The sequence below is a fragment of the Lissotriton helveticus genome, chromosome 9, assembly GCF_964261635.1.
Source record: "Lissotriton helveticus chromosome 9, aLisHel1.1, whole genome shotgun sequence".
Lineage (NCBI taxonomy): Eukaryota > Metazoa > Chordata > Amphibia > Caudata > Salamandridae > Lissotriton > Lissotriton helveticus.
The window spans coordinates 856,971,756-857,043,844 of record NC_136070.1 but is presented as its reverse complement, the minus strand read 5'-3'; positions in this window follow the sequence as shown (position 1 = coordinate 857,043,844).

The following is a 72,089-nucleotide window of genomic DNA, read 5'->3' as shown; positions in this document are numbered from 1 at the left end:
AGATCTTAGGCCAATCCATCTTACAAAGAGCCCTCTCTCCCTAAATTAATGGCAATTGCCAATAAGCATGGCCACCAGATCTCATGGTACTATAAACTATTACAATCAAACTTTTCAAACATAAACCAATCCATACTCGATCCTGACTCATCATTTCCCCACAAACATTGGAAACGGATCTGAAAATTGGTAGTCTCCCATAAAACCATTCCTGCACTCCCCCAGACAAAGCTCCGGCTGCTTTATAGAATATTCTGGACCCCCCTCTCATCTTCATAAGGTGGGCCTCGGAGAGGAACCATCCTGCTGGAACTGTAATAATGACACTTGAGATTTAACACATTTACTCTTTACTTGCAAAGCGGTCATTCCGTTGAAGACAAGGTGTTTGAGTTCCTCTAACCACTTTTTGGGTTTCAGATCAAATGCGAGTTCCAGTCGATCATGATGGTTTTCATGGATCTGGTTAGACATCTTATTAACAGCAGCTTGTAAATCTATTCTTTCTAATTGGAAAAACACTGCCTCCACTTCTTTTATATCATGGATGAGCAGGACCACTCATAGTAGAGGAGCCAACAACGTTGCCTTACATCAATCTCCCTGGAAACCACAACATAGACAACCAAGGAACAGGCTTGACATTTATTTTATTACCACTAGTTCCCTTGAACATACATCGTACACCCCCCCCCCCCACACACACACACTTTCAGGGGACCCTTTCCCTCTGTTTTGTGAGCAATGAAAAACTGTTTGATGCACACTGTCTCAGACAATACTGGTCCACCAATCCTACTCTGAACCCCTTTGTACCTGAGCTACTATGTTCGGCCTCATATGTACTAATCATACTCCCTTCAGGGGCGACCTGGCTCTATTTTCTGTGCACTTACAGTCATGAACTCATACACCTTGCTACAGTTCACCTCAACTGTTACACAACAATTAATGCATGCTTTTACATCAATCAGTATATGCTCTTCTGTTTTTCTGTCATTGAATGTCAATAGAACTCCCACAATATATGCCTTTTTTTGTATTACCATTAATTATCATTAATATTTTATGTTATTATGTTTTATTATGTTGTATATGCTATTCTTATGTGAAAAATGTAATGAAACTTGTTGAAATAAAAAAAGAAATGTAGCAACGAGTATATTTTGACAGTAAAAACCTAAACACAGTCGGAGAAAATAACCAAGGGATAGAATCAAGGGATACATTTGAATTACCATTGCTAATACATGCAGCTACAGGCAGAAAGTCAATTCCAAGATATTCAAGCCTCCAGGGGTCACAGAATGATGTAATCTGTTTTGTTTCCATGGAGAGAAGGTACATGCTTCCTTGAAGGGCTACAGCCAGCTGATCTGTGAACATTAAACATAAAATACCGGCTCTCACACAGCAACATACCAGCCTGAATGGCACACTGATTAGCACACATACACACACACACACAAAGTGGCATTTTGTCCTGATATCTGATTAAAGAGGAAATAGCTGTTTAGAATCAAACATATAAAACAAAGTATAGTTCGTTATCCCACAGGGCATTACCTCTCATTTGCTGCTAACGACGTTCTAGCTGCACACCGCCTTTTAGAATAGGCAATGCAATAACTGACCGGCAGATTGAAGGCATCCAACCACAGCTAATCCTTATGTATATACGATTGAAAAGTGAGCCTTACTATAATGTGTGGTAACCTTTGATTTTATAACAGAATTTCTAGGTTTTTAAAAATTCTTTCTCATTATTATAACGTTATCTTCACTTAAAAAAAAATATGTGTATATATTTATATATAAATATGAACAAAAAAAATATATATGTATATATATATATATATATACATATATATATATTTTTTAAGTGAAGATAACATTATAATTATGAAAAAGACTTTTAAATAACGTAGAAATTCTGTTATAAAATCAAAGGTTACCACACATTATAGTAAGTGTTGGAACTGGCCTTTCTTGCAGGGTCATCCTCAAACTTTTTGCTTCTTCCTCCCTTATTTTTCCTGACACGTGGCTGTTAGCAATAGGACTCTGCGCACTTTACCACTGCTGATCAGTGCTAAAGTGCATTTGCTCTCTGTGTAAATTGTTATTTTGATTGGATATACATGATTGGCATATTTGTATCACCATGAAGTCCCTAGCAAAGTGCACTGGATGTGCCAGGGCTGGTGATGACAAATGCTACTAGTGGGCCTGCAGCACTGATTGTGCCACCCACATGAGTAGCCCTAAAATGGTGTCTCAGGCCTGCCACCGCAGTGCCTGTGTGCAGTCTGTGAACTGCCATGTCCTCCTGGTCAGTGTCCCCACTGACCAGGCCTAACCCTTCCCTTTTTGTGTGCATTGGTCACCCCTATGGAAGGCCCAAGGTAGACCCCTGGGCAGGGTGCAGTGTATGTGAAAGGTAGAGCATGTACTGGTGCAGGTGACATGCTCTGGTAGTGAATGGCAGCCATTTTCGTTTTTCACTATTGTAAGGCTATCTTGCTCCATAGATTAACATGGGGGATGCTGGCTACAGTGGCTACCAGCATTTCTTCTCATAGGAACAAGATAGGACATAAGAGTCTAGTATCCCTGAACTCAGAATTTTATAACACATCTTTTAGGAAAGGTTGTTTTTAAATCCTGTGTTTGAGAACAGCACTTTCAGAAAGTTGCTGTTCTCTTGTCTGACCCTTCTGTGTGCCTTGGCATGTTTGTGTATTGACTGTCTGGTTTGAGAGTGACAGGGGCTGGGGATTCCCCAGGAGGCTGGTTGAGTCAGCCCTAGGCTGAATGACTGCATTTGCAACTTGAGTGGTGGGAGGAGATAGCACCTGGGCCTGAATAGGGCTGTGCCTGCCTTCCACAATGCTGGCTCCACCTCCTGCTGGGCGGCTGACGACCCACTGAAAGGAAAGGAGAAGCCAGGAAAACAAAGTGCTCAAGCAACACCCAGAACTGGTTGAGACCGGATTCAGGGCCCACTTGCAAAAAGAGAACAAAGACTTTTAGGGGTATAAGTACAGGATCCCTGACAACAGAAAATTAGATCATCCTGGAATCAAGAAGGAACCTCTGCCAAGGAGAAAGCTGAAACTAAAGAAGGAAGATTGTCCAGCTGTTGCTCTGCTGGATTGTCCCTGCTGTTGCTTTGCTGCCAAAGAGAGGGGAAGGACTTTGCTTTGTGCTGTGTCCCCTAGCTTGAAAGAATCTCCAAGAGTCTGAGAAGAGCTGGCGCCCTGTTCGGAAGTCCTAGGCACAAAAGGACTTCACCCCCAGCTTCCCCTGAGCTCTACTTAGATAGTTCTGTCCTTCCTGGAGTGCTTGGCCCATGTGTGGTGCCTCTGGAAGTTGTACCTGTGTTGGGAAGCTGGAAACTAAGCTTGAGAGACTTTGCTAAAGAAAAGTTATCGCATCGCTCGCTGCGGAGCGCATCCCCGACAGTGCGAGAAGATTCCCGCCGCTACAAAAGTCGAGATCGTCGCAGCACCTGTTGCCGCTGTCAGAGCCGTCGCATCCTTCGTTTGCGGGACGCACCCGATCGGTGCGGGAAGTCGAACATCGCTGTGAGTGTCGTCGCAGAGCCTGTCGTCGCTGGGCGAGCTCGCCGCACCGACTGCTTGCAGACCTCAACACGAGGAGCTGCGAGAGAGAAAATCACCGCTGGTCTGCGCATCGTCGCCCCGGAGATCGTCGCACCTCCAAAGATCGTCGCATCGTGCCTTTGCGAGAACAAACTTCCTATATGGAACCTACGCACCGGAATCCATACAAGTGGCCTTCCTCCCCATACAGACCGGATTCGTCGCAACACGCTCGCTACTGCAGCGGGGCTGTCACAAACGCCTCCCCAGGGTCTCAGGAGCAACACATCGCTTGTTTTCCACGGCACCAGCTTCTGCTTTTGGAACTTTGTCGCAACTAAAGGTACTGTTAGCTAAACGTGACGCAACTGTGAACTTTTCACGTAACTGTGGATTATTTTGATCGCAACCTAAAGAACTTTTATCGCAACCTTAAGAACTCTTTTGAAACCATATTCTTGAACTGTGTATGTTGGATTTTTGTCGTTTTGGTCTTGTGTAGTTTAGAATAAATACCTTTATTTTTCTAAACTGTTGTGGAGTCAGTTTGTGGTGTTTTCACTGTGTTACTGTGAGTGTTAGAACAAATACTTTACACGTTGCCTCTGGTTAGCCTAGACTGCTCGTGACAAGCTACCTAGAGGGTGAGCAGGGGTTATCTCAGAGGTTTCCTCCTTACCCTGACTAGAAGCAAGGGTCCCTATTTGGACAGTGGTACCTACCCCTGCCAACTAGAGACCCCCATTACTAACAGTAAGGATCACTTTTCAATAGTGCAAAACCAGTGAAAGTCAGCAGTTTTAGTTACCTGAGCTAACTATACCATATGCACCTGCAATGCCCTGCTTATGACCTCACATATTACATCACTCATGGCATGGTTTTTAAGGTTTTTCAATATCATATTTGCTAACTAAAACTTCCCTTTAAATTTTGTATTTTTTTACTGAATTTCTGAGGATTTTTATTTGTGTTTCATAACTGTAGCCTGTAACCTTTGAGAGTGGGTGTGTGAGTGGCTGTGTGGGAGCCCTTTACTGCACTCTGTGTCGGACTCGCGCCTGTATGTGCATAAAGGCTGCTAAGGACTCCTGCAGCGCGGGAGCCCTTTACTGCACTCTGCACTTTAACTCCGCATCCCGAGCAGTCCAACCCTCTTCAGTCTGCGCTGCAGGGGCCGCCAATGCGTCAGACTCGTGCCTGAAGGCACATAAATTGGTACAAAAGGGGGTGGTGATGGACGGAGCATCTGAACCAATCAAACACTCACACCCAGTCAACAGATCTGGGTTCAATCCATCACCGTTCTTTAGCCCACTCTGCCACCCCAGTTCAGACATGGCCATATGCAAATCAGTCTGACCCTGTTCCTCATGGGAACAGTCCAACCCGAACTGCCAAGCCACGCCTTCCCTGGACCGGAAACAAGCTTCCGAGGACCGGTTTCCAGCTTTTTAGCCGTCTTCTGCCCGGCTAGCTTGAATCCAGTGGCAAAGTGAGCAAGGGACTCACGTCTGAGCATACCCTGCCAACTTATGGCGAACAAAGTGGTACAAAAGGGGGTGGTGATGAACGGAGCATCTGAATCAATCAAACACTAACACCCAGTCAACAGATCTGGGTTTAATCCATCACCGTTCTTTAGCCCACTCTGCCACCCCAGTTCAGACATGGCCATATGCAAATCAGTCTGACCCTGTGCCTCATGGGAACAGTCCAGCCCGAACTGCCAAGCCATGCCTTCCCTGGACCGGAAACAAGCTTCCGAGGACCGGTTTCTGGCATTTCAGCCATTTTCAGCCCGGCCTGCTTGAATCCAGTGGCAAAGAGAGCAAGGGACTCACGTCTGAGCATACCCTGCAAACTTATGGCGAACAAAGTGGTACAAAAGGGGGTGGTGATGGACGGAGCATCTGAACCAATCAAACACTAACACCCAGTCAACAGATCTGGGTTTAATCCATCACCGTTCTTTAGCCCACTCTGCCACCCCAGTTCAGACATGGCCATATGCAAATCAGTCTGACCCTGTGCCTCATGGGAACTGTCCAGCCCGAACTGCCAAGCCATGCCTTTCCTGGACCAGAAACAAGCTTCCGAGGACCAGTTTCTGGCATTTCAGCCGTCTTCAGCCCGGCTTGCTTGAATCCAGTGGCAAAGTGAGCAAGGGACTCACGTCTGAGCATACCCTGCAAACTTATGGCGAACAAAGTGGTAAAAAAGGGGGTGGTGATGGACGGAGCATCTGAACCAATCAAACACTCACACCCAGTCAACAGATATGGGTTTAATCCATCACCGTTCTTTCGCCCACTCTGCCACCCCAGTTCAGACATGGCCATATGGAAACCAGTCTGACCCTGTGCTTCATGGGAACAGTCCAGCCGGAACTGCCAAGCCATGCCTTCCCTGGACCGGAAACAAGCTTCCGAGGACCGGTTTGTGGCATATCAGCCGTCTTCAGCCCGGCTTGCTTGAATCCAGTGGCAAAGTGAGCAAGGGACTCACGTCTGAGCATACCCTGCCAACTTATGGCGCACAAAGTGGTACAAAAGGGGGTGGTGATGGACGGAGCTTCTAAACCAATCAAACACTCACAAACCGTTTTGGTTTTTGAAAGAGAGAGCAGGTTTCCTGCTCTCTCTTTCAAATACCGAAGCAGTTTGCTATGGTAGGTTGGGAGCCGCGAGGCTCCCGCCCTACCATAGCAAACAGCAGTGTCCCAGGGGTGGGCACCCCAGGACACTGCAGGAGCTGGCCGCAGGGGTGGCGGTCACCAGGGCCATCAAGGACTCTAGGAGGTTGCCGCGCGGCCTCCCTCCCACTAGTTAAAAGCCCTGGGCAGTGGTGGTCCCCGGGCTGGGCGGTCCGTCACGGACCCCCCTATTTTAAATATTAGTGCCCCAGGGAGGTGGCAGTCACTGGGGCGTGTGGGGGGGCTTGAGCCCTCCCACACAGTTTTTTTTTTTATTTATTCAAAACTAAGCCCCGGGGGGTTGCGGTACCCGGGCTGCGGGGGGCCGTGAGCCCCCCCGCATACTTCACAACAAAGCCCTGGGGGTGGTGGTCTCTGGGGCTCGGGGGGCCTTAGAGGCCCTCCATCATTCATATGCAAGCCTCGGGGGTGGCGGTCCCCAGGCTGCAGGGGGGCTGTGTGCCCCCCGTTATTATACTTGCTTTGCCCCGGTGGTAGCGGTACCCGGGGCAGTGTGGGGGGGAATTGGCTCCCCACAAACTTTTTTTATTATGCCCCCGGTATTTGGACCCCCGGGGGCTAATTTGAAAAAAAAAACAGACCGGGTTTTTTTTCTTTTTTTCCATGGGGTACGCGTACCTACGGGTATCCCGCGATTTAAAAAAAATACATACATTTTTGGGGTCTTGGGGGTCCTTGTGGGACCCCCTGAGCAGGCCTAGGGGGTCAGGGTGTTTCTATCCTGCCCTCTTTGCGTGTTTTTCACGTTTCTTTTACTGGTTTCTTGTGCCTCAGTTCTACCGAGGCACAAGATGACTGCCAACACTTCTTGGTTTGGAGTGTTAACAGCCAATTAGCATAAAGTTTGTGCTCGGGAAGGTATGCGTACTGTACACGTACGGTACTTCATCTATAGATATATCTATGATTTTACTTTGGATTTTCTAAGAGACTACTGAACGGATTTACACCATTTAACAAAATGCGTAATCTGCGAACGGAATTCTACCTTTTTTGCCAAATTTGGTGTAATTCAGTTCAGCAGTTCGGGCTGTAGCCTCACTTAAAGGTCGCTACGTAAAATTGCATGGGGAAAACACGTTTTGGGACCCCCTTTTTTCTCGGCCCCCGCTTCTCGAATCACCCCCAAACTTTCAGGGAAGGAGCGGAGCAGGCCATTTTCTTTTGTCATCTCCTTACAGAGTAGAGCAAAGAACGAGCCACTCCAGTTGTGGTTTGTTCTTAAGTATTACCTACTGGCAGTCGCCAGTATGTAGTTATAGTTAGGACCTATTATCCACAGGAAATCCGCAACATTCTATTCCCAATAACTTTAGCGCTGATTGATGAATCTGTGCGAAATTTTCCAAACTTTTGGCCAGCTCTGGTCTGCTTCTATCGTGAAAGTTTCGGGGTGAATCAGCAAGCAGGGGCTGAGAAAAATGGGTGGTCCCAAAACGTGTTTTCCCCATGCAATTTCCCATAGGACCTTTAGCCACAGCTACAGCCTGAACTGCTAAACGGAATTACGCCATATTTGGGAAAGATGTAGTCCTCGGTTCAGACTTGTGCCTTTTGCTTAAATGGTGTCAATCTGTTCAGTAGTTCCTGAGAAAATGACAGTTAAAAGCATTTATATATCTATGGGCGCCATCGATCTGCGGACCCTGAGCGCACCATGAGCGCAGCATAAGTGCACCCTTCCGATCACACGCTGAATGCTAATTGGCTGTCAAGTGTTTGTCAACATTCGAAACCAGGAACTGTTGGCAGCCATTTTGTGCCTCGGTAGAAGCGAGTCTGAAGAAGTCAGTGGAATAGGTGTGCAAAAACGTACAAAGGGGGCAGGGTAGAAATTCATTTACCCTCTAGACCTGCTTAGGGGCCTCAGAAGGACCCTCAGGGCCCACTTTTTTTTTTTTAAAAGACCTGGCAGGTGCGTGTAGGGTGCGCGGACTATGCCGTAAAAAAATAAAACATAGCTTTTTTTATAATTAGCCCCCAGGGGGGCTAAATGCCGGGGGCAAAATTGTTATATTTTATGGGGGGCCTAGAGGGGCCCCAGGGATCATCACCCCCGGGACTGAAAAAAACCTGTGGGGGGGAGGGGTCCAAGGTCCCCAAAGCCGCGGGGACCACAACACCCGGGGCTTTATGTATTGAGGGAGGGAGACTGATGGCCCCCCTCCTGGAGCACTCGAGGGCACCGTTACCCCCCAGGGCTACAAAAGAAAATGGTTGGGGGGCTGCAAGGTCTCCGAAGCCCCGGGGACCACCACTCCCCGGGGCTTTATGTATTGTGGGAGGGCCGGCTCCTGCAGTGTCCCAGGGTGTCCATTCCGCCCTCCCATAGCAAGGACATCTGTTATCTCTTTCAAAATCTAAATCAGATTGCTTTTCCACATGGGGAGCTGCATGTTAGTAGCTCCCCATGTGGAAAAGTAATGCTGACTCCCAAACGCATAGAAGTTGTGCACCAAAGGCGCTGGAGTCACGCACCCTACAGATTATAAGTCGTGCATCCAGCGCGTGCACACCAGGGGGCCGCACTGAGCACTGCGCTGGGTGCGCGACTTCTAATTTTACCGTAAGAAAATAGCCCCTATCAGTAATTTCTAATATCCCTGTGGACCCTATCCCCCGGGTCTTATAAAAAATGTTGAGGACAGTGGGAGGAGCCACAATGCTCCCATGGTCCCGCCGGCTCCCCGCGTCCTTCGGGAGCCGGCATTGCTTTTCCACATGGGGAGATGCTAACTTGCATGTGGAAAAGCAATCTGGTTTGGATTTTGAAAGTGAGAACAGATTTCACTGCTCTGTCTTTCAAAATCCAAACCAAGGGGCATATTATCAAGCAGGGCGATAAAAATTATCGCCGTTTTAATGGGCTTGATAACATGGCCTTGTGAATTCCAATAGAAACCCATGTTCTGGTGTGGACTGTGGTGCAAGAGTGTTGTAAATCTGGTTTTGATTTTGAAAGAGAGAGCAGGGTGCATCTGCAGGGTAAGTGCAGGTTAGTGTAGGGGTAACAATTAGTATTCTAACTCCATGGGGGTGCATCTGTAGGGTAAGTGCATGTTAGTGTAGTGGTAACAATTACTATTCTAACTCCAGGGGGTGCATCTGTACGGTATGTGCTGGATAGTGTATCAGTAAAAAAAAATATTCCAACCCCAAGGTGGTGCATCTGTAGGGTATGTACTGGATAGTGTATGAGTAACAATTACTATTGCAAATCCAGGGGGTTGGATCTGTGGGGTATTTGCTGGATAGTGTATGAGTAACAAATAATATGAAAAAGAAAGGAGTTAAAAGAGAAGGAGACATGCACTTTCACGGTCAACCTGGATGAACAGAAACTGACGAGAGATGATTTCCTATGTGTTTAGCCTTGAGAGCCTGGATAATCATTAAATGGGGTCTGGCAGATAAGTGCGTACTTATTCTGCAAGAAGCTTTTCGGGGTCTTGCGAAAGCAAGTCATCCTCAATAATTCGCATCGCACTGCACTTGTTATGCAAATGTCACACATGTTCTTTTTAACTTTGCAAGTGAAGTAAGGTGCGGCAGACAGTGGTGAAACGCAAGTCACATGATTGATTGATAATGCAGCGACAATGTTAACGCCGTTACTGATAATTTTCCCGTTAATTTTTTAAAGATTGTTGATTACACTTCTCCTTGTAAACTTTATTTAATCAAACACTCATGTGTTTTTATTCTAAAGCGTTCTTTTAAACTACCCTTTTTTTATTGTTTTTATTTATTGTAAGCAACAATTGCCTCCCCCTGAGTGAACTTGCAACATCATCTGATTTGCTTATACGTTAAAAAAAGAAACTTTCTACACCTCTTTTTCATTGGTTGTGAAGCATTGTAAGAAGACGTATTAACGACCAATCACTTTCCTTGCGCAGATTTTCTAAAAACATTTGATTGACTGTTGTGTGGATAGCTCTACCTTCCTGATCCTAATGTTGATTGGCTTGTTTTTTCTATGTGACGTTACTGATGGAGAGCGGTAATTTCTTTTGGTAGTTTCTCAATGTAAAACCTCCATGCTACCTCTAATTTACCGCTCAAAAGGTGTTGGGCCCTTCACACCATGTATTACCTGCAGGAGACTTTAAATAAAGATGAACAGTCAAAATACAATTATTATTGTAAGCCAATAAAGAGAGTTGTTGATTATTTTAAATGGTTTTATTTTCTAGTCAAAAAGTTAATTTTTCTCTGACCCTTTATTCATTAGTAAAATATCAATCAGGTTACAGAATTTGGAAAACAGGAAAAATATCAAGAATACAGAACACATTACAGTCTGCATATAAGCATTACATGTAGTTATGAAAAATGTGGCGCAAAAGTCTTAAAGAGTTTCTAAGAAAAATAGTCTTGCAAAGCTAATCAGTACTTAAATAGTTTGCAAAAATATGCTATTAAGAGAAATAAATGCATAAATCAAATAAATCTTTTCAGACCTAATTAATTAGTCAAAACAACTTAAAGTTTAGCATCTAATCCTATCCTGATCCACTGCACTCTCTGTCTGTCTGTGTCTAAAGAGGAAAGCAGCCCGCCCTTCACAGGCCTCAAAGGAATGTGTCATGAAGTGCCAAGATATGACGTGGAAGCAAGAAACCTCCCCCTGACACTCCTCGGACGCAAGCCCGCCCTTCAGCAATCTCCCGGGACGTTTCTCGTACCTAACCCATAGAAGCCAGCTGAGCTGAGAAAAAGAAGAAGTGCCAGCTCCCATCCAGAGCGCACAGTATTTATACCATAATTATTGGCAGAGTACACAAAGATGTAACATTTTTCAGTAAAACCTTTACTTGATTGGTCAGTCATGATGCATGAGGTCACACTTCCCTGACTCATTCTAAAAACCTGACTTCACTAGTCTTAACAAAAGAAGCATACATGAATAACTACATTTATAAACATTTGCAACATTTACTAGGAAAAATGTTTCAATCTAATTCATCCTTCCTTCCTTCTCAGCGCAGTAGATGGACACTTTTAACTAACACTGGTACATTGGCAGAATCACAAGAATGTATAAAGTTCAAAGTGTCCTTGACTCCTTTAGGAAAGCTGGTACAGTCTGCGCATGCTCTCTTCTCTTTAATGCAAGCCATAGCCTTGCTGGATTCACAGGCAGCCATTTAATTGTAGGCCCCAAAAATAAAACAAACACAAAGATAATATTAATTTTATGTAAATCAGCCCATTATGTTTCCCGCCCTCATACTAATACCCCTTATAAATGTTTACCTAGCCAAGCTATTAGTGAAAAGCAGCTTTTCTATTATTTATGACAACATGCAAAATAAATGTGAAAATAGCATTTTCATGCTTTTAGTGTAACATTTAAAAGCACACACAGTTAATATAGCGCACACTGTTAATACAGCACACACAACAACATGCTTTAATGTTTTAGATAGCTTTTCATGCAAACAAGCATTTAGTCCCTTGTGTCGTGTTTGGTGCATTATTAATTCACACACATTATAAAAAGAGGTGTTATTAACTGAAAATGTTTATCAAAATATGCAACAAGTCAAAGTCTATTAAGACAGGAATAATTAATGTAGATTATATGGGATGGGCTGGGAAGAGAGAAACACATTCTATTAATCTTCAAAGCTAAAAAGGCCACGTTTCTCTAGACTGTAAAAAAATACACATGTAAATTCAGCAAAAGCATTTTCAGGCCTCACTTTCATGTTTTTCATGTGCCATGTTTTTAACCTGCACCAAAATGTGCGTTGCAATTTAAATGCAGCCTGTCTGAAGCACAAAAAAATAAACAATGCATGACTGCAGATGAAATCTGCTCCATCATTACGATACTCTCACCTTGTACGTAGCCCATTTTGTGATGCACTTTATTTTAGAATGTGCTTCAAAAACTAGTTGTGGTAGGGGGTTTTTAACTTAAACTGTGTACTCTGCTTACGAGTTTGTTGACTGTAAAGGTATTTATAAATATTATTCTATTTTCTATTCTATCATAATTGTGCTGACTTTTCTCCTTTAGCGTGGAGTACTTTGCCTTTTTATTAAATGTATAATTAGTCAAACCATCCTTAAAAAGAAAAATTCACAAGTTTTAAAAATATTTTTATTGAGTCTTTTATATTCATCACATGGGTGAAATGCAAAATCTTTTTTTCATTCATTGGTATCACGCGTTTGACCACATTTTTTTTATTTTATCATAAGCACTCATTCCTTATGTTTACATTATATAAGTGTTGCCCCGTAATCTTTATTTAAATGTTTGGGCTATTTTTACTTTCAGATAAAGTAAAATAGAAGTGCTACGACAAACACTCCCTCACTACTTCATCTTTCTTTTTTATGTACACTTCATGTCATAATTATATTTTACAATCATATTTAAAAATTTAAAGCATTATTAATTAATATTTGAAGACACAATTATATCATTTTTTTTATTAAAAAGTGCTTGCAAATCCTCCTGTTCTTCACGAGTGAAAATTGGTAAAATCACTACTCAATATAAATACTTTTAACCCATTTTCACTCTAGAAGATAAAGAGTTTTCTCCTTTTTTCCAAAGTTTTTCTTTTTTGCGTCAATAGTTTATTTATACTACATTTTTCAATCATTAAGAAATACTTGCATACTAAAAAAAATTATTTATTATTCTTTTAAATTCTCTTTTGAAAGTCATCCAACTACACTTAAAGGATCATAAAGTTGAATGTAAATTAAAATATACATTAACAATATGATCCCTCTGTGGAAATGAAAGATAAACTCAACATGATACCATCGCTCCCAATCATTACCTTGCACGTAGTAATTCCTTAATTAACCTATATTTCTTGTAATAGTTCTTTCGTCAACTCGTTATTATATTCCATTTAAACTTAAACATACTGCATTCTGTAATCATTTAAATATTTTTGCTTTCTTTTTTAAAAATATCAGACATATACCCATTCAGATAATTTACCTCGCTTCGATATTCTTTCCTTCCTCCGTCGAAATTCATACAACTCCTCTGGAGGGGACATAATGTTTTATGTATTTTTAAATATACATGAACAATATGTTCCTTCTGAGGAAATGAAAGATGCTCTCAAGATGCTTACACAGCCCTGAATCATTACCTTGCTTGTAGTTTCTTCGCCCGTATTGATTCTCTGAAGCAAAACTAATCATCCCACAAGTGTGGTTTATATACTTTCCGGTTACTTAACACTCTATGGGATCAATTTATTGCTCCTCCCACTTTTAACTCACGTTTTTCAGTTGACAGTTGTTCTCATTTCCACTGTTTTAGTACGTCACATGTTTATGTAAACGTGCCTCTTTCCATACTTTTAACTTTCGTATAATTTCTAAAATGCTTTATTTAAACTCGTTTTTCTTATTAAAGCATTTCTATAGGTTATTTTTTTAAATATGAGTATTAACATTCATTCCCCTTTTTTTTCGACTTGTTATTCTAGTAACTTCTCTTTTTTTGAAACTTTTTTTTCATGCAGTGAGCCAGGATGTAGGGCACAGAGTGCTTCAAACTTCTATGCATTATGCATGTAGTGGTGTAACCACTTTCACGTTTTAGCTTCAGGCCTACAATTCCCCAGTCACTATCCATATACTCCAGCAAACACAGTGTGACTGCTGTTGCAATCCCATAGTGACTCTTTCAGTACCATGTAGTAATTCATTCACTAAAGTAAAAGTCAACCAATTAGGAATTCACCCAGTGAAGCCAAACCAAGCCAATCTCAGACAATCTGTGTATATTAAAGAAGGCTGCACTGCTCATTTCACTACCCTTAAGAGTTATAGACAGCCAAACCAAGGGCAGGGCCTGTTGATATCACTCAAACCCACACTGTGGTGGCGTATCAATCAATCAATCAGGGATTTATACAGCCCACTACTCACCTGTGAGGGTCTCCTGGCACTGCGAGAGTGTGTGGGGGATTTGTGCAGCTTTGGTCATTCAAAAAGCCAGGTCTTATGGCTCTTCCTGAAAGCTTTCAGTGTGGGGCTTCATCTGATGCTGAGGGGGAGTTCATTTTAGGTCTTGGCCATGATGTAGGAGAAGGGTGTGCCTCCTTTCTTGTTCTGTGGATGCAGATGATTTCGGCCAAGGCCCGGTCAGCGGAGTGGAGGTTTCCTTTGGGGGTGTAGAAGTAGATTGAGGTATTGGAGTTTGGTGTTATGGAGGGCGTTATAGATGTGTGTGAGCAGCTTGAAGGTTATTCTTTTTTCGACGGGGAGCAAGTGGAGTGCTTGTTTATGCTGGGTAATGTGGTCTTGTCGTGGGATGCTGAGGATGAGTATGGCTGCGTCGTTCTGGACAGTCTGAAGTTTGTGGAGTAGAGATTTGTTGATTCCGGCATAGAGGGCGTTCCCGTAGTCCAGCCTGCTGATGATGAGTGCATGGGTGACGTTCTTCTTTGATTCGGGGGGGGTGGGTCCATTTGAAGGTCTTGCTGAGTATGTGGAGGATGTTGAAGCATGTGGAAGCTGCAGTGTTGGCCTATGGGTCTGTCACATGAAACATGTTTATCCACTTTAAATCTGAGTCGGGGAGACTTACTGCTGTGGTAATTTTGTTTGTGGCACACTGCATGTGATGATTTGAATTTTACTTGATTAAAAGCATTTAATATTGATAAACATTTTCCTAGCATTCTGCTGATAACTTCACCTGGAATTTTTGGGTGATTACTACTGATAATTGTGCTTAGGGTGGTCATAGTGTAATGTCAATGCATACCCCTAGCACAACCCCTACACTTCACAAACACCACTAAACTACCCTAAACCCTAAAACCCAACCCCCAGCATGACACCCTACACGACACAAACACCACATGCCTGCAGTTTAAGCAGCAATGCAGAGGGAAGCACAGACTTCCAACATATTTATGTACATATGTTGCATCCTTGTGCTTCGGAAGTAGCTCAGCACGCTGTAGCTAAAGAGCTTACAGTGTCATTCTACAGCACTTCATTATAGTTCTGCAGTTAGACGTTCACCATATACCACAAATGCATTCTTTAGTTAATTATGCAGTACGTATACATTTATGTCAACTTTCACACACTAGCATATAAATGTAGCTCTTCTTTCAACCAGAGTAGTTCGATTTGAAAATAACTTTTTTTTTTTGTTTTTTGTACATTTATATAAATTTTTTCTTTTTTTTAGTTTTTTCAAAAAGAAATAAAAAGTCAACAGGACGAACAAAGCCATGAACTTTGAGGGAATACAAAAAAAATTAGCATCGATGGTTATCAATTGCGCTGCAAACTAGGTCTACTGATTGCTCCCCATAAAAAATTAAACAATTGCACTTCACGCAGTGCATTCTAACTTTCACAAATTGGGGACGTATGTCTGGTGGTGATGTTGAAGGTGATGCCCCAGAGGTACTTGGTATTGCCGGTGGTGGAGGTGCATTTTGGCACAGTCTTCTACATTGTTCGTGAGCATAGTTCACAGGATGTATGTATTGGAGGTGCTTGCGCATACTAGAAGTGCCACAGGAGTATTTCTTGTTTGGATCTCCTCTGGACAGTACTGCCTGGCAAATCTTGCATGTTACTTTGGTGGCATTACATTTCTTTTGCCCCTCCTGAAAAGTAAAACATTTCCATACGATGGATGTGTATCTTTCGGGAGGGGGAGGTTCTGGTAGAAATTGTTCAGCAACAAAATCATCAGAATCAGATGATTCTTGCAGTGGTGTAGCCATTTTTGTCTCCAAAAAAGGTATTCAGTTTTACAATGAAGAAAAAGTGACGTTCTTTTCAGGACAGGTCTTCTCCTAAGGAAGGTCTAAGAAGAGCAATTAAAATGGGTAGGGTTCTTCAATGGTTAGAACAGTAAGTGTTATAAACCAATCAAATCTCTTTTTTTTGGTCACATGTGATCCGCGTTGGGTGCGTACACGCAGCACGCACCTAGCTCGACTTCGCAAAATTGCATTTAAAAGTCATATAAGTTTATTAAAACTAAAAGAATAATATTTTTTGCCTTAATATTTTTATTAAATACATCTATATATATCTTTTTGTATATCGAAAAATTTCTCAGAAGTCGCGCGTCCACTGCGTTTAACACGTAGATTACGTAATGCGGAAAACATGCACGCAGGGTGTGGTGTGATACGTATTTGTTGCGTATGCGCTTGAAGTCACGTACGAGTCGCATAGCGATTGTGCATGAAAATACACACCTTTACGCGGATCCTGCAGAGCAATTGTAAAATGGCGGATACGTTCCGCGCAGTAATTGAGAAAGGTGCGTTTTGCGTGCGCGACTCCTCGAAAATATTGAACAAAAAAGAAATAAATATATATTATAAAACTATTTTTAAAAATATAAAAAATATATATATATATTATATTTAAAAAAAATAAAAAATATAAAAAATGTGTAATGCAATCTAAAAAATAAGATATCTAAAAACAAATAGATTAAAAAAATGTAGTAAATCAGTATCAAATACATAAATATAACAATTAATACATTTGGACATACCAATACCACTTACAGTGATGTCATCAGTGATGTCATTTGAAATGTCATCAGTGATGTCATGAGTGATGTCACTGACCATGTCATGAGTGATGTAATATGTGACGTCATCAGCAGTGCATTGCGGGCGCGCAAGTTATAGTTAGTTGAACTATTTATTTAAAAAAAATCTTTTTATTGGTTTCAAAGGCAACAATTCGGCCTCCAACTCCCTTGCCCAGCACCCAGACCGGCGCATCAACCTTGAAATTGCGTGCAATAGAGTGTTAGGTTCGATAAACTATGTAGACCTTCCTGGTTTCCCAATTTACAGCTGGAATAGATGTAATGACCATTGTGGAGGTACAGGGACCCCTCGCTGCGCTTCCCATCTCGAAGGTGGGTATTCTTCTTCTAGTCCTCATCCCCAATCAAGGCCCCCATCTCTGACTCAGGTCCTGCATCCGCCCCCTTCAGTTAAACAACAAGGGCCTCCCACTCTCGCGCTCCCTCCAGGGCTTTGTCATTATGGGACCTATTTGCCTGCTGCAGGCGAACTGTGCCCTCCCTCCTCACCCATAGGAGCAATGCAGCTTTCCATCTAGGGTAGCTAGGCCCCGCCGCCGCCTTCCAATGGGACGTAATATCTCTCTTGGCAAGCAACAATCCCTAATCTAAAAATGTACTCGTCAGTTTCATTTTGCTGGTATGTGGGAACCAATGCAACAAGCAGGCCCCCTTATCCAAGGCAATCTGTCGTCCAGTCACCCTGCAAAGCAGCTCGACCACCTTCTCCCAATACGTGCCCAATTGCGGACAATCCCAAAGCATGTGCATTAGGTCTGCGTCTCGCAGCGTGCATCGAGGGCACCGTGCCGTGGCCACCTGGAAATACTGATTGATTTTCAGCGGTGTAAGGTACGCTCGGTGTAAAATAAAAAAATGGACCAATTGGAACCTGGTGTTCCTAGTGCCCTTCCACGCCCTCCTAAGAATGTGCGACCAGGCAGAATCGGGTATCTCTTTGTCTACATCCACCGCCCACTTCTCTCGCAGCCTCTTTAGGGGAGCTAGCCCCTCTCGAACCATACGCCTATACAGACAGGTAACCGCCTTATAAGTGCCCGCTGCCATAACTACATACTGACACGCTTCACTTACTGGTGGTTACGAAAGGCCCATGCCCCAGTATTTTTGAATGGCTGCGACCAGGGCCGCATGTATTAAAAAATGGCCTAGTGGGAACCCAAAGCTCTCTTGTATCGCACTGTAAGGCAATAATACGCCTTCCCCAAACAGATCCCCCACCACCTGCAGCCCTAAACTCTCCCACTCCGCCAGCACAGACCAGTGCCCTCCATGTGGCAGGGCCGTACACATCTCCAGCGGTACCTCCGGGGCATATGGGCGCTGCACCCCAATCCTGTTGTGATATCGCTTCCAACAGTATCTTAAGGTGCTTTCCTCAATCGAAAGCTCAGCCACTCTTAGCTCCTGCTGCAGTATCACATACAATAATATGTGACTCGGCACATCTGGCTTGACTTCCCGTTCTGGTCCACGGAATTCCTGTGGCACCGCCTGAGTAAGGCCCTGGAACTGCGCGGCCAGATAGTACAGCTCAAAGTAAGGAACCGCAAGGCCCCCCTCAGCTCTTGGTCGCATCAATGTGTCCAGTGCTACTCGCGCCTTCCCGTTCCCCAGATAAAGCCTCCCTTCGCTGAGCGGAGCTGTCGAAACAGTGCCACTGGTATTCGTACAAGCAAAGTGCGGCAAAAATAGAGCAGTCGGGGAAGTGCCACCATTTTCAGCAATGCTACCCGACCCGCCACCGACAGTGGCAAGGTGCCCCAGAACTGCATACGGCTCCTAAGACTTCTCACTGCTCTGCCTATATTACCCTCCAGTAGATCCTCCTGAGTATGGTATATCCGTGTCCCCAAATAGGGGAGGCACGGGGGCTCCCATGTTACATCCAACAAATGCACAGGTGGGGCATATGCCCTGGTGACCGGGAACACGCAAGTCTTTGCCCATTTTTACTCGCAGGCCTGAAATATCCCCAAATCGGTGGAGCAGGCCACGAGCCCCTTCGAGCTCCCTTCCCGTGTCCTTCAAGAAGAGCAATAGGTCATCCGCGTACAGCGAAATATAGTGTGTGTGTCCACAGCTCCTCAGACCCTGAAACTCCCTCCCTATTCATGCACGCGCCGCTAACGGTTCAATGGCAAGGGCAAAGAGCAACGGGGAGAGCGGGCAACCCTGTCTGGTGCCATGCCCTACCGAATACGAGGAGGAGACTACCCTACCCACTCGCACCCTAGCGCTTGCAGATGCATATGAAATTTTGGTCCACCGGATATAGCCCTCTCCAAGCTCAAAGGCTCTCATGACTGTGAATAAATAAGGCCATTCCAAGCTGTCAAACACCTTTGCAAAGTCCACCGATAGGACTACCGCTGTATCCTCCTCACCATATTCCCCACTCAGTATGCGTACCAACCTACGTATGCTACCAGACGTGTTTCGTGTAGGAATAAAGCTGGACTGATCTGGGTGTATCAATCGGGTCATAAGGGGGAGGAGTCTAGTGGCTAGCACCCGAATCAAAATCTTATAGTCAGTAGTGAGCATTGACAGCCGCCAATACGCAGCAGGTCCGTGGGGTCCTTCCTTGGCTTTAGGAGGGGAATAATAATAGCCTCCCTAGTCGAAGTCGGCAACACTCCCAACCGCTTCGCCTCCCTATACATGGACAGTAGTCTAGGAGCCAACGCATCCACATAAGCCGAATAAAACTCAATAGGCAACCCATCGCTACCCAGAGTTTTGTTACGCGCCAACTGTTTAATGGCGCAACGAATTTCGGGAATCGAGATATCCTGTCCAAGGGAGTCCGCTTGCTACACCTCCACCACAGGCAGCTCTAAGTCCGCCAAGAACGCCTGCATGTCTCCCGCTCCTGTGAGTAAGTGGCTCGTATAGAGGGCAGCATAATAGGACCTGAACCGATCGTTTACTTGATGTTGCGTGTATTCCAACACCCCCGAGTCAGAGGTCAGCGCTAAGATAAGGATACATCTGGGGAGGGGATTGGCCTGCCACGCCAGCAAGGTGCTCACCTTATCATGTTCAGCATGCGCGCAGGCTAAATAGGCTCTGTAATCAAAGCACCGTAGGCGCTCCACCACTGCTGCTACAGCTTCCTTCAGGGTCCGGACCGCGTCCTGCTCCACAGAACCAGCAGAGTGGTCTCGCTTGGCAGCCCTAAGGGACGTCTCAGCATCCTCTATTTCACGTAATAACAGTTTCCGCACACCCACCTGCTTAGTGATGTAAAACCCGCGGGTCACTACCTTAAAAGCGTCCTACTCAAAAGCCCTTGTCGTGGCCGTACCCTCATTCTCAGAAAAATACCTCTCAATTCCCTCACTCAGATCGGCTCGGAAGATCTGATCCTCCTGTAACTCTGGGCGCAAGCGCCACGTTGGGATAGCAGAGCGCTCCTTGGCCCAACAGAAACTCACTAGCAGTGGGTTGTGGTCCGAGATAATGCGCAATAAATACTCGCTATTGGCTACCATAGCAGCCAATCCCGGACTACACAAAACCACATCAAGCGGTACGTGCAAATCATGTAAAGCGGAGTAAAAAGAATAATCCCGCTCAGCCAGGTGTTGAGCCCGCCAAACATCTATAAACCCCCAATGATCCTGCTATTGGGCCCTCATCTTCGCTAACTTATGAATCGGGGTGCCAGACAACGAGGGGTGGGACCTATCCAACATCACATGCACCACAGAGTTGAAGTCTCCTCCTAGCATCACTGGATTTGTGAAATAGTACGCCAGGGTCACAGATAAGCGTTCAAAAAAGGAGGCCTGCTCCACATTAGGGGCGTAAATACTACAGAGAGTCACCTCTCTTCCATGCAGTTGCCCCTTCACTGCCAAATACCGGCCCTTTGGGTCTGTCAGCTGTTCAGTCATCTGAAAGGGAACCCCGGCTCTAACCCAGATCAACACTCCCCGCACAAATGCTGAATAAGTGGTGCAATTAGGCTGTCCTCGCCACCTATGCTGCAGTGCTAACCCTTCCGCCCTAGTTAGATGTGTTTCTTGTAAAAATGCTATCTGCACGCCCTCCGAACCAAATTAAAATGGACTTCATATCTACGCTGCATAGAGTGCATTCCCCTCACGTTCCAGGTCACACATTTCACATCAGGTAACGGTCCCATATTGCAAATACAAAAGAATACACAAACACTCCTCACTGCTCCTTAGCCACGCCGGCGGGTACCCCCCACCTCCCCCTTCCCAGCCCCCGACAGTCCCTCCCCACCCGCATTGTCCCCCCCCCCCCAAGAACAGGCACTAACGTAGTGAATCCCATCCAAACCAGCCCAACTATCACACAACGATGTGTCAAGGTGCTCCAATCTTCACAGAGGCAGAAGTGACGATGCTCCCAACGCCCCTCTACCAGTATTCCCGCTCGAATATTCAGAGCAAGCACACTAACAGAGGGGAAAGGGGAAGTGGAAGAGAAAGAAGAGACAACTCCTTCCGACACTGTTCCTCAATCTCGGCTCCCTGATAGTCTTCGTTTAGTTCTCAGGAAGGAGAAGATGCCTAATGCACAAAGGGGCAAAAGATAAACAACTTCTCTCCTAACGCTCTAATTATCATATAACATAACAGAAGGTTTCCTACCAGTCTAAGAAGGAGTTATGGCCCCTCTTCTAAGGTTGTCTTTGTGTTGCGACTGACTCCCTGCAGCTGCAAGTGAACACACGACATTTAATGCTGAACCATGCTAGAAAGTGTATAACTAACAATACTGGAATGCGTTTACCTGTATGCCTGACGGGGAGTACCGCTCAACCTAACGGTATTGTAAACACTTGACCCAAATAATTAATAGTCTGTATCTTGCACTGTTGCGAAGTATATCCACGTTGGTTCAAACTGATGAAGCAACGTGCAAGGAGGAACAAGGAAGGGAAGAAGGGAAGGAAAGGAGAGGTCAAACGCAAGGGAAAGTCTAAGTCCAAGTTCTTGCTGGGAAGGGGGGATGCTACGACAACTGCGCGGAGGTTGCAGGAACGGCAAATACGTCTTACTTGAAAGGTGCTCCGCTCTCCTCTGCACCTACACTGTCAGCCTCTCTAGCAAATGGATAAGAGCTTCTCTGTTAGTTCTGTGTCTTGAAGCTGCTTCGATACGGACTTCGCGAAAACGTCAGATACCTCTCTGAACGGTTCCGTGGAATCAGACTGGACTCTGGATTCGTCAAAACTACTCTCTGGATAATTTCTATGTAAAACTGCGAACTGAACCTACGCACTTGAAATAAGTGCGGAGGAAACGCTAACTCAACTACTCTCTCCGGAATTCAGTTAAAGTGCGCCGCGGGAAGCACGCACACCTGTTTTAACTATGAGTAACTACACAGGTGTGTTAGAAATATAAACTAGACTGTAAACTACACGGTGGCCATCTTACTGTGTGCAAGTCCTCACGTGAAGGTTTTCCCAAATGTTTACCAAGCTAGGTTTAACAATGGTTCTAAACCTCTTCGTGACCCGAGGTTTTCCTTAACCCAATATAGAGGCAACAACAGGATTCCTGACACAATGCAATGCCTATCTAACTAGGAACCATCCGGTGGGGGTTGGTTAGAGCCCAGCAAATAACCCACAAAAAATCAGTACAGCAACCAATTACCGCCCCAGAAATCCCCGAAAGCTAGAGCCACCCCACAACACCCTCCCGCAGCCACACCTGCTTCATTTACATAGGCAGCACTCCGATACATCCAAACCAGAAACACTCTAGATTGACATATTGCTAACTCGCCCCAATATTCCTTTCGCAACATATAGACATAACAACTCCTTCCCCCCCCCGCTTCCCACAATGTTTACTCATCTAGTAGTCCGTCTGCCGTTCCCGGAGTGACCAACGGCAGGCTTATACTGTCCGACGCTGTAGAATCCGCTCCAGATTGATCCCTGTCAGTGTCCGGGCCCGACCTTCCTGGTGAAAGCAGCAGCAAGAGATCACCATCACCACTTTCAGTGCTTCTCTGCGCTCCAGGTCCGTTTGGGAGGTAGATGGTTTCCGCACGCCCCTCCGTCGGAGCCTTATGCGTTGCGATCTGCGGGGCTGTGAGTCTGCAGCCCTGTCCCGTTCCTCCTGCTCCAGACCATCTTTGCCAGCTCTGTAAGTTTCCAGCCAACCCAACGCATCCTCTGGCGTATCATGAAAGTGGGTTTTCCCATCCAGGATTATACGCAATTTAGCCGGGAAGAACAGGGAGTACTGAATCCCCTCCGCTCGCAATTCCTTCTTGACTGCCTGGAATGACGTGCGGCACCGCTGGGTGTCAAATGAATAGTCAGGGAACAGAGTGACCTTGCTATTATCAACCTGAAAAGGGCCATCTGTTCGCGCCTTCTTGAGAAGCAGGTCCCTGTCCCTAAAATGCAACAGACGCGCCACCACCGGCCGGGGTGGTCGACCCTGCTGTGGGGGCCTCACAGGGACTCGGTGTGCACGTTCCAGGGTATAGAAAGTAGATAAACCCTCGGGGGCACCACTGTCCGGTGCCAGTCTTCCAGATAGCTCACCATATCCGATCCCTCGATTTTTTCGGCAAGCCCACCACTCAGATGTTGTTCCGCCGGTTCCTTCCTTCTGCATCCTCAGCTCGCCGTTCAAGTACTGCAATCCGGTCTAACGCCCCCTCCATCTTTGCGGCCAGCGCGGTTGGCGCAGGCACGACCTCCTGGACAGTGTCCTCCACACTCTTAACCCTGTCAGACAATTTTGAGTGGTCAGCTCGTAGAAGGCCCAGCCCTGTTGCCACCTGCGCAATGTCCTATATAGCTATTAGGATCTTGTCGAGTTGCTGCTGTAGCCCCTGTTCTCGAGGCGTGTCATGCGGCCCCTGTTCAGCCTGGGGTGGGGATTCAGCGTCAGAGGGTGAGTGTTCTTCTTCTTTCCTTGCTCTGGACTTGCCCATGGCGCCTATCGCAGGAACTCACTCACAGGGTTCGTGGTGGTGACGCACCCCAAGATCAACAGGCAGCAGGCAAGGCCTGTCGCCAGATCCGACTAGGCAACACAGCGACTCTCCGCGGCACAATCTGCCCACTCGAGTTACGTATCTCCAGGCTGTGCAGCCTTAGCAGGTCCCGCAATCCAGTGGACTCCCAAGCCTGGGGGCTGAGTCACCCTCCACGGGTCTCAACTCAGTGTCCCGGCACGCCGCAGGATTCTCCCAGCGCCACTGCAGACCAAATTTCAGCCCTTCGTGGAGCCTCAAGTACGCTCCGGCTCCCCTGGAACTACCTTTCCCAGCCCTGCCAGTGTGCACCAAGCGTGGATCCTCCCCCTCACATCTTCTAGGCCAACTCCGTAACCTTCTGGTGTCCTGCGGCCTCTCTGAACAAGGCCGCTAGCACCTCCTCTCAGCGGGCAACATGGGGGCCCAGGCCCAGGTCACCACTCCTCACTACTCAGCGCACCCGGCTCGGTGGCAGTCCAGCCGCCACCTTCAGCTGCTGTACCAGCAGGGGCTGCCTCGCCCCGTCCCGGGCCGCCTAGCCCCTTCGCGCTGCCCGCACCAGGGCCCAGCCCCCTCCACGAGCCCCTTCACAATGCCCTGAATGTCCTGGGGAGGAGAGGCCCCCCTCCGGAGCCTCCCCTGTCACCACCCGGGCACTGCAAGCGCCCCAGCTGCCCTCACCGGGGCCGGAATTCACAGCAGCGCAGGCAGCCTCCCGTCATCCTTCACAGCGCTCGGCCCTCCTCAGTGCTGCCTCATAGTGGACCCACGCTACTCCACAGCATCAACCGGTCAGCAGCTCCTCTCACAATGCCCCCAACGCTCCAGTCGCAATGCCCTGGATGTCTCAGGGAGGGGGGCCCCCCTCCGGAGCTTCTCCTGCCGCCACCCGGGCAGTGTCAGTAACACAGCTGCCCTCGCCGGGCCAGAACCAGCATCAGCGCAGGGTGCCTCCCTTTGTGCTGCAACAGCGTTCGGCCCCCCTCAGTGCAGCCTCGCAGTTGGGTCCACTCCGCTCCGCAGCGTCGGCCGGGCAGCAGCTCCTCTCGCGGCGGCCCCAACGCTCCAGCGCCAGTGCGCCTCCTCCACCCCGCAGCAGATCCTCGCCGCTCCTCCGCCAGGATCGGACCTGCTGAGCCCGTCACTCGCGGCGCCTTCTCAGGGCTGATTCAGTCCCTGTCGCTGCCATTTTGAAGCTGCCAACAGCCCTCGGATCAGCCCCAATAACTGCTCCGATTTCCGGTTTTCCGCTGTTGTGAGGGGCGAAAACACTCCGGTGCAGCTCCCCCTCGTTTCGCCCATCCCCGGATGGCGTATGAGGGGTTCCGGGGGTCAATTACTCAGGATAAGTGCGGGTTTCATTAGCGGAGCTTGGCGCTCACGCTTCTCCTCGCCTCTGCATCCAAGCCACGCCCCTTAGCTGAACTAACTAACTATAACGGTGGAATTTCAATGGTTTTATATGAGCGAAATGTCCAGCTAACTATAACATGTGTTCGCATTCGCCACCGTCTTCCTGGATTTATTTCTCGTGCCGACGCGTTTCGAGTCACACAGACTCTTCTTCCTGGGCTTTTTTCAAATGAGGTACTGACTCGTTTTTCAGTTGATTAACCTATTTTTAATTCAATGTGTGGACCCCTAGAGGGCCTGTCTCGCACTCTCTTAGCCGCTTTGCACTCGGAACAGTAGTCCTGAAAACAAGTTAATATCATCCCTGAGTGGGTGTAAACTCATTTGAATATTATCACTTTTCTTTTATCACTTTTAGTTAGGTCTAGTCTTCTGGTGCAAAAGTGCGTTAATTTAGGCTCGTTGTACAGTATTACTTTGGAACGCAGTTTCTGATCACAGTCTCCCATGTTGGTCATTGGGATGGTGGTCCTCCCCACGGCTCAGGCAGGAGTGCAAACGTATATTCAACAAGATGCCCGAAAGCTTAGAAGGGCACACACAGCTCGCCTGTCCATCCGGACCTCCATTCAGCATTCGCCACCGTCTTCCTGGATTTATTTCTACTGCCGACGCGTTTCGATTCACACTGACTCTTCTTCCTGGGCTGTTTTCAAATGAGGTACGGTGGCGAATGCTGAATGGAGGTGCGGATGGACAGGTGAGCTGTGTATGCCCTTCTAAGCTTTCAGGCATCTTGTTGATTGTATATATATGATGTGACAATGCTGAAACGTAAATTTGAAAAGTTGCGGCGTAACGAGATCTCTAAATGGGGGAGGTCTAGTCGTTAAGTAACTACCTCGATGTAGGGAGGATTTCCTGTGGTTTACGGGTGTTGATGGCCCCTACATATAACAACCCGGACCCGGAAATGCTAGCTGAATGGGCTGCGAACAATGCATCTTCTTCTGAAAACATGATGAAGATAATATTTAAGTATGCGTCTAAGGACCGGGATAAAATTCTGGGAGAAATCGCAATAATAGAAATACATCTTTAAAAAGCTTTGAATGATGAAGCAATGAACATGTTTCAATCAGATCTGAGTGCTCGTCTCATTAAATATGAGCAAACAATATTTGAACGCAAAGCGACGAAATTCCAGCGCGATCGGCTGGACTACATGCGAGGACAGATCTATACGTTTGCCCGTTGTTTTCATAACATTCGCAAACTGAGGCTCTCCACAGCAAGTGGCGCTAGTGGGAAGCCAAAAGCTAGCAATATGGCACTAAATAATCGAGGTGACAAATCCGAAGCAAGTTCAGTAGCAAGTTCAGAAATTGACATCCCCTCAGAAGAGGGAACTCAAAGTGCTGTAATCCCAATTGACCCGCTTTCCATAATAGAAGAGATTTGGTTTTTATATCAGGACCGGACTCAGAGTACAAGGCCGAAACCTCAAAATCAAAGAAAAGAAAATCAAGGAAACGAAAAAAACAGAGGGGTGGGAATGGAACTGCGGTCAGGGAGAAAGAAGAAGGAGTTTTATCAAAGCAGGGGTTGGAAGAAGCTGCAACAATAACTGTGAAAAACCTTACGGACTTGACATTGCCGCATGACAAAACATAAATCCTATCATTGGGACTCACATTTTGTAAACGCACTAACTTTAACTACACACAAATGCGTATTGATTTTTTAAAAATATATACAGAAGTTAAAACTTAAGAAATTCTTCAGCATGAAAACCATTAGCCAAAAAGAGATAATAATAGCAACAAGTGAAGAACAGGGAAATCTGGAAGTTGCAGATATGGAGGTATTGTTTGATTGTCAACAATTGATTAGAGAAGCTGAGGGGTCTGCCTTAATGGGGTCTATCAGCCAAACTAATGAGTTATTTTGTTTAGATGTGTTTGATAGCTCAGCTAATGCATTTAGACCAAAGTCCACATTTACACCCAATACACCGAAAGACGCAATTGACATGTTTTCAGACCTTGTGATAAAGGATTTGAAAAAGCTATCAATTACCTCTATTAAGGAATTTCTAAAGAATGAAACTAAATTTGAAAAGGAATATCAGGCCATAATAGCTCAAATACAGAACAGACAGAACACAGTGGTAAAGCAGGTGGAAAAGGGAAGGAACTTAGTCCTCTGACCTTTAGAAGCATACAATTGTGAGGCTCTGATGAAGCTTCGAGACAAGAATTGCTATCTGAAGGTCCCACAAAGTAACCTGTCTCAAATAAAACAAAAATATTGGAAGGATATAGCAAGGTGGCGAGGCGTAGGTTCAATTAGTCAATCTAAAAACTCTTTTTTAAGAGTAGAAAGCCCTGTACAGCCCACATTATACTTAATCCCAAAGATCCACAAGCATAAAGAGAAACCTCCAGGGCGGCCGATTAATTTTGCCATTGGCAGTTTATTTGAACCAACATCTAGGTACCTAGATTCATTTTTGCAGACATATGTAAAAACGCTACCTGCTTACATTCAAGTTCCAGGGGATTTTCTGAACAAAATCACAAATGTGAGATGGGAAGACACTTATCTTTTGATCATGCTAGATGTCATTAGTCTATATACAAGTATTGCCCATGAAGATGGCCTACGGGCAATCAGGCATTTTTTTAACATGAGACCAATCAGTTGTATCAACATATGAACATGTTGATTGAAATGTGCAGACTGTGTCTGACTAATAATCACTTTTTGTTTGGAGGGGACACCTACAATCAATTGCAGGGCACGGCGATTGGCACCTGCTTTGCCCCCACCTATGCTAATTTGCATATGGGCTGGTGGGAGGAGCAGGTGCTCGGAGCTGAGTATGGCAGGGAAGGATCACGTAATTAAATGGATCAGATTTATCAATGATCTTTTTATTCTATTGAATGGATCCAAAGAGTCAACTCAGATGTTCATAGACAGCATTAATGTAAACGATCTCAGTTTATAATTCACAGAGCGACAAGTTTGACATACTTAGACCTTGAGGTATAGATTGCACAGGGAGCTATTCAGACGCGTACATACAGGAAGCTGACTGCTGGCAATACGATTCTGCAAGCAGCGAGTTTCCATCCTCCAAGATTAAAAATGAGTATCCCGCAGGCTGAAAATTTAAGAATGAAAAGAAATTATAGCAAACCGGGTACCTTGGATGAAGCTCAAAATGCTCTTACTAAGAGGTTTTTACAAAAAGGATACAGGTATGAGACACTAAAACAGGCTAAGAAAAAGGTGGACACTAAAGAGAGAGATGCACTGTTGAAACCTGATGCAGATAAGGTCAGAGAGAAGAAAAAGAATACTCAGGATCAGATTCGGATGATCACTGGGTACAATGCTTACCAGGCTAAAGTGGGAGATAACAGCATTATAATGGGGCGACATTTCACTCCAAAACCACTGACACAGCCAATTCCGCCTCTGCATCAATTCATTTAACCATTTTCATTTTACTCATTTTTCTCCAAGAAATCATCCATACATTGTTTAGTTCAAAGCTGTTTAAATCCACATGCAAGGAGTTGCATTTTCCCAAGCTTCTCATGTTCAAGTTGGGCCATCCGAACCTCTAAGCAAGAACACGTACAAGCGCAAAGTTCATGTTAGCAGTTTATTGAAAAACCGAATGCATTTCAAGCCTCTCGGGCCCTTCGTCAGGGGTCACTGAAAATAACGATAAAACATGTATTATTACTCCATTCCTCCGTGTTTATACAAAAAAAATTGATGTTAATTTTGTTTCTCTTTCCAGGCACTAGCTTTTATTTAAATTAAGTACTCTGAATTGCAACATTTCCATCAACAGCCCTTTTACTACTTCTAGCAGAACTCGATCACTACTCTTTGTTTAACTTCACGTGACTCAGAGTCTATCCATTTTAATCTCCCCTCTCATAAACACTTTCACTCCCCCGCCCATCGTTCTCCTTTATTTAAACACTGTCCATTCGGTTCCCTCATTTGTTCAACTGAAAACTATTTCAGTGTCACCCCCTCTCAATCTCCTTTGTGTTAACTACCCTCATTCTCTCCCTGCACCAAACTACCCCCTGTACTGTTTTACACTTCACCCTCCCCTCTCCTCATCATGCGTTCGCACGCACCATCAATTTCCCCTTTCCATTCTGCCAGCCGGTGCCGCTCCATTCTATTTACTTAGCACGTACCTGCTAAAAACAACCATCTTTCTTAGTCTTTCACCAAAGGAGTTTGCTATCTCTATGAACCACCCACATTTAAACACAACGTTTGACCCTCCCATTTACAAACCTGCCCACTTTTTCCAACTCGATGTTCACCTGTGTCACATTAATTACCCAAGTCTGCCTCTATACTACAACACCCATAATGCACCCAGTTGTTACATGCAACGTTGCCAAATAAATTTGTTGAAGTCTCAAATTTAAATGCTATCTGTGCTGGTAAATAACCATTTCAAAAAGATTTGCATCAGGAACAACATGAGGAAAGTCCAATGTTTTTTACTTCATATTTTCATGTTCATCTGACTCAAATACAAATAATCGTTGCTAGTAGAACTACGATGGTCCGCCTTGCATGGAGATGGTGACATAATTTCCAAACAATCCTCATGTTATGTGGGTGCAGACCCAAAGAAGGGGCTAAACTTTTTGAAAAAACACATGAACTGCGGGTTGCACACCGTCTCTTAAGCTTGTATTTTCTTAATTGTAAACATCCGAGTTCTGCTTTGCGTGCTTCATCAGTGGTAACGTGCCTAGCCCAAACCGCACGGATTAAACTTAACAACATTATAATGGGGCGACATTTCACTCCAAAACCACTGGCACAGCCAATTCCGCCTCTGCATCATTTCATTTAACCATTTTCATTTTACTCATTTTTCTCCAAGAAATCATCCATACATTGTTCAGTTCAAAGCTGTTTAAATCCACATGCAAGGAGTGGCATTTTCCCAAGCTTCTCACGTTCAAGTTGGGCCATCCGAACCTCTAAGCAAGAACACGTACAAGCGAAAAACCCAATGCATTTCAAGCCACTCTGGCCCTTCGTCAGAGGTCACTGAAAATAACGATAAAACATGTATTATTATTCCATTCCTCTGTGTTTATACACAAAAATAATTGATGTTAATTTTGTTTCTCTTTCCAATCACTAGCTTTTATTTAAATGAAGTACTCTGAATTGCAACATATCCATCAACAACCCTTTGTGACTCAGTGTCTATCCATTTTAATCTCCCCTCTCATGGATAGACACTGAGTCACATGAAGTTAAACAAAGAGTAGTGATCGAGTTCTGCTAGAAGTAGTAAAAGGGTTGTTGATGAAAATGTTGCAATTCAGGTCCCAAAACCCATCTCCTCTATAGCTATCAGGTAGCTCCATCGGGCTTTGGCCAAATAGCTAGGTCTCAATGGGAAACATTTAAAAAACATGGAGGGTAAAATAAATGGAGTGTAGACGGGAGGGGACAGGGAAGGTGAGAAAGGGAGGATAGGGGAAGAGACAACAAGGAGAGACAAAATTAAGTCTGTCTAAAGGCTGACTGGGTAGGTGACAACCAAGGAGGGAGTCCACAGTCCATCTCCCCTATAGCTAAACCAAGTAGCTCCATCGGACATCAGACAAAATAATTCAGTCTCAATACATTGAGAGAGGAGAGAAGGAGAGACCTAAATAAATGGAGGGTGCATGAAGAGACGACAGGAGAGATGAAAGGAAGTGTGGCTAAAGACCGACTGGGTAAGTGACGTCCAAGGAGGGAATCCCCGACCTGTCTCCCCTATAGCTAAACCAGGTAGCTCCATCGGGCATCAGACAAAATAGCTAGATCTCAAATGACAAGGGAAAATTCACAGGTAAACAGGGTGGGTACTAGGGCCAGGACAGGTGAGGGCAGAGGTCAGAAGCAGGAAAGTGGAGAGGAGCAGAGCGGGGAGGGGTAGGGGGTGGGTAGTTCAGTAAAAGTTACATGGTTACAAACAGTTACTTGTGCATGGTAATGCATACTCAAATAAGACAAACAAATAGCAATGTTACAAAGGTACATGATACAAGATGAATGTGGCATGGGAGGAAGAGGGGTGAGGTAAGGGTGGTGGCACGTCATATTAATGAAGTGCATAAAGGTAACACTAATGACAACAACTCCATGTATAAACCAAGGGCCCCCTGAAAACCATCGGTCAGAAGGACTACTACAATGTCCCTACGTGCTCCTAGGCAGTTATCATCTACAAGTGCTCTCTCATGGTCGGGCTGTGTATACCAACAAAACCGTACCTATAATGAAGGGTTGCACAGTTCAATACACACTGCTTTTATTCTGCTGTCTGGTCAGAATCCCTGAATCCAAGCAACCTTACTCGTGTGGGGCTTCTACCTATGACGGGGTCACCTATACCTATGGGAACAGAAGAATATGTAAAACGGTTCCCTTCTACCCTCTGATACACTATGAGAGATTACAACATAATTATGGCACTGCAGTATAAATACGTGGTGGTAACCTTTTCTGGTGATGGCTGCCTCTACCTAGCCCGCCCACCGGGACAAAGACAAAAACATCAAAACTAACTAAGTCTATAAATCCAGAAATACTTATCCTCTGGCTTTCTACCATCGTGCCAAGCATAGCGCAGTAAATACCGCTAACTCACAACTAATTAAGGCAGTCTGCAACCGCACAAGTCTCCGTTTTCTCCCAAATGGTATATCCACGTGTGCCGGTTCCAGCCTCGGGGGAACATAACTTCAAAGGTTGGCCGGCCGGTGTGTCCAATCATGTGCCGATGCTGGAATAAATAATAATAATAATAATAATAATAATAATCCACATTTGTAAAGCGCACAATCACCCGTAAGGGTCTCTAGGCGCTGGGGGCCGTCGGGAAGATTAAGCGAGCTATTGCCCAGAGTCACATGGTGCTGGGCTAACCTGCCGCCGGTGCTCGGGATCGAACCGTGATCCCCAGATTACGGAGTCAGTCACCCTGGCCGCGGCTGTGGCGAAAACATAAACTACAGACTCCGTGACACCTGAGTCATCTCAAGTACGGGTGCTGCGTACAGCCTCTCGCCAGAAACTACAATAGGTAGTGAAACCAGAATATACTATAGGGCTCTATATCGTCAGAGTCCCCTCTACCACAATTCAATGTTATGATGTAAAATGTCCGTGTAATTGCTCGTGCACACACTTAAAATCCTACAGATACCATACATGACTACTGAATAAGGACATGGAGTACCTCAGACAAACCAACGGATCAAATTACTAATATTAAGCTGCTCCAACAGCATAATGTTACCGAAGGACGTATATAGTGTAGAAGGCAAGGTATGCCTGCTGATGTAATTTGTGCATGTGTCCTGCACATCTGGTCTTCCAAGTTCCTGCCACCGTAAAAAAAGATGGCAGAGAATACTGTGAAAGTGCATATGCAGAGTTAATGAACACGGAACCACTACTAAGAGTCTCCTTCACCAGCGCGCTGTGTGTAAAATGGGCTTCCATTATAATACGCAAATCTACAAAATATATACACATAAGACACAACACCATTTTTATATGTGCACATATAAATACAGTGGTCACACCAAACATACCAGGGAATTAAATGAATCAACTAATGATTTTGCATGGTGGAAGTAGCTTCGTAATCATACCTTCAAGCTACTACTGTTGCACATACAGAAATTTCATTATCAAGCACACAATTTAAATCAATGACCAAATTTCATCACGGTCGTTTAGGCCCTCAGTTGCTGTTTGATATCTTTCCATCATGTGTGATTCTGATCGATTCAATTGTTTGTATACTCTCTGTCTCGTTCGGAAAAAGTTTTGTTCTTGAATTGGTTGTTGCATTTGGGCACCCCAACCCCTCTGTATCCCCTGCCCAAGTTTCCGCCTCTGTCTAAAAATGGAAGGGCTCAATGCTTGGAGCGATAGTAAAAAGCAAGAGGATAAGTATTTCTGGATTTAGAGACTTACGGCCACATGCATCAACCTATTTAGGAAGTGCAAACGGTGCGAATCGGTAAATTCGGCCGTTTGCACTTCCTAAATAAGTTTTTGGGATGCATCATACATTTTTGTGAAAATCGTTATTTTTAACGATTTCCAAAAATGCGATTGCTTTTAAGGAATCGCAAATTTGCGATTCCTTAAAAGCAATGCATGATTGTTTTATAAATTGCGAATTAGCAATTAGGGGGTGCAAATTACCACGAGGTTGAACCTCGTGGCAATTTGCGAAAAGTTATGGAAATGCTCAAAAATGCATTTTTTAAACTTTCATGTTACAGACACACATGTCCTTAGGACATGTGTGTGTGAAACATGCACTTTAAAATACATTTCAGGGGTGCAGGGGGGGTCCTTTGGACCCCCCTCTGCACCCTTGCAATGCATCAACAAATTGCGAATTGCAAAAAAAAAAAAATGAAAAACGGCATTGATTCCTATGGGCCTCTAGGCCCATAGGCATCAATGTAATGCCATTCCTTAATTGCGATTCACAATTAAGGAATCGCAAATTCCGAAAATTAAGAAATCCTAAAAAAAATTAGGATTTGTTGATGCATAGGATTTTGCAATTCCTAAATTCCGATTCCTTAATTTTCGCAATTTAGGAAATGCAAAATCCTACAATGATGCATGTGGCCGCTAGTTCGTTTTGTTGTTTTTGTCTTTGTTCCGGTGGGCTGACTAGGTATCGTTTTGTTGTTTATGTCTTTATCCCGGTGGGCGGACTAGGTAGAGGTGGTGGCGTGCGGGAGACGGAGGCCCGTTTAAAGCAGACGGCCATCACCAGAAAAGGTAACCACCATGTATTTATACTGCAGCTCCGTAATTATATTGTAATCTCTCATAGTGTATCAGAGGGTAGATTGGAACCGTTCTACATATTCTTCTGTTCCCATATGTTTATTGTGAATGATAAACCTTATTTACTTGATTTTAGTGGAGTGGGAACTAAGTGAGAACTAAGGCTTCAAGACCCATATTGTAAATCTAAAGACTTCCAAAGTAACTAAGGATATAAAGAGTTTCAAATTGGACACAGTTTTTCCTTACTTAAAAGAGGATTTTTTCAAGAATAACAACCCGAGCTCTTTGAATCTACAGTATAGAGGGAGATCTCGTACAAAGTTTTTGACTTTTTCAGATTCATCATCTGATTCTAGCCAGGGGTCTGGCTCATATAATCAGCCATTTCAACCCTACTACCAATATCCCAGGGCCCTCATTTATTAGACAAAGGCGGAAACAGGGGCAGGGGATACGGAGGGGGATGGCGTGCCCCACTGCAACAACCAATTGAAGAACAGAACTTTTTCCGAACTACACCGAGAGTATACAAACAATTGAATCGATCAGAAGCAGGTATGATAGAAAGATATCAAACAGTGACTGAGGGCCTAAACGACTGTGATGACATTTGGGCATTGATTTAAAGTGTGTGCTTGATAATGAAATTTCTGTATGTGCAACAGTAGTAGCTTGAAGGAACGATTACGATACTATTTCCACCATGTAAAATCATTTGTTGATTCATTTTATTTCCCAGGTATGTTTGGTGTGACCACTGTATATATATGTGCACAGATAAAAAAGTTTTGTGTCTTGTGTAGGGTGACCAGACGTCCCGGTTTTCCCCGGACGGTCTGGGGTTTTGGAGAAGTGTCCCGGTGTCCCGACACTTCTCTCCAACTTGGAGAAATGTCCGGGTTTTTGGGTAGTGCCTGGGTTATTAAAAGAAATGTCCCGGTTTTTCAGCAAGGGTCGGGTGAACCTGCAAGTTAACTAGTGTTATACAGGCTCACATTGCGACCCGCCCTCCAGGAAACGGCGGCAGAAGTTCAGTCCTTTACCTCTCCTGCTGTGCTGCTTCGCCTCACTTGAGCAGCACAGCAGGATTTAATGAGGTGTGAATCAGGGCTGCAGAGGCCACAGGGCCAGGAAAGGCCCAGCAGTAGCTGGACCCTGGTGCTCTTCTCAGAACGGGAGGTAATGTGAAAATACATTTCTTTAAAAGAGCACAAATATATATGTTTGTGTTCTTAAAAAAATGTATTGATATATACATGTATGTATGTGTGTGTATATATATATATATATATATATATATATTCACTGAAAAAACCATAGGTTATAGACCATATATAGTTAGGAATTAGCATTTAAAAAACCTTATTTTACTCACACAAAACCATTGAAATTCCATATATAGTTAGTTGCACTAACTATATATTGCGCACCCGCAATCCACTGCTGATGATGTCACATATTACATCATTCATGACATGGTCAGTGACATCACTGATGACATCACTGATGACATCTCAAATGACATCACTGATGACATCACTGATGACAACATCCAGTGACTATGTTTCTGTAAAGTTAAAATATGTCTTACATATTGAAGAATGAGTGGATGTATAAGTGTCTGGACGAAGGATTTAGTAGGTGCATGACTGAATGTATGAGTGAGTGATTAAATGTGTCTCACTGAGTGCATGGGTTAGTGACTAAACTGTCTTAATTTGTGCATCATTATGTCTGTTGTTCTGTAAACTGCTGCATGTGTTGATCAGTAGCTATATGAGTAACTATATGGGTTATTGATTGATTGCCCAAGTATTTGCATGGGAGACTGAGTGTGTGTGTGGCTGGATGGGAGGTGTGTGACTCTGTACAGATCAATGTGTACTTGTATCAATGATTGTATAAGAGAGTAAGTATGTGTTAGTATATGGTTGAAAACGTAAGGTGCTCTATGTTTAACTGTATAGAGTAGAAAATGGAAGTGTGATTGATTCTTTACAGGACTGACTAGGTGTGTGAGTAACTCCATGGATGAGTGGCAGAGTGTGAGTGTCTGTATAGGTGTATGAGTGCATATGATTGTGTTGTAAACATGAGTGATTGTATGTATGAATGATTGTATGGGTGAATGAGTGAATGTGTGTGTAGACGTAGGAATCAGTGAGTACGTATGTAGTAACTAGTATTGGTGTGTCAATGGTTTCAAAAATTATACTCTGTTTTTAACACTGGGTGAAACAGAGGTTATATTAAAATGTGAGGAGATGCATTGTATTGTCACATGAATGATATCATCAGTGATGTGGTCATTGATGTCAAATGAGATGTCATCAGTGATGTCATCAGTGATGTCATTTGAGATGTCATCAGTGATGTCATCAGTGATGTCACTGACCATGTCATGAATGATGTAATATGTGACATCATCAGCAGTGGATTGCGGGTGCGCAATATATAGTTAGTGCAACTAACTATATATGGAATTTCAATGGTTTTGTGTGAGTAAAATAAGGTTTTTTAAATGCTAATTCCTAACTATATATGGTCTATAACCTATGGTTTTTTCAGTGAATTTTCAAGGTTTTGTAAATGCTAATTCCTAACTATATATGGTCTATAACCTATGGTTTTTTCAGTGAATTTCAATGGTTTTTTAATAGCAAATATCATAAGCTGTCGAATGTCAAGTACGTGGTAAGAATTTTTTTTTTCGTGTTTATGCACACTGATCTGCTTTGATTGCTGCCCCCCACCCCTCATTTCTATTAGGAGTACTCTCTCTTTGCAGATAGTGAAGGGTAGTTAATGCAGCCCTTTCCCCCTTTGTAATCCGTCGTGCCTGCTTCTCTCTCCATTTGATTGATTGTTCTCTTTGGTTCATTCTCTATTTACAAACAAGCACAGAGTCGCAATACTCTGTTTAGTCTTTGCAGATAGCGAAAAATCGTGTAAAAAAACAAAAGGAATCGAGCAAAATCAGTAGGCCACTAATGGGATCTCTTTTGACCTCGCTAAAATAGAAACATTAGGAACAACCTGTTGAAAATAGCAATGCGTATGTATATAAGCGGCGTTCATTTGTGTTCACAGTACCCCTTGTTGATTGTTTCAATCGAGCATTGAATTGTTCGAAGTTAATTCTCTTAACGATCTTCTCTACCTGCAAACGAGGAAGAATAGGAATATTCTATCTCCCTTTGCAGATAGTGAAGGGTAGGTAACGCAAGCCTTTAACACGTCGTACCTATTTCATTCCTCATTGATTGATTGATTGTCCGAACATTGACTGTTTGGGAATTAGTTCTTTTTGGAGGTATTCCCTGTTTGCAAATAAACGTAGGAAAATCTTTGCAAGTAGTGAAAGGGTACGTAATGCGGACCGTTCTCCCCCGTTGTAATCTGTCATGCCTATCTACTCCCCACTGATTGATGCACCTTTTTCACCCGGACCATTTACTAGAGATACGTCATCTGGCCCGACCAGAGAGCACCCCTAGTGAAAAGGACATATGCAATAATAACGAAGTGATCACTGTATCCTGTTAACAGAAACTTTACCATGAAACAACCTGGAAAGAAAAAAATAGGAAAACGAAAATCAGTAGGCCACTGATGAACATGAACTTTTATTAAACAACGAACAAAGAAACGATAACATAACGTAATGATAAAACCTATTAATGTCCTAGAAACAAGAAAACGTTAAAATATGCCAGTGGTGAGAGACCAGAAAAACAGTAAGAGAAACCAAATCACCCCTTGCTGTCCCACCGCCTGCCACGCCAAAAAAATCGATAGACTAGGGAAAATGCAAGTCAGTAGAACATCCACCCCCACTCTGGAAACTTCCAAGGTGGGGCAGGGTTCCGGCTACGCCCAGCCGGGAGCAGCCCATATAAGGCAGGTTCTGCTGCCACGCCTCGGCCAGGAGATCCTAACGTAGGGTGTAGCCGGAGGAGAGGCCGAGACCAGCGGGACCCGGCCAGGGGATTGCCTTTACAACGCTGAACAGTTGCAGGGGGGGGGAATGTCTCCTCGACCCTCCCCTCTCTCTCCCAGTCCGGCCGCGGTGGCCCTTGAGAGTTGCAGGTAGTCCCGCCACATGCTCTTCCGGTCCGACCACCAACGGTCGGGGGGCCGAGGCCGACGGGATCCGGCTGCAGCCGATAAACCAAGAAACCCGTTCATGGGGCCAGAGCCAGGGGCGTCCGGCCGACATCCACCGGAAGCCCGGCCCGAAGACGGACGGGACACTTCTTTCTTTTATAATGGCTGCGACAACACTGGAGGGGGATGTCTTGCACATGCCTCCGACCCCCCCTCGTCCTCATCGCCTGGTCCGGCCATAACAAATCTCAAGCGAGACGCCGTGGGGTGCACTGGGAGGGAGAGACGGTGCGAACAGGCCTCTCCCGCCTCCCCAGGTGGAGGCTTCCCAGCTGCACCCTCAGCGCTCCAGGCGGTGGCATCCTAACAACTCCAGTGCTGCACAGTTTCGGAACGACCTAGATAACGGTTCTTCCACTGTGGCCATGCTGCAACGTCTCGCCCGGCAGGGTGGAGCCCGTCCGCTCATGTGACCCCGCGATCGCCGGTAGCTGCCGAACTCTCAAAATGGCGGTCGACCTGGCAAGAGCGGGCCCAACATAAAGAAATGGCCCGGTCACTGGTTGACTCCACCACCGTAGTCCTCCACGACCTTGAAGATTCTAGAGGAGCCGCGGGAGTCTCCGACCCCCGATGGGGAATGACTGCCATGATCGCCCGTGGAGTGACGAAACTGTATCCGCGGGACGTCGGCGCTCCCATGCTGGCGCCAGCCTCACTTTGAATTACTACAATCCTGCAGACCTCACTTCCGGTGAAAGCACAGTGTGACCCGGTAGGAAAAATTATTGCACCCCCTCCCCTTTTTGACTGATAGTTCAAACCACCGATCCTTTCCTTTGCCCTTTTAACGGAACTTTGGACTGCCTCCCCCTCTTTTACATTTTCTAGAGAAAACAAAACATTAACCACTACATTAGCATAGCAGTTGACACCAGAACTGTTTTCAAATTGAAAACCAACAACATCTTCAACAGAATCCTTTTTGTTTCTGCTGTGACCCTGCTACAGCACAGGCATTGTCCCCAGCAGTAATTCTGCAATGCCGGTAAGAATAGCTGTGGTGCCTACTGGACTCACTCACCCCCGCGGCGCCCCACGCTGTTATTTGCTGGGCGGCAACTTGCTAGACATCACTTTCGTGCCATCTAGATTTCAGCGCGTTCTGCTGCCTTGGAACTATTCGCACAACAGACCGCTACTGACAAGAATATTTCATTATTGGTGCTGTCAATTTCAATAAATCTATTGGATAATTAAAAAGAAATTGCCACGGTCTCTTCGTTGTTTAAATGTTTTTACTGTTTTTGTTTTGTTGTATATATTTATATGTTATTAAAGTTTTATATTCCTACTACTTTGTTGGAGTGCTATATATTTTTAATGTGACACATAATTGTAAAAACTTTGATGTACAAAGAGTCATTCCTGGAATCTTCCGCTTCAGGCTCGGTCCTCTCCCCAATCACAATACAGGATGGTTTTCAGATAGTAGGAACGCGTGTGCTGTGACGGATCACATCGGGTGTGGGCCTTGATCTACTATAACTCCTTTGAAGAGGGGTGATTCTTTACAGCTGGGGCCATAAACTACATCTGCAGGGCTAGCTGATAGCCTAGGACCGGCCTGGACATTCGGACACAGAGGAAGAGGAGTGTCAGAGGGTGCGGTAGTGAATAGGGCGAAAGGGAGGTGTCGGGCGGGCACAGAGTGTGATTCTCAGGGAAGAGCAGCGCAGATGGGGGAAGGTTTATTGCCCATGCATAAGACAGAGAGCGGTGGTGACCAGTGCCTGGGGGAGATGCTTACGAGGGTGAGGAGCCATGCTACGAATCGACAGCGTGCAGAGAGTGGGTCTGGTCAAGACATCTAAAATGGCTGCCGTGCACGACAAAAGTGTGGCATTTCAAAAAAGGCAAGATGGCGCAGACAATGTTTTTCAACACTTCCTCATTTCCTTCGAATCGAACGTTAACAGACGTTGGGGCATATTACCAAAGTTAAGCGATATTTATCGCTAACGATGCTTACCAACCAATTTTTTACCACTAAGCATCGTCAGAAATTATCGAAGATAAACCTTACTATTATCAAGGTTTATCGCAAATGCGATAATAAACGGCCGCAATGCATGAATATCGCTAAAAACTCAGCGATATTCATGCATTACCGAGCTAATGCTCTTAGCCATGTTATCCACCTCCCATTGGATAACATGGCTAAGAACTGCTCAGGGCAGGTGTTACTTTTTGGAGATATTCGCGCTTAGCGCGAATATCTCCAAAAGTTGGTAATAGGAGATAGATATCTTGTATGTTGTAATGCAAGTTATTGTGGTATATGGAACTCATACCATAATCTCTCAGGAAAGCAGAAACTGATCCTTTTGGGACCGCCTAAAAAGGCCTAGGGGGTGAGGAGTACTCTACTTTGCCCCCTTTTCACGTTCCGAACTATTTTATTTTACTCTCTTCTGTAATTACACAAAATACCAGCGATAAGATGCATCGGAGACACACAGTGAGAGAAAGGAGGCCGGAGATGAAGAAGACATGTCAAATACACATTGGAGATAATATAGTGGCAGAAGGGAAGTAAATATGAGTAAACTTACCATGTAACATAAAAATGTTGCACTCTATACTATAAGTCTCATTTTATACTACAATCACTTCGCTACAACCTCATAAATTAAAAATAAAAATAAATAATGTCTCAAACAATTTTTGATTTCTAAATATAAATTTATTCTTCAGAATTTTCTAAATTTGAAACAACTACTAACATGTCCTCATCAGTAATTTCCTCTTCAATCATCTCATCTGGAATCTCCTCATTAAAAGTCTGCAATGATGATTCTTGTAACTCTATGGTCTCCAAACACTCGATAAATTCGCCATCAAGAGATTGATCAAAAAAATCATTCAAGTCATCTCCTCCTTCTGACAATATTTCATTATTGGTGCTGTCAATTTCAATCAATGTAGTGGAATCATTCAAGTCATCTCCTCGTGACAATATTTCATTATTGGTGCTCTCAATTTCAATCAATGTAGTGGAATCATTCAAGTCATCTCCTCCTTGTGACAATATTTCATTATTGGTGCTGTCCATTTCAATCAATCTAATGGAATCATACAAGCCATCTCCTCCTTGTGACAATATTTCATTATTGGTGCTCTCAATTTCAATCAATGTAGTGGAATCATTCAAGTCATCTCCTTGTGACAATATTTCATTCTTGGTGCTGTCCATTTCAATCAATCTAATGGAATCATACAAGTCATGTCCTCCTTGTGACAATATTTCATTATTGGTGCTCTCAATTTCAATCAATGTAGTGGACAATTCAAAAGAAATTGCCACGGTCTCTTCATTGTGAGCCATTTTATTTTGAAATTGCTTGCTGTAAATTGCAGAAAAAAATAATCACTTTCATTTATCGTTTTTAGTAATACATAATATAAAACTAACTTCATCAAGTATTTAGTATAACAGAAGGACAGCAAATAAATAACAGAAAACATTTTTCAAATTATCTTCAAGTGTACAACATAGTTCCCCTTACAAATTAACAACTCACCTTTTTAAAAGTAGCAGAAGTGTTAGTACTGTGTAAATCAAACACCAGAAATTCACCACCAAAAATTCCTCACAAATGTACCTCAGACAGTAGTATCACAAAATGGCTGTGGTTTCCTCTCATTTGACATATATACATAACCAATTAACTTTCATCACACACAAATACAAAACCAAAGTAACATTTTAATTGGTTCTAAATTTCAACACTTTCAAATGTGTTTTCCCCATGCAATTTTCCATAGGACATTTACATACGTCTACAGCCTGAATGGCTGAACGGAATTACACCAAACTTGGCAAAATGGTACATCAAACCTAAGAGGTCAGGAAGGATCTACTATGCCCCCTTATGGTCATTTCCCCCTTCGCTTTGGCCTCCTCTTGTCTCTCAATCCTACCGAGGGACAAGATGGCGGCCGCTACGGACTGTTTGGAATGTTGACAGACGCCGGAGAACCAATCAGCTTCGCAAAGCTCCGTAACGCGAAAAGTACGCGAAGCGGAGCGCTGTTACAGATATATATCTTTTTTTCAACGTTAATTTCTCAAAATCCACTGGAGCACATATATTGAGACCTAGCAAAGGCACATCGGGCTACCAGTCCCTAATATTTTGCCAAGTTTCGTGCAAATCCATTCAGCCGTTCGATTATTATTATTTTGGTTTTTTTTTGCCCCGCGGGGCCCTTTTAAAACCTCCACATCAAACCTAGGGGGTCAGCGAGGATCTACTATGCCCCCTTATAGTTATTTCCCCCTTTGTTTTGACCTCCTCTTGTCTCTCGATCCTACCGAGAGACAAGATGGCGGCCGCTACGGACTGTTTGGAATGTTGACAGACGCCGGAGAACCAATCAGCTTCGCTTCACAAAGCTCCGTTGCGCGAAAAGTCCGCGAACCAGAGCGCTAACCGGTCCGCTGTTACAGATATATATCTTTTTTTAAACGTTAATTTCTCAAAATCCACTGGAGCACATATATTGAGACCTACAAAAGGCACATCGGGCTACCAGTCCCTACAATTTTGCCAAGTTTCGTGCAAATCCATTCAGCCGTTCGGGCTAAAAGTGAGGCCAACCGCCCTATGGAAAACTCAATGTTAAAAACACGTTTTGGGACCCCCCTTTTTTCTCGGCCCCCACTGGACGAACCCCCCCCAAATTTTCAAGGGCTGCTCAGAAACAAAATGTGCCATTTTCCTGAAAATTTCAGCCGATTCCGTCCACAAACGCCAAAGTTATTAGACATAGAATTTTCAAAAAACCCATAGAGAAAAAATCCTAACTATATATACCTACTGGCGACCGCCAGTAGGTAATATATATATATATATATATATATATATATATATATATATATACATACATATCCCTGAAACCTAACAGAACATTTAGTCCCTTTTCTATGTTTGTGCCCGTCCCGGTTTTTAATTTTGAAAATCTGGTCACCCTAGTCTTGTGTGTATATATTTTGAAGATTTGTGTATTAGAATGGAAGCCCGTTTTACACACAGCACGCTCGGTTAGGAAACTCTTAGTAGTGGTTCCCTGTTCTTTCATTTTGCGGCTGCACGTTCACAGTATTCTCTGCTGTCTCAGTTTACGGTGGCAGGAACTTGGAAGATCAGATGTCCAGGACACATGCACAAATAACATCAGCAGGCATACCTTGCCTTCCACACTATATATATGCTTCGGTAACATTAGGCTGTTGGAGCAGCTTAATATTAGTGATTGAACTCATTGGTTTGTCTGAGGTATTCTATATCCTGATTCAGTAGTCATGCATGGTATCTGTCGGATTTTAAGTGCTCTCACGAGGGATTATGCAGACATTTTACATCATAACATTGAATTGTGGTAGAGGGCACTCTGACGAATTAGAGCCCTATAGTATGATCTGTGATCACTGTCTATTGTAGTTTCTGGTGAGAGGCTGTACGCAGCACCCATTCTTGAGATGACTCAGATGCCACTGAGTCTGTTGTTTATGTTTATTCCAGCATCGGCACGTGATTGGTTACACCGGCCGGCCAACCTTTAAAGTTATGTTCCCCCAAGGACGGAGCCGGCACATGTGGATTTGCCATTTGGGAGAGAACGGTGACTTTTTTGGTTGCAGACTGCCTTATTTAGTGGTGAGTTCGCTGTATTTACTGAGCTATGCTTGGCGCGATAGTAGAAAGCCAGAGGAGAAGTATTTCTGGATTTAGAGACTTAGTTAGTTTTGATGTTTTTGTCTTTGTCCTGGTGGGTGGACTAGGTAGAGGTGGTGGCGTATGAGAGACGGAGGCCTGTTTAAAGCAGACGGCCATCACCGGAAAAGGTAACCACCACGTATTTATACTGCAGCTCCATAATTATATTGTAATCTCCCATAGTGTATCAGAGGGTAGCTGGGAACCGTTCTACATATTCTTCTGTTACCTTATGTATAGGTGACCCCGTCTTGGGTAGAAGCCCTACACGAGTAAGGTCTCTTGGATTCAGAGACTGTGACCTATCAGCAGAATAAGAGCAGTGTGTATTGAACTGTGCCACACTTAATTATAGGTATGGTTCTGTTGGTATACACAGCCCAACCATGAGGGAGCACTTGTTGATGGATAACTGCCTAGGAGCACGTTCGGGACACTTTAGTAGTCCTTCTGACTGATGGTTTTTAGGGGGTCCTTGGTTCATACACAGAGCCCATGTCACTATCACTACCATCACTATTTCTCTTTAGTTGTACCCAGTGGTGAACCTGTAGTTGTGTTTTTGGTTTTTAGTGGCACAAACCCAGCGCACTGTGTGGAATATATGGGATAGATGTGGATACTCTATATTGATGTAATTACATTTTTCTATGGACATTTTAGATTGGTTGCCTTGTCCTTGTCCTGAGGAGGCCAGAAGGAATTGACGGCGGAAAAGCGTCTGCATCGACAGCTTTGTATAGAAGCGTTACAAATAATGCTTAATATTGTTGAATCGATCAGAGGCACATAGAGTGAAAGGATAGAGAGGTGTTGTACCTCACATGCTGTAAGGACTACATCTATGTGCATTACTCAGACTTAATGAGTGAACACTAGTGATTAAATAACTTGGGGGGGTATTGGAGATATAGAGTGTTGTGTATATGTATAGCGCGGACATCGGATTCCAAGAAGAAGGCAGCGGAGACACGGACTGCCTACCTGCCTGTGGTAAATAAAATATTACCCTATCATAATTTCTAGGCATAAACATGCATCATGCATTAAATGAGAGGCAGAGTCCGTGATGTCCGAATTAAAGGGCTTTATTCCAATAACTCGAGTTAAGGGAGAATCTGTTCCATCACCTCTAAGGTTCAGGAAGGGTCTTCTAACATTATTTGTAGAGTACATACATTTATACATTTATTCTTGTACATAGGGAGGAGCGCTCCAGGCAGAGCAAGAAAGAAAGAGAGATAAGAGCATGTGGGCGGGCATGAGGGTGTACGCTTGATGAGTCATAGGTGGGTGATAGGTGGGTGGCTACATAGAGGAGGAGTTACATGGCCAGCTGGAACTTTGCCCTACTTGTGCACGCAACTTGATCATGACGTGCAATTGACGTGTAACTGGGGGGAAAGCTGACTTTAAGTCTAGTAGAGAAACCTTCAGTGTCAGGGCGACCAGCACGTCTGGTACTATCTGATATCTTGAGTCGGGATGTATTATCTGAAGCAAAAGGTTGCTCATCACTAAAAGACAGAAAGGGCATATATTTCTTTGTGCATTGCATGGGGGCTGTGAGCTTTCTACAGATGCAAGTACTGTAATTTCATTTAAACAGAGACAGAAAAGCTGGGCCCTATCTCTGCAGACGGGTTCTGTTTACCTTCTTAACCGGGCAGGAATGTGATTCTGTAAAGCAAGCAGATAACTATTTTGCAAAACACTGTCTTGGCACCCCTTGCTGGGCTTCTCTCTCTCTGAGCCAGAAATATGCAAGGTCAGGGATACGTAACTGTAGCTTTCAGAGTGTCTGAGCCATGAAAAACCCTTAATTCAGAAAGTGGCTCAGGCTGAACCACAAAAAGGGTTCATCTCGATATTAAACGTGCACAATGCAAAAACATGGGCCTCACTGCTAACTTAACTTTGTTACATGGGAGACTTCATTACTGGCATCTTAAAGCAGGACGTGATTGCAGAGGCCTTGTAATTCAGGCCACTACGAGAAAATGCATGTGTGACATGCACATACATGGAACATAGGGTACACGCAGGGGACACATTGGTCAGGCAAAATTTCATTTTCCTCATTCCCTCCTTGTCCCCTACTGTACCTTTTAGGACACATCTATATTCATGAGACCGTATATTTGATCATACAGCATCATTTGTTCGTCTTTGATCCTTTGTATACTTGGATGTGGAATACAGGCAGTTGCACACAGGCCGCAAATGGCTGGGCCACACTGCAGACAGAGACAGCAACCGAATATCATAAGTAGTATAAGTCCTAGGAACGACACCACTTTCCATCCCCAAGCCGAAATTACACCCCAGAGCCAACTTCGGCGTCTTCCAACGAGGCTCAAGAGGGCTTGAACGATCAAAATTCCGAACACAAACGGAATCCCCAGGGACTATGGCGTGTTCCTTGACCTGGGTGTTGTCAGGGAAGGCGGCAGCAACCTGTGAACGACAAGAGAGTAGTGCAGACATCAAGGAAGCCAGGTAATCTGTCAGCATGTTACTGTCAACATCAGTTATTTTCCTGGGCATAGGCGTACCCCACATATTTGGCAGTCTACCGAAAACCACTTCGTACGGAGATAGGCCTGTTCTGGAATGAGCTACCATACGCATGTAAAAGAGGGCAACCGGCAAGGCTGACATCCAATCCACGCCTTTTTCTGCACATATCTTAGCTAGTTTCGTTTTAATTGTCTGATTATGTCTTTTTACAAGGCCTGCTGCTTCAGGGTGTCTTACACAATGGAACTTCCAACTGTATCCTAACAGAAGAAACACTTGTTTCATTAAATGACACGGGGCAAACTATATCTGGGGAAGAACTCGCGCACCAATTGCCTGGCTGTTGTCACAGCAGTATAATCTGGAACTGGATACGCTTCTGTCCATCTAGATAGTGCACACACAACTACCAAGACATACTTGTAACCTCTACATCTGTGCATTTGGATTTAATCCATCTGGAGGACCTCAAAAGGGTGGTCAGGAGGATGAAATCCACCTTGTTCCACCGGAATGCCTTTACCTGGATTGAATTGGCAACAGATCATACATGTTCGTACTTTCTGTTTCGCTGCTGCACGCAGGTGCTTGTTAAACCAGATATTCTGTAAGCTGTCTATCATTGCCTTTTCTCCCAAGTGTGCTGGACTATGTGTTGTGTTTATTTTTACTTGTACCATGGAATCTGGAAGAAACCATGTGCCTTTTCCCTTAGTCATCCAACCTTGGTCAGTCTGGACCCCTCCTTGTTCAGTCCATTTCTTTATTTCATCTGTAGTGGCATGTGTCTGTATGTCGAGTACATCTTGAGAAGGATCCCTGACTATCATACTTTTTGTCAGTAATGGTACCTCTGTCCTTGTCGTGTCTGTTGGTGTCTGGGCTGTAAGTTTAGCAGTTCGGTCTGCCAGGTCATTACCCTGGGAAATGGTGTCTGTAACTTTGGTGTGAGCTTTGCATTTCAGGATAGCTATGGCTGTAGGTAAATGTATTGCTTCTAACAGGGCTTGAATAAGCGGACCATGCTGAATCTTGGCCCCATGAGAGGTCAAGAAACCTCTCTCCCTCCATAGTACTCCGAAATCATGAACTACGCCAAAAGCTTATTGTGAATCTGTATAGATGTTCACTTTCAAGTCCTTAGCTCTTATGCAGGCTTGTGTCAGAGCGATGAGCTCTGCTGCTTGTGCTGATAGTGTGTCTATTCTTTGTGTCTCTATGACTTCAGTAGCAGTGGTCACGGCATATGCTGCTACTAACTCTCCTGCACTCGTTCTCATGCATGATCCATCTACATAGAGTGTTAGGTCAGGGTCTGGTAGTGCAATATCTGTCAGGTCTTGTCTTGGTTTTGTCACTATATTCATTATTTCCACACAGTCATGTGGTGGTGCATTTACTGTACTTGAGGGCAAAAGTGTTGCAGGGTTCAGAATATTACATCGTCTGATCTCTGTGTGGCTGAAATAATGTCAGTTCATATCCTGTCAGTCTTGCTATAGTCAAATGTTGTGTCTGTGTCCTGTTTAAGAGAACCTCCACTGCATGGGGTACCTGTACTGTCAGAGGGTGTCCCAGCACTATCGAGTCACTTTGTCTTATGGCTAGGGCTGTTGCTGCAACCGATTTCAGGCACGCAGGCAGAGCCTGGGCCACTGGATCTAGTGTACTAGAAAAATAAGCACACGGCTTGTGCTTTCCTGCTTGATCTTGTGTGAGGACAGATAATGCTGTTCCATCCCGTTCATTTACGAAAAGCATAAAAGGCTTACTGTAACATGGAGTCGCTAAAACTGGCACTTGACATAATGCTCTTTTTAATTCCTCAAATGCCAAGGTATGTTCTTGTGTCCAAGGGAGGATAGTTGAAGTGGCTGCCTCCTGTGTAGTTAACTGTATGAGTGGTTTGGCTAGATAGGCATACTGGGGAATCCATTGCCTACAGTATGAAGTGAGGCCAATGAGTGCACGTACTTCCTTTTGTGTTTTGGGCTGTGAAAGGTTAGAAATTAACTGTATACGTTCCTGTGTTAGCTGTCTACCCTCCTTGGACAGCAAGTGTTGGACACCACTTGCTGTTCACAGAATTGTAACTTTGAAGGGGACACCTTGTGCCCCTTGTCTGCCAGAAAGTGTAAAACTGTCAGTGATGCATTCTCGCATTCTGGTTCTGATCGTGCTGTAATTAGGATGTCATCTACGTACTGGAGTAGCGTAGTGTTGGTAGGCATATAAATACTGTCCAGCTGTCTCTTCAATGCTTGACTGTAAATGCTAGGACTCAGTGCAAGAGCGAAACTCCTGACTTGGAAATACACTTTTGGCAAACCTTCAAGCCAGGAGACAGCACAGAACGCATAGCGCTCACCAGGGGCTTTTACAGCTAGATTTTAAAAACCCCGTTTTTCTTTTATGTTAATAATTGATTTGATGTGTTCACCCTGTTTTTAAAATTGCCTCTTACTTGCACACAAAAAAACTAAGAAACACCGCGTTGGGGCGGCTCCTCCTGCCACTTGACAAGCTTGCAGCTTCATTTCATTAGTTTGATACGATCGACTGCCACAGCGGCGGACATCTTGGGTGGGGGCTGAGGCTCTGCACGGTCTAGTCGTCACAAGGACGCTAGACCGGTACTTAAGCCGAGCAAATTAGGCGCCCGGCTACTTGGAAATACACTTTTGGCAAACCTTCAAGCCAGGAGACAGCACAGAACGCATAGCGCTCACCAGGGGCTTTTACAGCTAGATTTTAAAAACCCCGTTTTTCATTTATGTTAATAATTGATTTGATGTGTTCACCCTGTTTTTAAAATTGCCTCTTACTTGCACCCAAAAAAACTAAGAAACACCGCGTTGGGGCGGCTCCTCCTGCCACTTGACAAGCTTGCAGCTTCATTTCATTAGTTTGATACGATCGACTGCCACAGCGGCGGACATCTTGGGTGGCGGCTGAGGCTCTGCACGGTCTAGTCGTCACAAGGACGCTAGACCGGTACTTAAGCCGAGCAAATTAGGCGCCCGGCTACTTGGAAATACACTTTTGGCAAACCTTCAAGCCAGGAGACAGCACAGAACGTATAGCGCTCACCAGGGGCTTTTACAGCTAGATTTTAAAAACCCCGTTTTTCATTTATGTTAATAATTGATTTGATGTGTTCACCCTGTTTTTAAAATTGCCTCTTACTTGCACACAAAAAAACTAAGAAACACCGCGTTGGGGCGGCTCCTCCTGCCACTTGACAAGCTTGCAGCTTCATTTCATTAGTTTGATACGATCGACTGCCACAGCGGCGGACATCTTGGGTGGCGGCTGAGGCTCTGCACGGTCTAGTCGTCACAAGGACGCTAGACCGGTACTTAAGCCGAGCAAATTAGGTGCCCGGCTACTTGGAAATACACTTTTGGCAAACCTTCAAGCCAGGAGACAGCACAGAACGCATAGCGCTCACCAGGGGCTTTTACAGCTAGATTTTAAAAACCCCGTTTTTCATTTATGGTAATAATTGATTTGATGTGTTCACCCTGTTTTTAAAATTGCCTCTTACTTGCACACAAAAAAACTAAGAAACACCGCATTGGGGCGGCTCCTCCTGCCACTTGACAAGCTTGCAGCTTCATTTCATTAGTTTGATACGATCGACTGCTACAGCGGCGGACATCTTGGGTGGGGGCTGAGGCTCTGCACGGTCTAGTCGTCACAAGGACGCAAGACCGGTACTTAAGCCGACCATGCTCACGCGCAGCGGTCACGCGCTGCGGGATCGCCAGAGCATCGCCGGAGTCACGCCGGAGTCACGCCAGAGTCCAGCCCGTCTGCGCCCGTCCGCGCATCGGCGGGCTCGGGGGCTCGGAATACTGACCATCGCTATACTTATACGGCGGAAGAACTTCATTGTCTAGATAACGGTCAGTTGTTACTCGATCAAGGTGTTATTGCTAGGCTAAAAAATTATGCCATACTACGGCCTTACAACAGTACTTCTAGAACTCAATATCCGGTATTAAAGATAGCCAGTCTGAACACTAGGTCCCTTCATAGTCATCATGTGGAGATTTACACCCTACTTCAGGACAGAGACCTTGATGTCCTGACACTCTCAGAAACCTGGATGGGTGAAAACTCCATGCCGGACATCATTGCTGCCCTTCCTAATGGCTATGACGCAATATGGCAGAACCGCACTGGGTCGGCACGGGGGGGTGGAGTAGCAATCCTATTCAAAAAATCCCTATCCGTGGAGAAACTCTTATCGGAAACAGTGGATCTAGCTGATCTAGTTGGAGTAAAGATTTCCCTAAACAACTCCTGCTGGGTGATTCTGTCGATCTATCGCCCGCCTAACTCCTCCCCACTTTTTAATGATTCATTTGCTCCCATCATATCAGACCTTTGTACAAGATATAAGAAAATCGTGATATTAGGAGATTTTAATTTGCACTGGGATCGCCCTCAAAGGGATCTGCCAACACGCCAACTGGACACTACCATGTCCGCTTTGAGTTTTAGTCAACTCGTGGAAGTACCCACACACATCAAGGGTCATACGCTTGACCTAGTATGGACCACTGACCCTAATGTTATTCTTAGGGATGTGGTTCCCTGTGTCTGGACTGACCACTACCTGGTGATTTGTGAGGTAAATGTTAAAGACTACTTAAAGCACCTACCCCGGGGTACCAGAAGGACCCGTAAATGGATCGAGGTTGATTTAAAAACCTTGACCTCGGCGCTCCCGGAAATGGCTTGTCTGACGAACACACGTGGAAGCCTGGATGTTGAATATGCAGACCTAATCCAGAACCTGAATAAAGCTATTGATCAGATAGCGCCGGAAAAAACTCAGTTAACAAAAGGACCTGGTAAAGAGGCTCCTTGGTTCACTCCGTTGTTAAGGGAACAAAAAAGGAAACTCCGAGCCCGGGAGAGAACCTGGAGGAAAACTAAGCAGGATACAGCAAAGAACCAATACAAAGACTCACTCCACATGTACAAAAAACTCATCTTACAAGCTAAGGCGGAGTATTATGAGTCTCGCCTGCAGAAGGCTAGGAATACCCAGAGGGAGACCTTTCAAATCCTATCGGAGCTAAGCAAAAAACAGGAGAATTCTGAGTCTCCCATAAACTGTGATACCTTCCAGGGGTATTTCTTAGATAAAGTAAAGACCATTATCCTGGAAATTAAGAATAGTATGGTGAATGGTGATACTATACATTCTGAGGCCCATAATCCTGCTCACTGCTCTATAGTACAGTTCCCTGAGATGGATGAGCTGAGCCTAGAGCAGCTTATGGGTAAAACCAAATCTGGTTCTCCAGCAGACCCATGTCCCCCGAGTGTTTTCCGTGTGGCACGGCCGCTATTGGAAGCTCGGATTATTTCTCTCCTCAATAGGTCCCTAGAAACAGGACATCTACCAAGTGATCTTAAGGAGGCGCGTGTTAGACCCCTGCTGAAGAAACCAGGCGTAGATCCGGCTGTCCTGAAGAACTACAGGCCGATCTCCCAGTTGCCCTTCCTTGCAAAGGTCCTAGAGCAACATGTGCTGAAGTCCCTGTCCCTGTACCTCGAATCCCATGGCCTACTGCATGAGCGACAGGCGGGGTTTCGAGCACACCATAGCACCGAGCTAGTGATGCTCTCGGTGCTAGATGAACTGAGAGGCATGGCTGACAGCAAAAAACCGAGCGCCCTGATTTTATTAGACCTGTCAGCGGCGTTCGATACCGTCAGCCATGACCTGCTCCTGGGAAGACTGGAGGCCTTTGGGATCAAAGGCTTGGCCTTTAAGTGGCTGCAATCCTTCCTTTTGGGAAGGACACAGAGGATACAACTGGGGGAGTTGATATCTGAGGTGGGGTTCTTAGAGTGCGGGGTACCACAGGGCTCCGCACTGTCCCCACTTCTGTTCAATCTTTATTTGCAGCCTCTAATTGCGTCCTTGGCCGAGATGGGCTGTAGAGTCTTCAACTATGCTGACGATACTCAGCTTGTGCTCAGTATCGATAACACAGGGACAGCACAAATCCAAGCTCAAAACATCTTGAGGTATACCGTAGGGTGGATGACGGAAAACCTACTAAAGATCAACCCGGACAAGACCGAGGTATTGGTAATTCCATCTACCACCTCACCGTGGAGTGATCTGTATTGGCCTGCAGAGCTTGGACCAGCCCCAAAACATAGTGCCAACGTAAAGAGTTTGGGGATTAAACTAGATTGTGGTCTGTCAATGTGCAGCCAAATTTCCACCGTTGTTGGAACCTGCACGAACATCATTAGACAACTGAGAAAGCTAGCTCCCCTCCTCTCTCATTCTATGATGCGCTCAATTGTAGCAGCAACCGTGATTTCACGAATCGACTATGGGAATGCCCTGTACCTTGGCCTCCCAAAAACATTGACAAATAGACTCCAGGTCGTAATGAATGACGCCGCACGACTGATCTTTGGACTACCCAGACGAACAAAGGCCTCCCCTCTACTCCAAACCCTTCATTGGCTCCCTGTTAAAGAGAGGGTTGAGTTTAAGAGCCTCTGTATAGCGCATAAGGCGATCTACGGCCATGCGCCGGCCTATATCAAAGCTCGTCTGGAAGTATACAACCCGAAGAGAATACTTAGATCATCGGATTCTCAGCTACTGGTCTGCCCCCGCTACAAATTAGTGACTAAGGGAGGGAGAGCCTTTTCTGTTTTGGCCCCCCAGTTATGGAACAAGCTGCCTGAGGGGCTACGCAGGGAGGTGAACCTCCTACGGTTCAGGAAATCACTGAAAACACTGTTTTTCAGAAGAACCCTGATCGCAATGTAGTTCTGTAGCAGTGTCTCTCGGAGGAGTTGAGCTAAGTTATTGTAATAACATCGATTTCCAATGCGCTTAGAGACCTGTAGGTGATTGGGCGCGCTATAAATCTAAATTAACAATAACAATAACAACAATTATTCTGTTTACACTACGAGGGAAAAACTATTCATTTGCAAGCATGCCTTATCTGAAGTCAATGAAGCTTTCAGTGCTGACTGTAAGGAAGAGCAACTTGACCCCCTCCTTATATAAACATTTCTCAGCGGAAAGGAATTGGAGTATGGCCAATAATAACAAGACAGGCACTGCTCGGAGCTCAAAGAGGGAAAAGCCCTCCCTTCACAAAATATCTTTCCCTGGGAGCCAGGCCACCTCAAGGTCGAAAAACACATTCTTTGTAATTCAAAACATATCTGTACCCAGGCCAGAGAGCTAACCAACATTCTCTAACTTAACTGAAGCAAATTTAAAACGTGAGAAAAAGCATCCTAAAATCAGTAATTAATAAGGACATATTTTTTTTATTTCGTAACTTAGACACATGCTAGCATTTTAAAATAACTATATCATAAAATATTGTTACTAGCTGCAGAGGAAAAAAAGAAACAGAACAACATGGCATGGAAACACACCACATTTTACTTTTTGAAAATAACATGTGAAACACCATAATTTTGCACTGCATAACCAAGATTTTCATAATTAAGTGTGCAAACTCTTCTATTCTACCTATTAAAAGGGCCAGATTCATCATTTTTCAAAAAGCCATCTTTTCTAATTGAGTGTATTAACTGTCACATGCTATTCTAAAGGGCAGCTTGCATTGGGAAAAATAATAATGCATATTTTGTAGAACACATTTTAGCACACGGTTGCACTACACTAATTAAAAGCCCATTCTATGATGGGTCTGTTTTATATTTTCTTCTCAACCGTGAAAACATTAAAGCACCCTCCGTGCAAACCGTTATCTCAATCCGACTGGTTTATTTACAACTTACCGACCTCTGAGTCAAACACATTAAATCAAGTGTTCCAAGGCAAAACCCACACAAATACGTGGATAGAATGTTAAATGAACACTTCTTTACTCTCCATGCAAGATGTTACCATTTCAGTCAGCAAGCTGACAAAGCACATAGGCAGACCCAGCAACCAATGAAAAGGTTACATCATTCATCTAAACACTCACTGACTTTTAGTGTCAGCTCACATAACCATGCATGTTAAACAGCATGTTAAAACAAATACTGCCTTCTCAATACAAGATATTAACCCTTTGGCAGCTGAAGCACAATCATTCCCCAATGACTGCAGTACACGGGAAAGTCATGAACTCATTTTCCACGTTATCACATAACACGTACGCACATCTTCAAAACGTTTTCTCCAAGCACTTGAAAGAGATCCAGCTCTCTCCTGCCTAACGTAATGATAACATGCTCTGCACAAACCATAACCACATGGCGCTATTCACAAGCCATATTCACAAGAAACTCAACAAGCTATAATAATGACATGCTCTTCATAAACCATATTTACAAGGAGCTATTTACAAGGAACTCCACAGTAAACTTATATGGCCGATGGGGGCGGAGGGAAATCTGCGTTTACGTAGTCCGGTGCGGGCTCTTCTAGATAGGAGGAAATAAAAGCCTCTGATGCTGTTGGCTTCTTTCAACATACTCTAAAGGGTACAGGTGGTGGCGTTCGCGACCTACTGGGTGTGTCTGAGGTGGTCACTCTAGCTAGTTCTTCTGAGAGGACGGGATAAATACCAGTAACGACAGCATTTCTTTCTCTATCAGCCTGTTCTGTTTTGACCCGTTCCCCCTCCTCCCGCAGTTCTTTTTCTTTGGCTTTTTTCCGCTGCTTGTTTAGTTCTCTCTACTTTATTAAATTGTTTCTCTGTTCTCCTATGTGACTCTTTGCGCCATAACTCAATGGCATCTATCTGAGAGGGTCTTGATTTCTTTTTCCATAGCGCTTCCTCTACTCTCATAATGCATTCAGAATCCCATGTTCCCGAGACAGGCCATCTATACTTATCCTCTAAATCCTTCGTGAAATGTACCCATAAGTCTAAAAACAAAATGGCATCTAGCCCGTGCTTATTATACATGTAATGACCAGGTATGTCTCTAGGCGGGATGTTAACTGACTCTTCTAGTATACCTTTTCTGGTCCCTATCTGACGTAATTTCGAAAACAGTGGCATGTTGAAACCAACACAATGGAAACACAATATTCACAAAAATAGACTGAAACAATCAACAATCATTCACACACAAACAAATATTAAACACTAAAACAGAATACAATCTAAACTGATACAGAGAGCTAAACATGTACTTGAAAAAGCAACTTTATGCACTGAAATACAGCACAGCCATACCGGTCCCAAAAATGAGACACGTCTTTACCGTGCCCACGTTTACCGTGGACCCGTCTTTACCGTGTTCACGTTTACCGTGAACCCGTCTTTACCGTGTTCATATAAAATGAACCCGTCTTTACCGTGAACATGTGAATGGACACGTCTTTACCGTGAACACGTATAACGTGAACCCGTCTTTACCGTGTTCGTATAAACGGACACGTCTTGAACTTTATGCGTTCCCCATAGTGGTACTCACCGGGAAGCAGAACTTGAAGGCCTCGGAAACTTGATACTGGATACTTGATACTACGCTTCTACGCATGCGCCTCGGAACAGGTGGCCTTCGGAACCTCGGACCTTGCTCTCTCACAGGTTGGGCTCTGGTTGGGATGATCCGCGATCCTCACCGCCTCGTGTGGACGCCTGGTCGCAGTCCGTCTCCTCTGTGGGCCTGTGGGAGTAAGCAGGAAGTCCCGCTGCGTGCGCACTTTGAAGTCCGTCACGGCTGTAGAAGGGGGCAAAGGCTGGACCTACGTCGCCGGCGCGTGGGGAAAGGTATAGTCCCTATTCGGGCGCCAGATTAATGTGGTAAATAAAATATTACCCTATCATAATTTCTAGGCATAAACATGCATCATGCATTAAATGAGAGGCAGAGTCCGTGATGTCCGAATTAAAGGGCTTTATTCCAATAACTCGAGTTAAGGGAGAATCTGTTCCATCACCTCTAAGGTTCAGGAAGGGTCTTCTAACATTATTTGTAGAGTACATACATTTATACATTTATTCTTGTACATAGGGAGGAGTGCTCCAGGCAGAGCAAGAAAGAAAGAGAGATAAGAGCATGTGGGCGTGCATGAGGGTGTACACTTGATGAGTCATAGGTGGGTGATAGGTGGGTGGCTACATAGAGGAGGAGTTACATGGCCAGCTGGAACTTTGCCCTACTTGTGCACGCAACTTGATCATGACGTGCAATTGACGTGTAACTGGGGGGAAAGCTGACTTTAAGTCTAGTAGAGAAACCTTCAGTGTCAGGGCGACCAGCACGTCTGGTACTATCTGATATCTTGAGCCGGGGATGTATTATCTGAAGCAAAAGGTTGCTCATCACTAAAAGACAGAAAGGGCATATATTTCTTTGTGCATTGCATGGGGGCTGTGAGCTTTCTACAGATGCAAGTACTGTAATTTCATTTAAACAGAGACAGAAAAGCTGCGCCCTATCTCTGCAGACGGGTTCTGTTTACCTTCTTAACCGGGCAGGAATGTGATTCTGTAAAGCAAGCAGATAACTATTTTGCAAAACACTGTCTTGGCACCCCTTGCTGGGCTTCTCTCTCTCTGAGCCAGAAATATGCAAGGTCAGGGATACGTAACTGTAGCTTTCAGAGTGTCTGAGCCATGAAAAACCCTTAATTCAGAAAGTGGCTCAGGCTGAACCACAAAAAGGGTTCATCTCGATATTAAACGTGCACAATGCAAAAACATGGGCCTCACTGCTAACTTAACTTTGTTACATGGGAGACTTCATTACTGGCATCTTAAAGCAGGACGTGATTGCAGAGGCCTTGTAATTCAGGCCACTACGAGAAAATGCATGGGTGACATGCACATACATGGAACATAGGGTACACGCAGGGGACACATTGGTCAGGCAAAATTTCATTTTCCTCACGTGGACGTGGAGCTGACGTCGGAGGACGCGACTACACTTCCATACTTCGACCGGTAAGTGAAGGCTACTTCCGTTTCCCGCAATATTTAAAGTTCAGCCTCTGTCCCGTATGGTATCTGTAAAAGTACAGACCCTGAGTAAAGAACCCCTATTTTGGAACTGTGCACGCTAGAAAACATCTGAACGCATCATGTCCAGTATCGGGGAGAGGGAATCTGTGGCGGCCGGTGTTTTTAAATCCGCCAGCGATGTCCCTGCGAGAACTGAAGGCGCGGCTACACTGCAAAATCCCACCAGTAATCTTAAAATCCTGTATCAACACTTAGAAAAAATGCAGGAAAGGGAAATCAGAAAGTGGTGGGAAGACAGTTCTTTACAACGTTATGTGGACTGTAATCGGATCCCCAGAGGCTTACGCATTTTTACAGTGTCGTCATATGAGAACCCCGACCCACCCGTACTGAAAGAATGGGCTGACTACACTGCTGATTCGGCAAAATGGATGGTACTAACTTTAATAACATATGCGGGGAGCGACCGGGAAAAGTGTCTGGCAGAAATATGCAAAATGGAGTAATTGATCAATAAAGAAAAGGATACCAAATCCAGTGAAGATTCGAAGAATGCCATGATGAAGAGGCTAAAAGATTATGAAGCAGGCATAAGGAAAAGGAAACAAACTAAATTCCAACGACACAAGCAAGATTATAGAACGGGCCGAATTCTAACTTTTGCCCGCAAGTTTGACGCCACAAGGAAACTGTTGGCACCCCAAGTACTACCAACAGGGATACTTCTGAACCAGAAGCTGAGGTCTCTGAAGGGGAACAAATACCCAATCTGAGGGCAAACAACAGATCGAATGAGCCTCCTTTTTTACAGGAATATCAAGTAATCAAGGAAACACGGCAGAGACCCCACCAGAGAACACACCCCCCACAACAAGATACAAACGGAAAAGCAAAACAAGGAGGGGCAAGAGGGGGAGAAATGCCTACAGCATCGCCGAGAGATAAACGAAGCAGGGCCAGGAGAAACAAATGGTAACTAGCACTGAGGACAACACGATCATCAATTTGTCAAAATGTGCATTGACAGAAGATGAAATCAAAGTGCTTAAGAGAGGCTTAACCTTTTGCCCTACCGTGGAATTTGATCTAATACAGACACGAATAGACCTGTTCAAATATATTTGAAAATTGAATTTAAAAAAAATCTTTCTCCTAAACCCGAGAATAAATAACATTGGGGAAGAACAGAATGATGAAGTTGAGGACTTTGCCGTATTACAAGGAGAAGACTTGGAGACTTTATTGGCCATACACTCTATGGGCCATACACAAATGGAAGAATGCAGTGACCTAATAACAAACTTGGAATAAATGGGGGTCACACAAATAAGAGATCCCAGTAACCTAAGACGGAAATGAAAAAGACTTCCAAATACACCACACAACGCCATTGATGTATTCAATGAGGCAGTCCTCATGGACTTACAAAAGTTAGCCAAATCAAAACATGAAGCTAATAAGAAACGTTCTAACTTTACATGAAAAGAATGGGAGGCAATAAAATCCCTAAAAAATGAATAAAGCATTAAAATCAACCCCTCTGATAAAGGGGAAAATGTTGTGGTCTTCAAAAAAGAGAACTATGTGCAAGAAGCATTACGCTTACTTATGGATATTGAATGCTATGCAGTAATTAAGAAATCTGAGTATGTACAGTGCACCATAGAATACAAAACAATGCTGGAGAGCTGGAAAAACAACGGAATGTTGAGCACAGAGGAACTTTTATTTCTTCAATGTGAGGCACCTGTTATACCAACTTCCTATCACCTCCCCAAGATCCACAAGAACGCTAAAAGTCCGCCAGGAAGACGGATTGTGTCCTCTATTGGGTGTTTATTGGAGAATAATTCAAGATGTATTGATTCATTTCTAGCTCCAATCGTGATGGACCTGTCATCGTATGTGAGAGATACGCAGGACTTCCTAAGATTTATGGACAACATATTGTGGGAACCAGAAATGCTTCTGATCACACTAGATATAACCAACTTATATACACTCGTTCGCCATGAAGATGGTATTGCAGCAGTGAAATGGTTTTTAGACAAAAAAACCTTGAAGTATTATAAACACAATGAGATGCTGCTATGCATGATAAGGTTTTGCTTATACAATAACATCTTTCTCTTTGTAGGCAAACTCTACAAACAAACCAGGGGAACTACGATGGGCACGTGCTTCGCCCCTAGCTACGCAAATGTATTTGTGGGCTGGTGGGAGAAGCACTGGCCTGGGGCAATGCCCATGATCACTAGACTGACAAAATAATGCTGTGGACGAGATAGATAGGCGATCTCTTTGTCGTCTGGCACGGTGACCGAACCTCGGCTAAGGAATACGTTGCCGCGCTGAACGACAACGAGTGGAATCTGAGGTTCACAAGTACTATGAACACGGCTTCCGTTAATTACCTTGACTTGGAAGTCTTTGTGGACAACAACACCTTACAGACGAGACTATATAGGAAACCCACGGTGGGCAACGCCGTTTTGCACGCAGCCAGCCACCACCCCAGGAGCCTGGTACTCAATATTCCTTTTGGTGAACTCTTAGGCCTGAAGCGTAACTGCTCGGACGTGGAAGATTACCAGAAGGCTAAAAAGGAAGCCAGCACTAGATTTAATATCAGAGGGTATTCATACAATATTCTGAGGGAGGCTGCTGAAAATGTGCCGAAGGTCGACAGGAAAGATCTTCTGGTAGTCAAACCTATGATTAATAAAGAGGAACCTGCCAGAATGATAATAAACTTTAACATCAAATCGGGAGAGATGGTGTATATTTTTAATAAAAATTGGCACATCTGGAAAACAGATAATATTCTAAGGACACATCTTCCAGAAAGTCCATCAATAACCTATAGACGCTGCCAATCGATTGGGGACCATCCAGTCCATAGCCATTTCTCAAATCTGCCACAGTCCCATAAAGCAGTAACTGTAAAGGGCTTCTACCCATGCCTCCGATGTAAGGCCTGTAAATACAGCAAAAAGGTATTGAACTACCAAGGAAGACCTAATGATGTAAACCCCACTAGAGAGATCAGAAGATATATGAATTGTAATTCAGAGTACAAAATATACTGTTTGGAATGCCCATGTGCCAAGCGCTATATCGGGAGTACAATCCACCCTGCGAAGAAGCGAATACTTGAGCACATGCATGCTATAACTAATAAAGACAAAACCTATCCTGTAGCACGCCATTTTTCCCACACCATCAGAGCAATAGGGATCTATTGAGCTTCTACTGTATAGATCAGTTAGATCGGAAAGAGAGGGGAGGAGACAGAATTCAAGCATTCAGAATCTTAGAATCAAAATATAATATCGATCTCCAGACCAAGGCCCCCATAGGTTCAAACAAAGATGAAGAGATGTGGGTACATCTATAAAAGTTGTAAAGTAATGTTATACATGATGTTGAACACTCCTAGGGAGGAATCATCATGAATATTGAAGGTTAAGTTACTGAATGACAGCTCCATATTGAGTTAAACTATATTGTGAGATGATATCATTGTTAATATCATCAGAACGATACTGTGACATCAGCCCATTCAGTGCGAGATAGTAATATCAGGCGATAACATAATGAATGAGAATGCAATAATATTCATTAACACTGATATGGTTATGAACTATTAGAGTAAGCCTTATGAAATGACCTTCGTTAGATTTAATTTGTTATCCCTTGACAGGTAAATGTTGTTTGTTTTGTATTTTTAATGCACACAGCATTTTTCTGAATGGCCTTTTTAATAAATTTTGTATTCTACAAAACATGTTACAAGATGGCCGCGACATCTAGTCTATGTCGCGGTCATTCTGTTATGTTAATGTAGTTCTCGTGAGGCTTCACGAGTAGAAATGGCCGTTTGTCAAGCACAGTAAACCGACACTGACAAAGTCGTGAGGTGAAACGCGTTTGTCGGGGGGGTGATGGGTTTGTAATAAAGCATCATCTGCAAGGATACCAGCGTGCTCTCTGCTTTCAGTGTGAACTGTACTGTACAGATAGTGTTGAAATATATATATATATATATATATATATATATATATATATATATATATATATATTACCTACTGGCGGTCGCCAGTAGGTATATATAGTTAGGATTTTTTCTCTATGGGATTTTTGAAAATTCTATGTCTAATAACTTTGGCGTTTGTGGACGGAATTGGCTGAAATTTTCAGGAAAATGGCACATTTCGTTTCTGAGCAGCCCCTGGAAATTTGGAGGGGGTTCGTCAAGGGGGGGCCGAGAAAAAAGGGGGGTCCCAAAACGTGTTTTTCCAATGTTAATTTCCATAGGGCGGTTGGCCTCACTTTTAGCCCGAACGGCTGAATGGATTTGCACGAAACTTGGCAAAATTGTAGGGACTGGTAGCCCGATGTGCCTTTGCTAGGTCTCAATATATGTGCTCCAGTGGATTTTGAGAAATTAACGTTCAAAAAAAGAGATATATCTGTAACAGCGCTCCGGGCAGCGCTCCGCTTCGCGTACTTTTCGCGTTACGGAGCTTTGTGAAGCGAAGCTGATTGGTTCTCCGGCGTCTGTCAACATTCCAAACAGTCCGTAGCGGCCGCCATCTTGTCTCTCGGTAGGATCGAGAGACAAGAGGAGGCCAAAGCGAAGGGGCAAATGACCATAAGGGGGCATAGTAGATCCTCCCTGACCCCCTAGGTTTGATGTGGAGGTTTTAAAAGGGCCCCGCGGGGCAAAAAAAAATAAAAATAATAATAATCGAACGGCTGAATGGATTTGCACGAAAGTTGGCAAAATTGTAGGGACTGGTAGCCCGATGTGCCTTTGCTAGGTCTCAATATATGTGCTCCAGTGGATTTTGAGAAATTAACGTTCAAAAAAAGATATATATCTGTAACAGCGCTCCGGGCAGCGCTCCGCTTCGCGTACTTTTCGCGTTACGGAGCTTTGTGAAGCGAAGCTGATTGGTTCTCCGGCGTCTGTAAACATTCCAAACAGTCCGTAGCGGCCGCCATCTTGTCTCTCGGACGGGGGAGACAGTACATGTATTATATACAGAAATCCAAGACAAACATAGAACAGTTATTGTCCAACAATGATCTCCTCCGGTACGCTGCGCATTCTCAGTATCTTAAGCTCTCTTTACTTGTTCTTCTCTCTTTATTGTCGGCTGCCTTTACTGGAGGTTGTGGTTGCGCACACTTACGTCTCTGCCACTTGGTCATGAACTAACCTGATCGGGCTAGTGCTCACGGTGGTATTTTCGAGTCATTTTAGCAAATGTGTTTCCAGGCTGAGACAATAGTCGGTGTCAGTTGGAGAACAATGGGGCAGCTTTGAGTTACATGCCTATGAGGATGCGAAAAAGGAGGTAGTAGGTTTTCAAATATTGGCAATATCCCTAGTCCTCTCGGTGGAGGATACTTGTGTAACCCTTACCTCGAAATACCCTAAACTTTTCCCTACTTTAGTTAAAAGTAGGAATGTATTCATTATTGTATGTTATTTTTCGTTGCACTATTCGGGGTTTGTCGTGGTCAGGCACCATAATCAAACGCCTTTTTCCCGTCTCGTCGTTCGTTAGATCACCATTTTCGTACATTAGTCGACATTCCGATGTGACCTGCAGAGAGAGGGAAAAAGAAGGGAGGCAGGGGCTACATTGATAGACACACTAGCGCGCATAAACCCAGAAAGGCTTTTACTTACTGCGTACTCGGCCTATCTCCACGGGATGCAGTCACTGCCAACTGGGCGTTCAAGCCCAGGTGGACCGTTAATGTGATTTTTCTTATACAGGCAGCATATAAAGTATAGGCTAAATACAAGGATCTTTAGCGGTTGCCTTTGGCTGTACAAAAATGTGCAAAGTACATACAACAAAAACCTGGACCGTTCATGTTTGCAGTATTTCTGCGTACTATACCCTTTTAACCCTTTTTTTTTTAATCAAGCTGAGTCGTTTCACCTGTACTTAAGTTATATCGGATCATTTATTCGAAACTTATCAATTTACGCGGACAACTATATTTGCTTTCTCAAAAACAATCTTTAATGAGAATGTCGGTGCACAAATACGGGCCTACAACCCCGTGGGCCGGCCACGGAGCAGGCTGGAACTGTAGATGTGGGGATACTTTATTAGTGGAAAACTTAATGGAGTCAGTGGTCGTTAATTTCATAAAAAGTGCGCCAAGTGCAATAAAAATCATATTGAATCTTTAGTGTGAGCGAATATCATAAGCATCGAAATTTCTAACTTTTAATAATCATGATGCGCCAAACTCAACAATAATTCATTGTCCGAATGTTCAATCGGTACCCATCTTATGCTAATTCATTGTCCTTCATTGTCCGAACACCTAATCAGTACCCATCTCATATCAATTCATTGTCCGAGCTGACAGTATACATCCTATATCAATCCATTGTCCGAACTCATAATCAGTACACATCCTATATCAATCTATATGTTTAAAAACTTCATACATATCCTATGACACCGAGGCTGAGCAATCGGGGTACAATAAGGAGTTGAGGGTTCATTTGCATCGGCGCCATTTTGGGTGCAGTCAGGCAGAGCCAGGCATAGTCTAAATCTCTATTAACTCGTGGTTGGCCCAGAGCTTCCTTTGGCAGTCCAAAGTTCCGTTAAAAGGGCAAAAGAAAGGATCGGTGGTTTGAGCCATCAGTCAAAAAGGGGAGGGGGTGCAACAATTTTTCCTACCGGGTCACACTGTGCTTTCACCGGAACTGATCCGAACTGTGGTCTGTAGGATTCTAGTCATTCAAACTGAGGCTGGCGCCAGCATGGGAGCGCCGACGTCCCGCGGCTACAGTTTCGTCGCTCCACGGGCAATCATGGCAGTCATTCCCCATCGGGGGTGTCTGCGGGGGTCGGGGACTCCCGCGGCTCCTCTAGAATCTTCAAGGTCGTGGAGGACTACGGTGGTGGAGTCAACCAGTGACCGGGCCATTTCTTCATGCTGGGCCCGCTCTTGCCAGGTCGATCGCCATTTTGAGAGTTCGGCAGCTACCGGCGATCGCGGGGTCAAATGAGCGGACGGGCTCCACCCTGCCGGGCGAGACGTTGCAGCATCGCCACAGTGGAAGAACCCTTTTCCGGGCGCCTGGAGCGCTGAGGGTGCAGCTGGGAAGCCTCCACCTGGGGAGGCGGGAGATGCCGGTTCGCACCGTCTCTCCCTCCCAGTGCACCCCACGGCGTTTCGCTTGACATTTGTTATGGCCGGACCAGGCGATGAGGACGAGGGGGGGTCCGAGGCATGTGCAAGACATCCCCCCCCCCAGGGTAGTTGCAGCCATTATGGAAGAAAAAAGAAATGTCCAGTGCGTCTTTTGGGGCGGGCCTCTGGTTGATGGTGGCCGGACGCTCCTTGCCACGGCCCCAGGAACGGGTCCCTTAGTCCATCCTTGGGACAGACCTTGGCGCGTGGCGCGCGGCGCCTCTCCTGGGCCTTTCGTGCAGTGGCCTCTCCACTCCCAGGCCCTCCATGGATGCTGGTCCAGACTGGGAGAGAGGGGGGGGGGGTCAAACCTGTAACTCTCCAGTGTTACCGCGGCCGGATCCCGTCGGCCTCGGCCTCTGGTTGATGGTGGCCGGGCTGGGAGAGAGAGGGGAGGGTCGAGGACACGGACATTCCCCCCCTTGCAACTCTCCAGGGTTGTCGTAGCAATCCCCCTGGCCGGGTCCCATTGGCCTCGGCCTTTCCTCCGGCTACACCCTACGTGATGATCTTCTGCCGACGGTTGGCAGCAGGACCCGCCTTATATGTGTTGCTTCCGGCTGGGCGTAGCCGCAAACCTGTTGCACTTTGGAAGTTTCCAGAATGGGGCGGATGTCTGCTGACTTGTATCTTTCCCAGTTTGCCGTTATTTGGGCGTGGCAGGCGGTGGGACAGACACGTTTTGGGGCAGTGAGGGGCGATGAAGCCTCGTTGCCTTGTGGCCGTTGCAATGTCACACTTGGTTTCTCTTACTGTTTTCAGGTTTCTTATTACGGGCTTACTTCTAACGTTTCTTGTTTCTAGGACAATAATAGGTTTTATCATTACGTATTGTTATCGTTTCTTTGTTTGTTATTTAATAAAAAGTTCATCAGTGGCCAACTGATTTTCGTTTTCCTATTCCTTTCTTTCCAGGTTGTTTCATGCTAAGGTTTCTGTTAACAGGATACAGTGATCACTTCGTTATTATTGCATATGTCCTTTTCACTAGGGGTGCTCTCTGGTCGGGCCAGATGACCTATCTCTAGTAAATGGTCCGGGTGAAACAGGTGCATCAATCAGTGGGGAGTAGATAGGCATGACAGATTACAACGGGGGACAAAGGTCCGCATTACCTACCCTTTCACTACTTGCAAAAATGTTCCTACGTTTATTTGCAAACAGGGAATACCTCCAAAAAGAACCAATTCCCAAACAGTCAATGTTCGGGCAAACAATCAATCAATGAGGAACGAAATAGGCACGACGTGTTAAAGGTTTGCGTTACCTACCCTTTACTATCTGCAAAGGGAGAGAGAATATTCCTATTCTTCCCCGTTTGCAGGCAGAGAAGATCCTCAAGAGAACCAACTTCGAACAATTCAATGCTCGATTCAATCAATCAATCAATGGGGAGAAAAATAGGTATGACGGATTACAATGGGGACAAAAGTCTGCATTTACCTATCCTTCACTATCTGCAAAGACTAAACAGAGTATGGCGATTCTGTGCTTGTTTGCAAATAGAGAATCTCTCAGAAACAATCAATAAGTAATACTAGTATTTTCAAACAATCAATCAATCAATTTCGCAATTTGCAAAGACTAAACAGAGTATTGCGACTCTGTGCTTGTTTGTAAATAGAGAATGAACCAAAGAGAACCAATTCTAAAACAGTAAATGCTTGGATAACAATCAATCAAATGGAGAGAGAAGCAGGCACGACGGATTACAACGGGGGCAAAGGCCTGCGTTAACTACCCTTCACTATCTGCAAAGAGAGAGTACTCCTAATAGAAAAGAGGGGGGGGGGGCAGCATTGAAAGCAGATCAGTGTGCATAAACACGAAAATGTTTTTTCTTACCACGTACTTGACATTCGACAGCTTATGATATTTGCTATTAAAAAACCATTGAAATTCACTGAAAAAACCATAGGTTATAGACCATATATAGTTAGGAATTAGCATTTACAAAACCTTGAAAATTCACTGAAAAAACCATAGGTTATAGACCATATATAGTTAGGAATTAGCATTTAAAAAACCTTATTTTACTCACACAAAACCATTGAAATTCCATATATAGTTAGTTGTACTAACTATATATCGCGCACCCGCAATCCACTGCTGATCATGTCACATATTACATCATTCATGACATGGTCAGTGACATCACTGATGACATCACTGATGACATCTCAAATGACATCACTGATGACATCACTGATGCAGTAACAGTGATTGGTGGATTTTGATTGCTGAAAACAGAAAGTTAGGGTGCACGGATGAGTTATTTGAAAGATGTATTTTGAATGGTCAATAAAAAATCATTAAATGAAAGAATGCACTGGATATGCAGGTGCACTGAGAGTTCAGAGTTCAATTGCAACATTGTGTCCCTGATGTTATTTTTCCCATTTTAATGTAAGACCTTTCTCTGTGGCGCAAATTGCTTGTAAATATGCTCCCACCTGTGCATGGCAAATTTAGATTTTAAATGTTTGTGTTACATAGCCATGTTAAAAGTGACCCAACCATGCTGGAAAGGCAATAAAAAAACACTTTCATGTGTCTTAAGGACATTTTAAGTAATTTCCCTGTGGGCAGTGTTTTCAAATTATGAATTGAAAATCGTTTTTGAGGTAAAGGAATGTTGTTAAAATTTATGTGCGCCATATGCCCCCAAATTTCTTTTTCAGGGGTGCAGCAGGGTGTTATTGAGACACCCCTGCACCTTTGGAAAAATTCCTAATTTGCGATGAGCTAATTGCTAATCGCAAATTGCACCTTCTTTCATATGGGCATCCTGGCGCATGGAAATGAATGGGTAATTTGCAATTAGCAATTTGCTCATCGCAAATTTGGAATGGTAAAGAATCGCTATTTATTCCTTAAAATTCGCTATTTTGGAAATGCAAAATAGTTATATGATACATATGGCGGTTGATGTCTAACAAGATAAGAAGCTTAGGGATACATTTATGATGACTGGCGCAATGAAGTGGACATCACTTACTTCATTGGTAGAGCTTTACATGTATTATGTCCTCTGTATTCTTCATCAAGCGTAACTTTAATCTGCAATCCTGAGTAGGCCTCACCTTAAACAAACCTCTGGATAGGCCACATCTTATCGTCATCCTGAATTAATCATTTAAAATGCTAGGGACAGATTTATGATAGGTGTATGCCTCTTTTGCGCCACTTACAAAACACTGTCCATGGGGAAATGACTTAAAATGTCCTTAAGACACATGAATGTGTTTTTTTAAAGCGTTTGCAATTTTTTTGGGTCACTTTTAACATGGCTATGTGACTCAAACAGTCAAAATCTAAATTCACCATGCACAGGTGGGAGCATATTTACAAGGAATGTGCTCCATGGGGAAAGGTCTTATAATGTAATATGGGAAAAATGACATCAGAGACACTGAAATGCCTTATAGAGAAGCATACACCATTATGTCCTTGTCATAAATTTGCAAACCATTACTTTTCCCCAAAAACGATTTTCAAATCATAATTTGAAAACACTGCACATGTGGAAATGACTTAAAATGTCCTTAATTCAAAATTTGCTATTCCTTATTTTGCGATTGCACTGAAGGATTTGCAAATTTTGCGATTCCTTAAATGCAATGTATCAAACAAAAAATATGTAAAAAATAACATTAAGGATTTGGAAACTACCACCAACTTCTAGTTTGTGGTAATTTGCGAATTCTTTTCAAAAAGCATTTTTTTCCAAAAAACAAAAGGTGCCATATGACGCCAATACATGTCCTTAGGGCATGTATGTGCGCCATATGCCCCCAAATTTCTTTTTCAGGGGTGCAGCAGGGTGTTCTTGAGATACCTCTGCACCCTTGAAAAAATTCCTAATTTGTGATGAGCAAATTGCTAATCGCAAATTATACCTTCATTCCTATGAGCCTCCTAGCCCATGGAAATGAATGGGTAATTTGCAATTAGCAATTTGCTCATTGCAAATTAGGAATGGTAAAGAATTGCTATTTATTCCTTAAAATTCGCTATTTAGGAAATGCAAAATAGTTTGATGGTACATATGGTGGTTCATCTGTAACAAGATAAGAAGCTTAGGGATACATTTATGATGACTGGCGAAATAAAGTGCACATTACTTACTTCATTGGTAGGCCTTTACATGTATTATCTCCTCTGTATTCTTCATCAAGCGTAACTTTAATCTGCAATCCTGAGTAGGCCTCACCTTAAACAAACCTTTGGGTAGGCCACACCTTATCGTCATCCTGGATTAATCATTTAAAATGCTAGGGACAGATTTATGATAGGTGTATGCCTCTTTTGCGCCACTGTGCGTCACTTTTATGATGCAGCGGCGGTGCAAAAGATTTGCTATGAGGCGACAAAATTACAAATTGATGCATTTAGGCAGATATGTCATGGTGTAAAAAAAACGTACCACATGAAACCAATGCAGCAGTGATGCAAAAGATGCACCATGTTGCAAGACAGGCCTCACTTGGGGCCATATGTATCAAGCTAATTAGCATTCGCAAAGATCAAAATTCTGCGAATTTCGGCCTTTGCGAATGTTAATTAGACAAATGGTATGTATCAAACAAGTTTGATGCAAAATAAGGAGTAGCAAAATTTGCTATTCCTTATTTTGCGATTGCACTGAAGGATTTGCAAATTTTGCGATTACTTAAATGCAATGTATCAAACAAAAAATATGTAAAAAATGACATTAAGGATTTGGAAACTATTGTGGTAAATTGGTGGTAATTTGTGAATTCTTTTCAAAAAGCTTTTTTTCAAAAAAACAAAAGGTCCCATATGACGCCAACACATGCCCTTAGGGCATGTATGTGTGCCATATGCCCCCAAATTTCTTTTTCAGGGGTGCAGCAGGGTGTTCTTGAGACACCCCTGCACCCTTGGAAAAATTCCTAATTTGTGATGAGCAAATTGCTAATCGCAAATTAAACCTTCATTCCTATGAGCCTCCTAGCCCATGGAAATGAATGGGTAACTTGCAATTAGCAATTTGCTCATTGCAAATTAGGAATGGTAAAGAATTGCTATTTATTCCTTAAAATTCGCTATTTAGGAAATGCAAAATAGTTTGATGGTACATATGGCGGTTCATCTGTAACAAGATAAGAAGCTTAGGGATAGATTTATGATGACTGGTGCATCACCAGGGATGTGTCAGTCATCCTGCGCCGCTGTTCCGCCACCCATGGTGTGCTGCATTTACAATGCGGGGCATCATGGGGCAAAAATGGCACAGATGCGTGATGTATCTGTGCTGTAAAGGTAGTGATTGCTGAAGTTGTATCGCAAGTGCGATGCAGCTCAAGCAAGGCTCAGGGGTGCCCCATCTCCACAATGTTGCGTCAAGACCTATGCCTGCTTAAAGCAGGCGCAGGGTTTTGACGCAGCTTTCTCCTATCTGATTGTAAATACGGCACACCATGGGTGGCAGAGCAGCGGTGCACGTTAACTGGTGCATGCCTGGGGATGTGCCATTTAACATAAATCTGCCCCTTTACATTTAAGTATGTGCAGGACACACAGAGTCGGTGAGGCTTATCCAAGGTTAAGAAGAGATGAGTCCTGTTCACTGAAAAATTAGACATAGTCTTCACCTGATCAGCATTGCTGGACATGGCTAAATAATAGCTGCAAAATATTACTCTTGTTAAACAATTTTACTATTATAATCTCTGAGATTTGTCTCTTACTCTGCAACATCTCATTGTTGTTATCTTTCTTTAAAGATAAAGACAACATCAACATGAGCGACAATCTGCAATCAGTTGATTTTGACCTCATCATTGAACTTGTAATTGAAACATCAGTGGATGTTGATCCATTGGATGATTTAAATCCTGAGGATGAAGAAGAGCATGATGAGGATGCAGATTTGTCCGAATTATATGACATAGGGTGGGAAGCTGACCTGCTTGAGCCTATGGAAATATAAACATTTATTTTTAAAATTTATAATTAATAAAAAGTAAAAATGTAAACCGTTTAATTTAAAAATAAAGACACCTTCAAAAACAGGTTGTGTAGTGTCTTCAATAAAATATTAAAATATGCTCATAAAATTAGATCAGATTCACATATAAAATAGCACAGGTAACATAAATATAAATGTCATTTCTTTTCTGCTATTTCTGTATTGTAAATTTGCCAAGGACTAAAAAATCTTCTATTTAAAATGTCAAGTAGTGTGTTAAGTTTTTGATCACTGTTATTGATTTACTGTTTGGTAATAATGGTTAATAACATTTTTTATTATATTTTACCACAGATTCAACTGCAGATCATTTCAAGATTTCACCATGCCAACAATAGAAAGACAGAGAAAGGCTGCAAAACGTCAAAGACAGCAGGTGAAACAAAATAAGCAGCAGTCCTCTAACAAAAAGATTTGTCAAGTCACGAAGAAAGCACCGGGTAAGAGCACAAAATATTTCATAAGAAATATGTGTAGTAAAAAAAATATTACTACAGAAAATGTTTCAGTCCATAAAAAGAGAAGCAATTCAAATGGAAAGGAAAGGCCAATCAAAAATGTTACTGCTAGAGCAAGAGATAACTCTGTGCATGATAGTAGAAGGAAACAACAGTTTAGGGACATTCGTAAACGAATGTTCCGCAAAAGGATAATTGGCAATTTGTTAAAAAATATTAAGAAAGGTCAACAGAAACTGGTTTTTTATAAGAGAAAAAAAAAAGTTGAGAAAGTTATTGATCAGGCATTTGAAATTAAACGTAAGTTATTTATTTTGATAATCAATAGAATTAGGAAGCTAAACAAGGCAATTTATGATTTCAAAAGAAATAGTAGATGGAAGAGAATAGTTAATCGTAGTAATTTTTGTGAAGTTTTTTCTGGAGAATGGATGCATAGTTCAAGCTGTGAGGCATTTTTTAATGAGGAGAGTTATTTCCAGGATAATGATTTGGTGCATGCAGTTGACACCAGTGGTCGTGCTTATGAAGTGAAAGATGGTTGTCCAGTTGAAAAAGAAAAACTTGTGACAACAGAGACAGAAGAGGTGTTAGGTAATGAGGTTTTAGGAAGACGTGCTAAGGGTCCTGTGTACACCTGGAAGTGTAGTAGTATTTGTAGTGTGCGACAGGATTCCATCAATTTGCTTTGTGATTTTGTACGGTCATTTAATAAGAAAAGTTTGAAGCAGAAAATAAGGTTGTTGCAAGAATAAGATCCTTGCAGAGTGAGAGAAGTGACAGGTTTGCATGGTCATTCACTGGCTTGTCTTTCCAGGAGAGTATGCCAGAGTGTTTTTCATCATTTCAGGATGCTAGCAGTGCATCATAATAAAGTGAGGAAATTAGTTAGAATGTTGTATTATGCTAAGA